The 72089-nt window shown below is 36.8% G+C and overlaps 5 protein-coding genes and 1 pseudogene across 7 annotated transcripts in view; all 6 read right to left on the minus strand.

The window, feature by feature from the left end:
- Positions 1–586: 586 nt before the first annotated feature.
- Positions 587–1577, minus strand: LOC115893964 (interferon alpha-4). The gene has a single exon (XM_030919957.1). The coding sequence runs from the start codon at positions 1513–1515 to the stop codon at positions 946–948; it is 570 nt and encodes a 189-aa protein (XP_030775817.1). The 5' UTR covers positions 1516–1577; the 3' UTR covers positions 587–945.
- Positions 1578–10881: 9304 nt separating this feature from the next.
- LOC104670290 (interferon alpha-4) lies at positions 10882–11451 on the minus strand. The gene has a single exon (XM_010373469.2). It carries the CDS (start codon positions 11449–11451, stop codon positions 10882–10884), a length of 570 nt encoding a protein of 189 aa, XP_010371771.2.
- A 6304-nt stretch (positions 11452–17755) lies between these two features.
- LOC104670280 (interferon alpha-14) lies at positions 17756–18747 on the minus strand. The gene has a single exon (XM_010373462.2). The coding sequence runs from the start codon at positions 18681–18683 to the stop codon at positions 18114–18116; it is 570 nt and encodes a 189-aa protein (XP_010371764.1). The 5' UTR covers positions 18684–18747; the 3' UTR covers positions 17756–18113.
- Positions 18748–33526: 14779 nt separating this feature from the next.
- LOC104659516 lies at positions 33527–34742 on the minus strand (annotated as a pseudogene).
- A 3997-nt stretch (positions 34743–38739) lies between these two features.
- Positions 38740–54500, minus strand: KLHL9 (kelch like family member 9). Of its 3 annotated transcripts, none has more exons than XM_030919680.1 (3): positions 51983–53978; positions 42877–43121; positions 38740–40438 (listed from the first exon to the last, which is right to left on the minus strand). In XM_030919680.1, exon 1 carries the CDS (start codon positions 53934–53936, stop codon positions 52083–52085), a length of 1854 nt encoding a protein of 617 aa, XP_030775540.1. In that variant the 5' UTR covers positions 53937–53978; the 3' UTR covers positions 38740–40438; positions 42877–43121; positions 51983–52082. The 3 variants fall into 3 exon arrangements, with proteins under 3 accessions (XP_030775540.1, XP_030775539.1, XP_010371761.1); XM_030919679.1 differs by having other exon boundaries at positions 38741–40438; positions 43024–43121; positions 51983–54500; XM_010373459.2 differs by lacking the exons at positions 38740–40438; positions 42877–43121 and adding an exon at positions 43934–43950 and having other exon boundaries at positions 51983–54500.
- Positions 54501–71417: 16917 nt separating this feature from the next.
- IFNA6 (interferon alpha 6) overlaps positions 71418–72089 on the minus strand; it is a 682-nt gene continuing 10 nt past the window's right edge. Inside the window, exon 1 of the mRNA XM_010373458.2 lies at positions 71418–72089. This exon is cut by the window's right edge and continues 10 nt beyond it. Within this exon, the coding sequence (XP_010371760.1) occupies positions 71494–72063 (570 nt within the window). The 5' untranslated portion in view covers positions 72064–72089 and the 3' untranslated portion in view covers positions 71418–71493.

A 72089-nucleotide genomic window follows, 5' to 3' on the forward strand; every position in this document is an offset into this window, starting at 1 on the left:
TTGTGTCTCTTCTGTTCCCCCACTTTAACGTTGGAAGGTCCTCAGAATCCAGTTTAAGTCTTTTTTTCCTTCTCCACTTGCTTCCCAAATGACAGCCTTCATTTTTGGCCTTTCCATTGCCAGTTAGGAACTTCCAGATATGGTATTCCTTGAAAACTGCAAACTCATTTATCTGACTGGCAATGTACATTTTCAATTACATGTTGAAAGTCAGTTTACAGAGAATATCTCTGCTTTAATTTCCAGACATGTCTCAATCTACCTTCTGCTAAGAGGAATTCATTGTTTTTTTTACTTCCTCACAATTCAGCAGTCAGCATAACTGATATTAACTCAGCATTATTATTATTCTTAGATTTCTTTCCTGACAAAAATCAAAGATACAAGAGAACAGTGACTGTATTTTTTATGCTCACATTTATATCCTGAAGTCAGCATATAACCTGGTATAGAAAAATATATTTTTCTATAACTTGAATAAAATTGATAGTTAACTTAATTAAATCATCTATTTTTAAGTCAAGGTATACAGTCAGGGTTGGTGTTTTATCTTAAAGAATAGACAAACACAAGACATTTTGTTTAGTAAAAATTTAATGAAAAAGAAATTAATATATTGGCTACATAAGAAGAACATATGTTGTCACATTAACCACAATGTAAAGGCACACATTATATTACATAAAAATAATTTAAATCTTAAAAATAGTTAAATAAATAAATATTTAAATAAATAGATGAACAGAGACATCAGCACGGTGTTCTGTAAAGGACTAGTGCCTGCACAGGTAAACACGATGCTTCTTTACACTCCTGAAAACATTAGAAAATTTTGATTCAACTCGTGGTGGTTATAGGAGAAATGAGTCTTTGAAATGGAAGAACTCATGAAAGTGTGAGATGATGTATCAGTCAATGAGGATCATTTCCATGTTGAACAAGTTTTCAATCCTTCCTCCTTAATCTTTTTTGCAAGTTTGTTGAAAAAGAGAGGGATCTCATGACTTCTGCTCTGACAACCTCCCAGGCACAAGGGCTGTATTTCTTCTCCGTCAGATAGAGAGTGATTCTTTGGAAGTATTTCCTCACAGCCAGGATGGAGTCCTCATTCATCAGCAGAATCTCTTCCAATCCAACCTCCTGTGTCACGCAGGCTTCCAGGTCATTCAGTTGCTGGTAAAGTTCCGTGGAAAATTTTTCTAGGAGATTCTGTTCCCAAGCAGCAGATGAGTCCTTTGTGCTGAAGAGATTGAAGGTCTGCTGGATCATCTCATGGAGGACAGAGATGGCTTGAGCCTTCTGGAACTGGTTGCCATCAAACTCCTCCTGGGGGAATGCAAAGTCATGTCTGTCCTTCAGGCAGGAGAAAGGAGAGATTCTTCCCATTTGTGCCAGGAGTATTAAGGCCCTCCTATGACCCAGGCTGTGGGTCTGAGGCAGATCACAGCCCAGAGAGCAGATGGATTTGTAGCTGAGCACCACCATGGCCATCAGTAAAGAAAAGGACAGGGCCATTGGGATGTTGCAAATATTGCTAGGCTACTTGAGGTGGGTAACCTTGAACCTTGGCCTCTAGGTTTTCTGAAGACCTTGCTCTGTGCATGGGTCTTAAATAGTGAACATACTAATTTCCATTTTCTAAATGCCCTAGTTTTACTTTCTATCTCTGTTTTTGCTTTCTTTATTCACTCTCTACATATGTTTAAAGATGTTTTTCATTTTTTTTCATCATTGCCTACTTTTCCCCTGCACTCAAAGCCTTTTATGGTATTTTTTTTTCTAATTGAAATCTTCATAAAATTTTAATAACACAGATTTGGCATATCTATTTATGTATACTGTGTAAACCTCTACTTCACAGATAAAGACTATAAAGTTTGTTCTTTTTATTCGATGTAAAGTTAAGAATGACAGAAAAGTTAACCTAAAATCTAAGTTTAAAATCTATTGACATTTAGCTTAATTTGATGAGTATAATTGTAGAATAACTTTTAATGTAATTTGTTCATGTAAATTTTGTTGTATCAAATTAAATATACAAAATAAAAATCTGTATAAATATACATTAATCATATGAATGTATGATTACATACTTAATCATTCAAACCTGCTAAAATTATGAATCAATAATTTTTAAAATTTTTCTCACAGTGTATGAAGCTTTGAAGTTTGCTTTATATGAGAAAATAATTTGTAAACTTCACTAGCTGCAGTATTAATCCAGATATTGCCAACACTTTTTTCTTTCAGTACTTGACGTAAATATTGATGTGTTGAATAACTTTAGTAGAAATAAGTCATATAATATAAGCTATGTAATTCTCAAAGTCTACAAAACATCCTGAAAAACTGAGGATCAAACATAAGTAATAACCCTAAGATAGTCAATGGCAGCCCAAAGGTATGCGGGCTAAAGCTACAAATTGTGATAAGACTTTAAGATCCAGCAAAAAATGGACAGAAGTCCTCCAATCACAGTCATCTATTTGACATATGTTTGTAACATTGGTCTTGCAAATATTTTGTGTATCTTCCTGAACTCAATATCAGTGCTTCTCATGTGATACACAACAAAACCCAATGAGAAAGATGTATATTAAGCAATCAAATTTTGTCGAATAGAGTTGTTGTTGGAGAGTCACAAACTATTGTAATATGTTAGATTTGTTTATACTATGAGAACTAATTTCTGTACCCTTCGAAGAATTATCATTCCAATAAACATATGTGACTTAGAAAATATTATCAATTAAATCATTTTTGTCATTTTTCATTGATGTTCAAATTCCCTAAAGGTTTTCAGAAGTTCCTATCCAAGTCAATTCTTATCGAATAAAAAAGACCATCTTTGTTCTAAAATCATAAATTTATAAATATTGAATATTATCACGTAAATAATGAACTTTCAGAGTGGTCCTGAACTCTGACTCTAACTTTTTATTTTGCATAAGAAGTTAGTTTGTCTTGGCCCTATAGATACTGAGTCCTTAAATGGAATGAGGTCTGCTTTAGCAAATAAGCTATTTAGTAAGAAGAGTTTTTACTAGTTTCTCATTTTTTCTTCTACTGGGAAGTGTTCAAGAATGACGCTATTCTGCTTTTCATGGCCATATTTGCTGTGATTATAATAGACAATGACAAAAATTTCCATTCAGCTCTTACTGAGAGTCAATAATGCCCATGTAGTTTACTGCTATAACCAGTGGGAGTCTAGTTTTTTTTAAGGTGCATGTAGATCTGGGGATCCCAATTGCAAGAGTAGCACAATATCATCCTCTGCCCCGCGCTATATTAACCATTTATTACTTCATCTCTGATCTGCCCTCTACTTTGTTATAATAGAAAATAACCAGCCTGGTGTCAAATACAGATTCACATGTCTAAATTCAAACTCTCCCATTCACACAGTTTATAGGAATCAGACAAGTTGCTATTCCCAAAAGTAGGGAATAATAGCCTCTGTCCCCCAGATAATCCTACAGCTTTCCTTCCCTGGATCAAATCCCCAGAATGTGTATGTGAACTGTAAATACTTGTGACATCATTTTTCCATCATTTATAAATTTCAGCTTCAAATCACATGATAATCTTTAGAAGACACTAGTAGAAAATGAGCCTGTTTATATAAAGGTAGAGATTATGAAATGGATCAATTTTAGAAAATAACCAAACACATTTTATTATTCATTATTTTAAATGATTCCTTTAAATTCTTCATATTTTTGAACAATTAAAATATTCTACGTTGTGAAATGTGCACAGTGGTTTCCATAATAGAGGAGTCTTCATTTCAGAAATGTGTATTTTGTACATGAATTTAGTAGTTTATCCAGTTGACAAATTTGTATTGAATTTTAGGCTTATCCTTTTTATCAGACCCTGAGAATACAGGACAATTTTGTCCAAGTTATTGTTCTTAGTCTTTGAAACACTGGGGGAGAGAGTATTTTTCCTTTGTTCACTTGAGATTGTATTGGGAATTTTTGCATATTAATTTTTTATGTAGTATTTTACTGTGAAAATTTGTTTTTCTATACTTTGGTTTCTTTGATTTTCATGTTCAGGTTAGTGTCAATGAAAGAATATGAATATAATTTTTAAATGGGCTATACAATGGTTCTGTGTGGCATTCACAACAACAAATATATTTCTATTTCTCACTTCACTTTTCCTAGAAGGTAAAAGTGGTCGATTTTTCATCTTAATTTATGGGAACAAAAAGAAAACAAATGTATGTCTAAATGTGATAAACATGTAAGAGGAGAAATACCTAATGTAAATGATGAGTTAATGGGTGCAGCACAGCAACATGGCACATGTATAGCCATGTAACAAACCTGCACGTTTTGCACATGTACCCTAGAACTTAAAGTATAATAAAAGAAAAGAATGACCAGAAGGGAACTTAGAAAACATCTTGAGACAGATGAAAATGAAAACACAGCATAACAAAATGTATGTGATGCAGTGAAAACAGAGCTAAAGGGGAAATTGAAAGCTATAAAAGTTTATATTTAAAAAGAAGAAAGACCTCAAACCAAAGAACTAGCTTTACAAGTTAAGGAAGTAGAAAAAGTAGTAATAAACACATAGCTAGGAAGAGGAAGAAAATAAGAAAGACTAAAGCAGAAATTAATAAAATACAGAATAGAAAAGCAATTAACTTGAAATACCATTTGACCCAGCCATCCCTTTACTGGGTATATACCGAAAGGTATTATAAATCATGCTGCTATAAAGACACATGCACATGTATGTTTATTGTGGCACTATTCACAATAGCAAAAACTTGGAACCAACCCAGATGTCCCTCAATGATAGACTGGATTAAGAAAATGTGGCACATGGCTGGGCGTGGTGGCTCACACCTGTAATCCCAGCACTTTGGGAGGCCAAGGCAGGCGGATCACAAGGTCAGGCGATCGAGACCAGCCTGGCTAACACGGTGAAACCCTGTCTCTACTGAAAATACAAAAAAGTTAGCCAGGCATGGTGGCGGGCGCCTGTAGTCCCAGCTACTCAGGAGAATAGCTGGAGAGAATAGCTGAGGCAGGAGAATGGCATGAACCCAGGAGGAGGAACTTGCAGTGAGCCGAGATCACGCCACTGCACTCCAGCCTGGGTGACAAAGCGAGACTCCGTCTCAAAAAAAAACAAAAAACAAAAAAAAACAAAACAGAAAATGTGGCACATATACACCATGGAATACTATGCAGCCGTAAAAAAGATGTGCTCATGCCTTTTGTAGGGACATAGATGAAGCTGGAAACCATCATTCTCAGCAAACTATCACAAGGACAAAAAAACAAGCACCGCATGTTCTCACTCATAGGTGGGAAATGAATAATAAGAACACTTGGAAACAGGAATGGGAACATCACACACCAGAGCCTGTGGTGGGCTAGGGAGTAGAAGGGAGGGATAGCATTAGGAAATATACCTAATGTAAATGACGAGTTAACAGGTGCAGCACACCAACATGGCATATGTATACATATGTAACAAACCTGCACGTTGTGCACATGTACTCTAGAACTTAAAGTGTAATAAAAAAAATAATAAAAATGAAAAAAGCAATTAAAAAATCAATGGAAGTGAACATTGGTCTTTTGAAAGGATCAACAAAATTGACAAACCCTTTATATTAAAAGATAAGTAGAGAAAAATCACATAAAAATCAGAAATAACAGAGGACATAAAATAGCTGATGGCATAGAAGTAAAAAGGATTGGCCAGGAGCAGTGGCTCACGCCTGTCATCCCAGCACTTTGGGAGGCCGAGACGGGCGGATCACAAGCTCAGGAGATCGAGATCATCCTAGTTAACACAATGAAACCCCATCTCTACTAAAAATACAAAAAGAAATTAGCTGGGCATGGTGGCAGGCACCTGTAGTCCCAGCTACTCAGGAGGCTGAGGCAGGAGAATGGCCTGAACCATTCTCCTGGAGTCAGAGCTTGCAGTGAGTGGAGATCGTGCTACTGCACTGCAGCCTGGGCGACACAGCGAGACTTCGTCTCCAAAAAAAAAAAAAAAACAGAAGTAGAAAGGATTATAACAGACTACTATGAGCAATTACACTCCAACAAATTGATTAACCTACAAGAAATAAATAAATTCCTAGAAACAAACAACTTGCCAAGACCAAATCATGAATAAACAAAATATCTGACTAGACCTATAACTAGCAAGGAGATCAAATCAGTCATCATACTTCCCAATAACAACAAAAATATAGGGGAGCCACATGACTGAGCAAGAGCCTGACAACTGACCACCACACCTAAGGGTCACCTACTAGATCATGCCCAAAGCTTCAACACTAAAAAATCTCACTAACATACCCTCATTAAACCAAAGACAAGTCAGCTACAAATAAAGACCCTGCACAAAGCTACAGCCCTGTGAAAACATCCAGAAAAGAAGTCCATTTATTGATTGAACTCAAGCTACACTCCCATATGCAGAGATGAGAAAGAACCAATGCAAGAACTACAGTAACTCAAATGGACGGAGTTTCTTACGTCCTCCAAATAATCACACTAGTTCTCCAACAAGGGTTCTTAACCAAAATGAGTTAGCTACAATGACAGAGATATAATTCAGTATACGGATAGAACGGAATTTCACTAAGATTCAGGAAAACAGTAAAACCTAAACCAAGGAAACTAAGAATCACAATCAAAGGATGCAGGAGCTGACAGACAAAACAGCCAGTATGAAAAACAACCTAATGGACCTAACAGATCTGAAAAACACTGCAAGAGTTTCACAATGCAATCACAAGTATTAACAGCAGAATAGACCAAGCTGAGGAAAGAATCTCAGGACTTGAAGACTGTCTCTCCGAAATAAGACAGTCAGACAAAAATAAAGAAAAAAGAATGAAGAGCAATGAACAAACTTCCAAGAAATAGGGGACTGTATAAAGAGGCCAAATCTAGGAATCACTTGCATCCTTAGAAGAGACAGGGACAAAGCAAACAACTTGGAAAATATATTTCAGGATATCATCTATGAAAACTTCCACAAGCTTGATAGAGGCCAAAATTCAAATACTCTTGAAGTTCTACACCCAGATTGGCAGGCTGTTCTAATTCCTAGTCTAGCACATTAGGTATAGGAAGGGATAAGTTAGGAAGCCCCGGGGAGGCCAGGCAGGCTGGAGGAAAGGCACACATCCTGACCCTTTCTCTTCCCCCATAGCTGTCCATTGCCCCAAGAGGACGTGTCCTGCCTGAAGCTGGGAGTATTTTTTCTCTCTAAGATCCAAAAGTTAAGGAAATGGGTTAATTCCAGTACCAGGGTCAGTTCTTTCCTGGGAAGAGCCTCTTTTTAGCTATGAAGATAAATCTCCAGTCAGGAGGCCTACTTACGCATTAACAGCCTGTTCACAGACTTGGTTGCTGTCTTGGTGCATTTTGACCAGTTGGGGGCGCTCACTCCCTGTAAATGTTGTAATAGTCTCGAACTCTGCCTTTTATTTCCTTATTTGCTAAGCTACTGTTATGTCATTGTAACAGGGACATTCCCTCTTTGTCAGAAATATTCATCATAAGAAAGGAAAAGGAGTATTTTATAAAAGAGCTTCTGAAAAACCTAGAACTTTCATTGAACTTCTGCTTTCATTTGTGATTTTGTACTCTTAAGGGGAAAGTGATGGGTAAAACCCACAAGAGAATTGAAAACAGGTGTATGAAGAGTCAGTGCAGGCTAATGATGAGTGAAGAAGAGAGCACGGTGCCGATTTCTAGAGGAAGAGGAAGGAAACTGATGTGATATGGGAGTGAAAAATGGGATACAGAAAAGCAGGGATGAAAGGGAAAGTAGCTCTCAGAACCAGCAAAGATGTATATTTTACTTAAGTTTAGGAGATTACCTTCATATGGGAGTGTACTCTGGAATTCTGAGAGCCAGGAAACGAATGTGCCAGGTGCCAGAATCAGTTAACCATCAGCACGTGTATTCTGCACTTCAATCTAGATGCTGTGCCTCTGTCAGGTATTTCTACAAGCCACCATTTCCTGACTGAATATAAACAGAACTTTGAAATGAGGTGAGACCATTTTTCAGCCTCTATAGAATTCATGACAGAATTCTGTTTTTTGTTTTTTAGGCTGCCTAAAAAATATATGCAAGCAGAATGGAATTTCAATGTAAAATAATTTCTTGTCATTTATACCTGATGTGTAAATTTTGTATTGGGATTTCCTAAATAATTATTAATCTCCCTTTTTCCCCAATTATACACAACCATCTCCTGCTCTGTGAGGAGATGTTGCATTTTAAGCTGATTTTGACCAACTTTCTTCCTTTCTGTTTTTTTGATATTGCTTTAAGTCCTGGAATACATGTGCAGAATGTGCAGATTTGTTACATAGGTATAACGTGTGCCATAGTGGTTTGCTGCACCTATCAACTCGTCACCTAGAATTTAAGCACAATTTTTTTTTTAATCCAGTCTATCATTGATGGTCATTTGGGTTGGTTTCTTGTCTGTGCTATTGTAAATAGTGCTGCAATAAACATACACGTGCATGTATTTTTATAATAGAATGATTTATATTTCTTTGGGTATATACTCAGCAATGGGATTGCTGGGTCAATGGTATTTCTGGTTCTAGATCCTTGATGAATTGCCACACTGTCTTCCACAATAGTTTAACTAATTTACACTCCTACCAACAATGTAAAAGCATTTCTATTTTTCCACAGCTTCACCAGCATCTGTTATTTCCTGACTTTTTAATAATCGCCATTCTGAGTGGCATGAGATGGTATGTCATTGTGGTTTTGATTTGCATTTCTGTAATGATCAGTGATGTTGAACTTTTTTCATGTTTATTGGCCACATAAAAGTCTTCTTTTGAGAAGTGTCTGTTCGTGTCCTTTGTCAAGTTTTTGATGGGGCGTTTTTTTTTTTTTTTTTTTTTTTTTTTTTTTTTTTTTTTTTGTAAATTTGTTTACGTTCTTTGTACATTCTGGATATTAGACCTTCGTCAGATGGGTAGACTGCAAACATTTTCTACCATTCTGTAGGCTGCCTCTTTGCTCTGATGATTGATAGCTTCTTTTGCTGTGCAGAGGTTCTTTAATTAGATGCCATTTGTCAATTTGAGCTTTTGTTGCAGTTGCTTTTGGTGATTTCATCATAAAATCTTTGCCCATGCCTATGTCCTGAACGCTATTGCCTAGGTTTTCTTCTAGGGTTTTTATGGTTTTGGGTTTTACATTTAAGTGTTTAATCCATCTTGAGTTAATTTATGTATAACGTGTAAGGAACAGGTCCAGTTTCAGTTTTATGCTTATGGCTCTCCAGTTTTCCCAGCACCATTTATTAAATAGGGAATCTTCTCCCCATTCCTAAAGTATTGAGAAAGAGAATCTCTTTTCCAGTTTCCCATTTTATTTTATGAAAAAAATGTCAGTTTTTACTGACATTTAACAGAATCAAAATATTGATCAATTACTATTGTAAATAATTTTATATTTTATGCTTTAAATATATAAAAATTAATTGTATTAATATGATTTACCAATGCATCACATTTATGAAAATTATTCAGTGACATATATTTTCAAAAAGGAAACACTATGCAGATAAAAGATAATCCACATTTTTGGGGAGTGCAACCTTATTGCTTCCCTCCATTGCAGAGGCAGATCTCTCACAATTTTCTGTATGTGTTATCTTGATTTTCTTTTCGGATTCACTCTTCTGCCTACCCTAGTATGGCTTCTGCTGATTAATTCTATCAATCCAGCTCTCAGTCAGCTCTGCACTGCCATCTCTTTTCTTGCTGTAGTGCTCAGTTTAAACTCACATTTTCCGTAAGTCTGTTGATTCTTTTTCTAAGCACATTTATTTTCTAAATACGCTTCTATCACCATTCCCTCTTGTCCTTCTGCTGTTAAGGTATTCCACCTCTGTTTTCTTTGTGTCTCTTCTGTTCCCCCACTTTAACGTTGGAAGGTCCTCAGAATCCAGTTTAAGTCTTTTTTTCCTTCTCCACTTGCTTCCCAAATGACAGCCTTCATTTTTGGCCTTTCCATTGCCAGTTAGGAACTTCCAGATATGGTATTCCTTGAAAACTGCAAACTCATTTATCTGACTGGCAATGTACATTTTCAATTACATGTTGAAAGTCAGTTTACAGAGAATATCTCTGCTTTAATTTCCAGACATGTCTCAATCTACCTTCTGCTAAGAGGAATTCATTGTTTTTTTTACTTCCTCACAATTCAGCAGTCAGCATAACTGATATTAACTCAGCATTATTATTATTCTTAGATTTCTTTCCTGACAAAAATCAAAGATACAAGAGAACAGTGACTGTATTTTTTATGCTCACATTTATATCCTGAAGTCAGCATATAACCTGGTATAGAAAAATATATTTTTCTATAACTTGAATAAAATTGATAGTTAACTTAATTAAATCATCTATTTTTAAGTCAAGGTATACAGTCAGGGTTGGTGTTTTATCTTAAAGAATAGACAAACACAAGACATTTTGTTTAGTAAAAATTTAATGAAAAAGAAATTAATATATTGGCTACATAAGAAGAACATATGTTGTCACATTAACCACAATGTAAAGGCACACATTATATTACATAAAAATAATTTAAATCTTAAAAATAGTTAAATAAATAAATATTTAAATAAATAGATGAACAGAGACATCAGCACGGTGTTCTGTAAAGGACTAGTGCCTGCACAGGTAAACACGATGCTTCTTTACACTCCTGAAAACATTAGAAAATTTTGATTCAACTCGTGGTGGTTATAGGAGAAATGAGTCTTTGAAATGGAAGAACTCATGAAAGTGTGAGATGATGTATCAGTCAATGAGGATCATTTCCATGTTGAACAAGTTTTCAATCCTTCCTCCTTAATCTTTTTTGCAAGTTTGTTGAAAAAGAGAGGGATCTCATGACTTCTGCTCTGACAACCTCCCAGGCACAAGGGCTGTATTTCTTCTCCGTCAGATAGAGAGTGATTCTTTGGAAGTATTTCCTCACAGCCAGGATGGAGTCCTCATTCATCAGCAGAATCTCTTCCAATCCAACCTCCTGTGTCACGCAGGCTTCCAGGTCATTCAGTTGCTGGTAAAGTTCCGTGGAAAATTTTTCTAGGAGATTCTGTTCCCAAGCAGCAGATGAGTCCTTTGTGCTGAAGAGATTGAAGGTCTGCTGGATCATCTCATGGAGGACAGAGATGGCTTGAGCCTTCTGGAACTGGTTGCCATCAAACTCCTCCTGGGGGAATGCAAAGTCATGTCTGTCCTTCAGGCAGGAGAAAGGAGAGATTCTTCCCATTTGTGCCAGGAGTATTAAGGCCCTCCTATGACCCAGGCTGTGGGTCTGAGGCAGATCACAGCCCAGAGAGCAGATGGATTTGTAGCTGAGCACCACCATGGCCATCAGTAAAGAAAAGGACAGGGCCATTGGGATGTTGCAAATATTGCTAGGCTACTTGAGGTGGGTAACCTTGAACCTTGGCCTCTAGGTTTTCTGAAGACCTTGCTCTGTGCATGGGTCTTAAATAGTGAACATACTAATTTCCATTTTCTAAATGCCCTAGTTTTACTTTCTATCTCTGTTTTTGCTTTCTTTATTCACTCTCTACATATGTTTAAAGATGTTTTTCATTTTTTTTCATCATTGCCTACTTTTCCCCTGCACTCAAAGCCTTTTATGGTATTTTTTTTTTCTAATTGAAATCTTCATAAAATTTTAATAACACAGATTTGGCATATCTATTTATGTATACTGTGTAAACCTCTACTTCACAGATAAAGACTATAAAGTTTGTTCTTTTTATTCGATGTAAAGTTAAGAATGACAGAAAAGTTAACCTAAAATCTAAGTTTAAAATCTATTGACATTTAGCTTAATTTGATGAGTATAATTGTAGAATAACTTTTAATGTAATTTGTTCATGTAAATTTTGTTGTATCAAATTACATATGCAAAATAAAAATCTGTATAAATGCACATTAATCATATGAATGTAATAACATACCTAATCATTCAAAATTCCAAAAAATATGAACCAGTTGTTTAAAATTTTTCTCACAGTATATGAAGCTTTGAATTTTGCTTTATATGAGAAAGTAATTTGTAAACTTCACTAGCTGCAATATTAATCCAGATATTGCCAACACTTTTTTCTTTTCAGCACTTGACATACATATTGATGTGTTGTACAACTTTAGTAGAAATAAATCATATAAGATAAGGTATTTGCAACGAATTCTCAAAGTCTACGAAACATCCTGAAGAACTGAGGAGAAAACATACGTAATAACCATAAGACAGTCAATGGCAGCCCAAAGGTATGCAGGTTAAAGCCACATATTGCGATAAGACTCTAAGACCTAGCAAAAAAATGGACAAAAAGTCCTCCAATCACAGTCATCGATTTGACATAGGTTTTTAACACTGATCTTGCAAATATTTTGTGTATCTTCATGAACTCAATATCAGTGCTTCTCATGTGATACACAACAAAACCCAGTGAGAAAGATGAATATTAAGCAATCAAATTTTGTTGGAGAGAGTTGTTGGAGGTCACAGGCTGTTGTAATCTGTCAGACTTGTTTATGCTATGAGAACTAATTTTTGTACCCTTCGAAGAAGTATCACTCCAATAAACATATGTGACTTAGAAAATATTATCAATTAAATCATTTTGGCATTTTTCATCAAAGTTCAAATTCCCTAAAGGTTTTCAGAAGTTCCCATCCAAGTCAATTCTTATTGAATAAAAAAGATCATATTTGTTCTAAATTCATAAATATATAAATATTGAATATTATCAACTAAAGAATTAACTTTCAGAGTGGTCCTGAACTCTGACTCTAACTTTTTATTTTGCATAAAAAGTTAGTTTGTCTCAGCCCTATAGTGGCTGAGTCCTTAAACGGAATGAGCTCTGCTTTAGCAAATCAGCTATTTAGTAAGTGGAGTTTTTACTAGTTTCTCATTTTTTCTTCTACTAGGAAGTGTTCACGAATGAGGCTATTTTGCTTCATCATGGCCATATTTGCTGTGATTATAATAGACAATGACAAAAATGTCCATTCAGCTCTTATTGAGAGCCAATAACGCCCATGTAGTTTACTGCTATAACCAGTGGGATTCTAGTTTTTTTAAGGTACATGTAGATCTGGGGATCCCAATTGCAAAAGTAGCACAATATCATCCTCTGCCCAGCACTATATTAACCATTTATGACTTCATCTCTGATCTGCCCTCTACTTTGTTATAATTGAAAATAACTAGCCTGTTGTCAAATACAGATTCACATGTCTAAATTCAAACTCTCCCATTCACACAGTTTATAGGAATCAGACAGTTTACTATTCCCAAAAGTAGGGAATAATAGCCTCTGTCCCCTAGATCATCCTACAGCTTTCCTTCCCTGGATCAAATCCCCAGAATGTGTATGTGAAGTGTAAATACTTGTAACATCATTTTTCCATCATTTATAAATTTCAGCTTCAAATCACGTGATAATCTTTAGAAGACACTAGTAGAAAATGAGCCTGTTTATATAAAGGTAGAGATTATGAAATGGATCAATTTTAGCAAATAACCAAACACATTTTTTTATTCATTATTTTAAATTATTCATTTAAATTCTTCATATCATTGAACAATTAAAATACTATACATTGTGAAGTGTGCACCGGGGTTTCAATAACAACAGAGTCTTCATTTCAGAAACGTATATTTTGTACATTAATTTAGTAGTTTATTCAGTCAACAAGTTTGTATTGAATTTTGGGCTCATCCTTATTATCAGACCCTGAGAATACAGGCAAGTTTGCCCAAGTTATTATTCTTAATCTTTAAAACACTGGGGGAGAGAGTATTTTTTCTTTTTTCACTTGAGATTGATTGTGAATTTTTGCATATACATTTTTATGTAGTATTTTACTGTGAAAATATGTTTGTATTTTGATTTCTTTGATTTTCATATTCAGGTTAGTGTCGATGAAACAATATAAATACAATTTTTAAATGGTCTATACAGTGGTTCTATGGGGCATTCACAACAACAAATATATTTATATTTCTCACTTCACTTTTCCTAGAAAGTGAAAGTGGTCTGATTTTTCATCTTAATTTTTGGGAACAAAAAGAAAACAAATGTATGTCTAAATGTGATAAACCTGTAAGAGGAGAAATACCTAATGTACATGATGAGTTAATGGGTATAGCAAACCAACATGACACATGTATAGCTATTTAACAAACCTGCACGTTTTGCACATGTACCCTAGAACTTAAAATATAATAGAAAAAAGAATGACCAGAAGGGAACTTAGAAAATATCTTGAGACAGATGAAAAAGAAAATACATCATACCAAAACGTATGTGATGCAGTGAAAACAGAGCTAAAGGGGATACTGAAAGCTTTAAAAGCTTATATTAAAAAGGAAGAAAGGCCTCAAACCAATGAACAAACTTCACAAGTTAAGGAAGTAGAAAAAGAAGAAATAAACACACAGCTAGGAAGAGGAAGAAAATAAGAAAGATGAAATTTTATCAATAAGAAATTAATAAAATACAGAATAGAAAAGCAATTAAAAAATCAATGGAACTAAGTGTTGGTCTTTTGAAAGGATCAGTTGAAAGCTTATATTAAAAAAGAAGAAAGATCTCAAACCAATGAACTAACTTTAAAAGTTAAGGAACTAGAAAAAGAAGAAATAAACACATAGCTATGAAGAGGAAGAAAGTAAGAAAGATGAAAGAGCTTAGAAAATATCTTCAGTGAGATGAAAATGAAAACACGACATACCAAAATGTATGCGATGCTGTGAAAACAGAGCTAAAGAGGAAATTGAAAGCTATAAAAGCTTATATTTAAAAAAAGAGAAAGACCTCAAACCAATGAACTAACTTTACAAGTGAAGGAAGTAGAAAAAGAACAAATAAACACATAGCTAGGAAGAGGAAGAAAATAAGAAAGATGAAATTTTATTAATAAAGTAATTAATAAAATACAGAATAGAAAAGCAATTAAAAAATCAATGGAACCAAGCGTTGGTCTTTTGAAAGGATCAACAAAATTGACAAACCCTTAAGTGTATTAAGAGATAAGTAGAGAAAAATCAAATAAAAATCAGAAATAACAGAGGACACATAACTGATGGCATAGAGGTAAAAAGGATTGGCCGGGCACGGTGGCTCACGCCAGTCATCCCAGCACTTTGGGAGGCCGAGGCGGGCGGATCACGAGATCAGGAGATCGAAACCATCCTGGCTAACACAGTGAAACCCCATCTCTACTAAAAATACAAAAAGAAATTAGCTGGGCATGGTGGCGGATGCCGGTAGTCTCAGCTACTCAGGAGGCTGAGGCAGGAGATGGCCTGAACTCGGGAGGCGGAGCTTGCAGTGAGTGGAGATCTCACCTCTGCACTCCAGCCCAGGGGACAGAGAGAGACTCCATCTCAAAATAAATAAATAAATAAATAAATAAATAAATAAATAAATAAATAAAAAGGATTATAACAGACTACTATGAGCAATTATACTCCAACAAATTGATTAACCTATAAGAATTATATAAATTCCTAGAAACAAACAACTTACCAAGACCAAATCGTGAATAAATAAAAAATCTGACTAGACCTATAACTAGTAAGGAGATCGAATCAGTCATCAGACTTTCCAATAATAATGACAACAACAGAAACCGTAATCAGATGGCTTCAGTGGATAATTCCATCAAACATTTAGGGAATTAACACCAATCTTTCTCAAAATCTTCCAAAAAACTGAAGAGGAAGGAATAGTTTCAAACTCATTTTATGAGACGAGCATTTCCCTGATGTCAAAGCCACACAGGGATACTACAAGAAAACCACAGATCCATTTCCCCGATAGATATTTTTGGCATTTTTGGAAGAAGTAAAAAAATCTGTCCTATTTTTCTACAGCTTCACCAGCATCTGTTATTTCCTGACTTTTTAGTAATTGCCATTCTGAGTGGCATGAGATGGTATCTCACTGTGGTTTTGATTTTCATTTCTCTAGTGATCAGTGATGTTGAGCTTCTTTCATGTTTATTGGCTGCATATATGTCTGTTTTTAAGAAGTGTCTGTTCATGTCCTTTGCCCACTTTTGGATGGGCCTTTTTTTTTTTTTTTTTTTGGTAAATTTTTTTAAGTTCTTCGTACATTCTCGATATTAGACCTTTGTCGAATGGGTAGACTGCAAAAATTTTCTCCCATTCTCTAGGCTACTTGTTCGCTCTGATGATAGATAGTTTCTTTGCTGTGCAGAAGCTCTTTAATTAGATGCCATCTGTCAATTTTAGCTTTTGTTGCAGTTGGTTTTGGTGATTTCATCATATAATCTTCGCCCATGCCTATGTCCTGAATGCTATTGCCTATGTTTCATCTAGGGTTTTTATGGTTTTGGGTTTGACATATAAGTCTTTAATCCATCTTGAGCTAATTTTTATATAAGGTGTAAGGAAGGGGTCCAGTTTCAGTTTTCTGCATACGGCTCTCCAGTTTTCCCAGTAGCATTTATTAAACAGGGATTCCTTTCCCCATTCCCAAAGTACTGAGAAAGAGATTCTCTTTTCCAGTTTCCGATTTTATTTTATGATAGAAATGTGTCAGTTTTTACTGACAATTAAGAGAGTATTAATCAAAATAATGATTAATTACTATTGTTAATTTTATATTTTATGCTTTAAGTATATAAAATATTAAATTTATTAATGTGATTTACCAATGAATCACATTTATGAAATTTATGCAGTGACATATATTTTCAAAAGGGAAACACTATGCAGATAAAAGATAATCCACATTTTTTTGGAGTCCAACTTATTACTTCCCACCTTTACAAAGGCAGATCTCCCACAATTTTCTATATGTGTTATCTTGATTTTTCTTTTCTCATTCATTCTTCTACCTACCCCAAAATGGCTTCTGCTGATTAATTCTATCAATCCAGCTCTCAGTAAGCTCTGCACTGCCATCTCTTTTCTTGCTGTAGTGCTCAGTTTTAATTCACATTTTCCATAAGTCTATTGATTCTTTTTCTAAGCACATTTATTTTCTAAATATGCTTTTATCATCATTCCCTTTTGTCCTTCTGCTGTTAAGGTATTGCACCTCTCTTTTCTTTGTGTCTCTTCTGTTCCCCTACTTTAAAATCATGGAAAGTCCTCAGAATCCAGTTTAAGTCTTTTTTTCCCTCTCCACTTGCTTCCCAAATGACAGCCTTCATTTTTGGCCTTTCCATTGCCAGTTAGGAACTTCCAGATATCGTATTCCTTGGAAACTGCAAACTCATATATCTGACTAGCAATGTACATTTTCAATTACATGTTTGAAAGTCAGTTTATAGAGAATATCTCTTCTTTTAATTCCAGACATGTCTCAATCTACCTTCTGCTAAGAGGAATTCATTGCTTTTTTATTTCCTCACAATACAGCAGTTAGCATAACTGATATTAATTCCGCATTATTATTGTTTTTAGATTTCTTTCTGGACAAAAGTCAAAGATACAAGAGAACAGGAACTGTGGTTTTTATGTTCATGTTTATATCCTGAAGGCAACATATAACCTGGTATGGAAAAATGTATTTTTCTATAACTTCAATAAAATTATGATAGGTAACCTAATTAAATCATCTATTTTTAAGTCAGGTTGTACAGTCAGGCTTGGCATTTTATCTTAAAGAATAAACAAACACAAGAAATTTTGTATAGTAAAAACTTAGTGAAAATGGAAATTAATATATTGGCTAAATATGAGGAACATATATTATTACATTAACTACAATGTAAAGGTACACATGATATTACATAAAAAATTTAAATCTTTAAAATAGTTAAATAAATAAGTATTCAAATAAATAGATGAACAGAGACATCAGCATGGTCATCTGTAAACGACTAGTGTGCCTGCACACGTAAACATGATGTTTCTTTACACTCCTGAAAACATTATAAAATTTTGATTCAACTCGTGGTGGTTATAGGAGAAATGAGTCTTTGAAATGGAAGAACTCATGAAAGTGTGAGATGATGTATCAGTCAATGAGGATCATTTCCATTTTTAATCAGTTTTCAATCCTTCCTCCTTAATCTTTTTTGCAAGTTTGTTGAAAAAGAGAGGGATCTCATGATTTCTGTTCTGACAACCTCCCAGGCACAAGGGCTGTATTTCTTCTCCAACAGATAGAGTGTAATTCTTTGGAAGTATTCCTTCACAGCCAGGACGGAGTCCTCATTCATCAGGGGAGTCTCTTCCACTCCAACCTCCTGTATCACACAGGCTTCCAGGTCATTTAGTTGCTGGAAAAGTTCAATGTAGAATTTGTCTAGGAGGGTCTCATCCCAAGCAGCAGATGAGTCCTTCGTGCTGAAGAGATTGAAGGTCTGCTGGATCATTTCATGGAGGACAGAGATGGCTTGAGTCTTCTGGAACTGGTTGCCATCAAACTCCTCCTGGGGGAATGCAAAGTCATGTCTGTCCTTCAGGCACGAAAAAGGAGAGATTCTCCTCATTTGTGCCATGAGCATCAAAGTCCTCCTGTTATTCATGCTGTGGGTTTGAGATGGATTACAGCCCAGAGAGCAGCTTGACTTGTAGCTAAACACCAGCAGGGCCATCATTAAAGCAAAGGGCAATGCCATTGGGAATCCTGAAGATGCTGTTGGGCTGGTTGATGAGGAGTAACCCTGAACTCTGGGCTGTAAGTTTTCTGAAGACCTTGCTCTGTGCATAGGTTTTAAATAGGGAACATACTAGCTTCCATTTTCTGAATGTCTTCATGTTTCTTTCTACTTCCCTTTTGGCTTTCCTTTGTGTAATGTCTACACGGGAATAGAGCAGTTTCTCAACCACTTTTATTTTCATTGTTACCTCCTCTTTCCCTGGCCCATAGACTTTTTAGAAATTTCGTTCTAATTCAAAGTCCCATTAAGTTTTAGTAAGAGGGACACACCATATATTTGTTGAGGTACTCTACATATCTATTTATAAGGAGTGTAAAGTTTAATCTTTTTATTCAACTTGGTGTTAAGAATGACCAAATGGGCCGGGCCCAGTGGCTCACACTTATAATTCCAGCACTTTTGGGGGCCAAGGCAGGTGGATCACGAGGTCAGGAGTTCAAGACCTGCCTGGCTACCATGGTGAAACTCCATCTCTATTAAAAATACAAAAATTAGTCGGGCATGGTGGCAGGTGCCTGTAATCCTAGCTACTTGGGAGGCTGGAGCAGGAGAATTGCTTGAACTCGGGAGGCAGAGGTTGCAGTGAGCTGAGATTGCAACATTGCACTACAGCCTGGGCAACAGAGTGAGACTCCATCAAAAAAAAAAAAGAAAGAAAGAAAGAGAGAAAGAAGGAAGGAAGGAAAGGAAGGAAAGGAAAGGAAAGGAAAGGAAAGGAAAGGAAAGGAAAGGAAAGGAAAGGAAAGGAAAGGAAAGGAAAGGAAAGGAAAGGAAAGGAAAGGAAAGGAAAGGAAAGGAAAGACCAAATGAAATTTTTAAGCTAAAAGTTAATAGTTAAATTTAAAACCCATGGGCATTTAACTCAATTTGTTTGTGTCTTTAAAGTGATCTATTTACCTATATAAAATGTAATGTGTTCAATTACATCAGCAAATTAACAAATTATAAAAACACATAATAATACCTAATACAATAAAATACTTTGAAACATTTAAAACTGCTAAAGACTATTAAAATTTAATTTTTTAACATTTTCTTTTAGTCTATTTACCTTTTAATTTTCCTTCATGTTAGAAAATGTTTAACTTCACTAGCTGCTAGATAGTCATCCAAATATTGTCTAGATTTTTTTCTCTTCAGTGCTTGACATAATTATTGATGTATTTGAACACCTTTAGTAGAATTAAATAATAAAATATAAAGTATTTGCATTTAATTCTTAAATCCCACAACACAGTCAGAAATGCTAAGGATTAAACATAAGCAACATTCATAAGATGGCTGATGACAGCCCATATATATACAGAGGCCATCTGAGATGATATGACTTTGACATCTAGTAAACCTTGGAAATTCCTCCAATCACAACACCCATTTGACATAGGTGTGTAACGCTGATCTTATACACCTTGTGTGTATCTTCCATGAACTCAATGTCAGTGCTTTTCATGTGATACACAAGAAAACCCAGTGGAAAAAAAAAGTACTAAGGAATAAAGTTTTGTCAGATAGAGTTGAGTTTTAGAGTGCTACCAATCACCAAAATGCCTGATATTTGTTACCACACTCAGAAATAACTTTTACACCCTTAGGAGCAATATCATGCTGAATGAGTATATGTAGTTAAGAAAAAACCATTAATTTGATTAAACAAATTTTTTGGCACTAAAATTTAAATTTCCAAAGGACCTGCAGATGTTCCAATTCTGGTTCATTTTTATCAAACTAAAGGAAACCCTTTTTGTCCTGAATGTCCATAATAGGATGTAAATGTGATAACATAAATGTGTTGTACAATTGTTTTACATGCAGGACACCAGAAACCTTTATTTCTCATTTTCATTTTCATTTTTACTGAAAACAAAGGTTGTCCACTTTTTGCATCCTAAAGAAGTGGGACAAAAGAAACCCCAAAACAAATGTATATCTAAATGTGATAAAAATATAAAAAGGAAGCAATATATTAATGGGAAAAAAACAAGGACAAAAAGCAACTTACCCACATTCAGCCCAGCCAAGATAGAGATTAAGGAATGGAGAAGAAAAGAAGCAAGAAAGTGGAACGGATGTAGATCAAAGGCAGCAAATGATCATGGGCTAGAAGAAAAGTAATCATTCCTGATCAAGGGTGTGTTTTTGTTTTGCTGAAAACAGCCTTCACAGAGAGGCATGGGACACACACCAATTGCATGAGTTTGTGCATTAAAAAGGCAAATTTAAAAGACTACAGTATACTCTCCACATAATGGTTAAGTGTTATTTCTCAAGCTCTCCCTTAATGTATACATAAACTCAAGAGGTCAATGTTTTTCTTATCATGTCTCTTAGAAGAAACAAGAGAATTGATAATCTCAAAGGACACTTCTCCCAACTTAATGTGTGTGTTGTCAATGTTTTGGATTTTAGCCATTCTAATATGTATGTAGTGGTATCTCATTATTATTTTAATGTGCAATTCCCTAGTAGTGTATGACACTGAGCATACTTTCATATGTTATTTCCATCTTTATATCTAGTTTGGTTAGGAGTATATTCAGAGGTTTTTCCTAATTTCTAATTGGGTTGTTTTCTTATTGCTGAGTTTTAAGTATTCTTTGTGTGTGTATACACACACACACACACATATGTTTTCTAATTTTTCATTTTTTGGGTATATAGTAGAAGTATATATTTAAGGGATACATGAGATGTTTTGGTATAGGCATACAATGAGTAATAATTTAATCAGGGTAAATGGGTAAATCACCTCAAGTTTTATCCTTTTTTTGTGTTACAAATAATGTAATTATACTTTTAGTTATTTTTAAATGTACAATAAATTGTTGACTGTAGTCACAATGTTATGCTATCAAACTAGATCTTATTCATTCTATATAACAGCATTTTTGTATCCCTTAGCCTTTCCCTCTTTCCTCCTCCACTAACCTTCTCAGACTCTGGTAACTACCCTCTACTCACTATCTCCATGAGTTCAATTGTTTTAATTTTTAGCTCCTACAAGTAAGTGAGAGCATGTGAAGTTTGTCTTTCTATGCCTGGCTTATTTCACTTAACACAATGACTTCCAGTTCCACCCATGTTGTTTCAAATGACAGGATATCATTTTTTTAATGTGTCAATTGTACTCCATTGTGTATGTATATGTATTATTTGTATATTTTGGATAACAGCCATTTATCAGATGTCTTTGCAAATATATTCCCCCAGTATGTGGCTTTTCAAATTCTCATGACAGTGTCTTTTGCAAAGCAGAAGTTTTAATTGTAATAAAATCCAATGTATCATTTTTTTAAATGAATCATACTTTTGGTATTTTATCTAAAGTTATCACCAAACACTAGGTCATCTAGATTTTCATGTGTTCAAAAGGACATGTTTTTGGAAAACATACCTTCTTTTCTTACTAAGTATGACTCTTTCAGTTGGTGCCAATATTTGTAGTGCAAATCCATGTTATATTCAGGTATAATGGGTGTGGGAATTTAAATTACAAAACCAACATTATTTTCATCCTTTTCACAGTACCATCTCACCTCAAAATCCTGAGGTTTCACATCTCTAGTGACACCCTCTGTTCTGAAGTGACAAAGTGTAGCTTGATTAATATGGGATCAGGAGTTAATCTCATTTAATTCCAAAGGGAATTAGTATCCAGAATACACAAGGCACTGAAACATCTCAAGAGCAAAAAAGTAATAATAATGTGATTAGAAAACGGGCAAATTATCAGGAGATTGAGAGAGCTTAAGAATAAACAGAAAATGCCAAACAAGTTTTGGTATACTGATAGTACTGCCATATAGGGCCTGCCTTATCTCCTTCAGGACCTCACTAATTCCACAGGAGAATCAGATTTTTATAAATCAAATAAATGTTATCCCTTATTTTGATGATTAAAATAAACTCTTCATATAATTAAAACAATTAAAATGTGCCAAGTTTTGAAACTGGCACAAAAATTTCTTTAGTAGATGAGTCTTCTGTTCAGAAATGTACTTCGCAAAAATTGATAACTTTTACTAGTTTATCCAATCATTTTTATTAGATTTTAGAGTTCATTCTAATCATCACATCCTGAGAATATTCACTATTTCTGAGCAAGCTATTTTTCTTAGTCTATCCAACACTGGGAAAGCAGCATTTTTATTCTTTGTTCACTTGAGATTCTATTGAGAAATTATGTATAACCTCTCTTCATGTGGTGTTTTACTGTGCAAATTTGTTTTTCTACTCCAGGTTCTTTTCCTTCATATATTCAATTTTGTATTAATGAAAGGAGGTGAGCATGACAGAACAAATGAAATGTACAGTGTTTCCATATAGCGTTCACAAGACCAGATCTTTCTTTCTTCATTTCACATTTTTTTCGAGAGTAAAAGTGGTCTGATTTTGCATCCCAATGCACAGGAATAGAAAGAAAACACATGTATATGTAAATATGATAAAAACATAAGGATCACAAATTTAAAAAGGAAATTAAAACATTAAGATAAATGAAAATTTAAACAAAACATTCCAAAATATACATGATCTAGTGAAAGCAGTACTAAGTGGAAAATTTACAGCTATAAAAGCATACCCTTTTACATACACTTTTACAACTATAAAAACAAACAGAAGCGATTAAATCAACAACCTAACTTTAAACTCTAAGTAGAAAAAAAAAGAACTAAACCCAAAGCTAAGAGAAGCAAGGAAATAATAAAGACTTGAGCAAAGTTAATGAAACAGAGCATCGAAAAACAGAAAAAAATTAATAAAATTGAGTTAGATTTTTGAAAAAATTTACAAACCCTTAACTAGATTAACTATGAAAAAAGAGACATAACTCAAATAACAAAAATCAGAAATTCAAGAGATGAGATTACAACTGATGGTACAAAATGTGTCCAGAATTGGTGGGTTCTGTGTCTCGGTGACTTCAAGAATGAGGCCACGGACCCTCGCGGTGTTACAGTTCATAAAGATGGTGTGTCCGGAGTTTGTTTCTTCAGATATTCAGATGTGTCTGGAGCTTCTTCCTTGTGGTGAGTTCATGGTTTAGCTGACAGGCGTGAAGATGCAGACCTTCGCAGTGAGTGTTATAGCTCTTAAATGCGGCACATCTGGAGTTGTTCCTTCTTCCCGGTGGGTTAGTGGTCTCGCTGGCTTCAGGAGTGTTAACAGCTCATAAGTGTTAACAGCTCATAAAGGCAGTGTGGACCCAAAGAGTGAGCATCAGCAAGATTTATTGTAAACAGCAAAAGAATAAACCTTCCATAGTGTGCAAGAGGACGCCAGCTGGTTGCGGCTGGTTGGCGCCAGCAGCCTGCTTTTATTCCCTTATCTGGCTCCACCCACATCCTGCTGATTGTTCCATTTTACAGTGAGCTGATTGGTCTATTTTACAGAGAGCTGATTGGTCCATTCTGACAGAGTGCTGATTGGTGCATTTACAATCCCTGAGCTAGACACAGAGTGCTGATTGGTGTGTTTACAATCCTTTAGCTAGACACAGAGTGCTAGACAGAAAAGTTCTCCAAGTCTCCACTAGGTTAGCTAGATACAGAGTACTGATTGGTGTATTCACAAACCTTGAGCTAGACACAGAGTACTGACTGGTGCATCCACACTCCCTCAGCCAGACATAAAAGTTCTCCAAGTCCTCACTAGATCCAGGAGCCCAGCTGGCTTCATCCAGTGGATCCTGCACCAGGGCTGCAGGCAGAGTTGCCCACCAGTCCTGCACCAGCATGCCTGCACTCCTCAGCCCTTGGGTGGTCGATGGGACTGGGCACTGCAGGGCAGGGAGTGGCACTTGTCAGGGAGGCTCGGGCGGCACAGGAGCCCACAGCGGTGGGGGGAGGCTGGGGCATGGCGGGTTGCAGGTCCTGAGCCCTGCCCACTGGGGAGGCAGCTGAGGCCTGGCTAGAATTCGAGCACGGTGCATGCCAGCTGGCAGTGCTGGGGGACCAGGTGCAGCCTCCACAGCTGCCGGCTGGGATGCTAAGCCCCTCACTGCCCTGGGCTGGCAGTGCAGCTGGTGCCACCCCCGCTCCCCATGGCCCACCGGAACTCACACTGGACTGTGAGCACTTTGTGCAGCCTCAGTTTCCGCCCACGCCTGTCCTTCCACACCTCCTGGCAAGTAGAGGGAGCTGGCTCCAGCCTCGGCCAGCCCAGAGAGGGGCTCCCACAGTGCAGTGGCGGGCTTAAGGGCTCCTCAAGTGCCACCAGAGTGAACGCTGAGGCACCGAGAGCAAGGGCTGCTAGCACATTGTCACCTCTCAAAAACGTTAAGGCTCACAAAAGAGTCCTATAAACAATTAAACACCAACAAATTATATAACCTAAAGAAACTGATTAATTATTAGAAACATACTAATTCATGAAGAAATAAAACATTTGAACCAACTTATTACTTGTGAGGAGATTTAATTAATATACAAAAACTTACCCACCCCTACCAACAAAAAGGCCCATGATCATGTGGCTTCACTGCAGAACTCTACCTGCCATTTTAAAAAGTATCACTAATTCCTCTCAATTTCTTACAGAACACTGAAGAGGAAGGCAGATTTCCAATATCATTTGATAAGGCTGTCATTACTCTGAAATCAAAGCCAGACTAAGATACTATAAGAAATGAAAACCATAGACTAAAATCCCTGTTGAATATTGATGCAAAAATCCACAACAGAACACAAGCAAACCAAATTCTATAGCACATTAACATGATTATACACTATGACCAAGTGGGACTTAGTTCTGGAATACAAAGCTCAATACATGAAAAATCAATCTATGTAACACACTGCATTAACTAATGAAGAAAAAAATGCATGATTATCTCAACAGATGAAGGAAAAGCATTTGACAAAATTCAATCCCCTTTCGTGATAAAAACACTCAATGAAGTTGAAATAGAAGCAAATTACCTCAAAATGATAAAAGCCATATATAAAAATCCCACAGCTAACATTGTACTCAATGGTGAAAAATGGAAAACTTTTCCTTTAAGATCAGGAACAAGTCAAGGTTGACTTTTGCAAAGGTCTTTGCTTCATTAGAAATTGTGATCTTGCAATGTTGACATTAATAATACCTGTCCTCATGGGAAGGCTCTGTCCCCTCCCTCTCTTGCTAGTAAATGTACTCAAACACCTGCCTATCTCTGCTCTGTTAAGGTATTGTTTCATTTTGTTTTGTTTTTAACAAAGTCTCCATCATGACCAAAATTCATGAGATTCCTGCACTGGGATGACTTGCTGGGCCCTAGGGAGGAGGTAGAAGTTTGCAGCTGGCACTGGAGTAACTCTTGCCACTTCCAATTCTCTCAAGTTGAGAGAGCATCAAGGTCACCCATGCTGGGGACACTGATGTTGGCCACATCTCTGTTAGAGAACATGTGCTGTCAGCATTCACTTCAGTCTTCTCTCCTTCTGATGACAATGATTTGAACAGTTGACTTAGGGCTCCTGTTGGAATTGTTCAGTCTCCTGAGGACTGTCTTTAAGTTCATGATGTGCACTTTTGGTTGCTAAAAAAAATGAGAGAGCCCTGTCCCTTCTGCAGTCTCTTCTAGTGGAATTAGAACTTGGAAGCTTCTGAATAGAGGCACAGATGAGATTCTGCACCCAAAGAGCTGGTAAGAATGCAGAAGTGCATCTGTGCCTCCATTCAGAAGGACAGGGGTTGTCTCCATTTACCATGGTTGTGCTGTATTGGGCTTCAATGGGTATTGACCTCTGCAGCTCATGAATCACCTGGCAGGAAGGCTGGAAGCAAAGCCAAGTTCCTACCCTTGCTTCTGAGGCTTGAAAAACATGGCTGTCTCCAGTTGTTGCTACATAGTAATCCCTCGCCCTGTCTCCCTAGGCACGGGGGCACTGATCCCTACTCTCCACACCCCTTCTAGATCTACTAGATGTGCTTTGGCTGGGGTGAGGGTAAGAAAAGTAAAATCAAGTCCACAGTGGGACGTGGGTGGGGCAGCCAGCTCAGCGCTCACACTGCCTACCACACCCCTGCACAGGTCGGTCCAGATCTGCTGCTCGGTTCCCCAATACTCTAGAATATATAACAAACTAGTAACTCCAAGATATAAAACAAGATATGGCTATTGAGATTTCCAGGTCAAAGTGCCAGTAATGAGCCAAGTCATGAAATATTTGCACCCTAAAAGGTAATGGAAAAAAAAAAAAAAAAAAAAAGCACATAAAAAACTCAACGAAAGAATGAAAGGGGTCATAATATTTGAAGTTTTTATGCAATTACAAAGACAGAGATAGGTTTATGAAAGAAGGAGAGAAGAAAGAAAAGAAAGGAAAGAAAAAGAGAAGGAAGGAAGGAAGGGAAAGAAAGAAAAAGAAAGAAAGGAAGGAGAGGAGGGGAGGGGAGGGGCCACCCTGCTGCCTGAGAAATTCACATGGGGCCAATTTACACACGTTTCCTGAGGAACTTCTTCAATTACAATTTTGAGCAGGTTACCTCAGTATATTTCAATTCTACCCAAATAGATAGTGCACAGGTGTCAACTGGGAATCACTGTAATCGCTGAAATTCCTTTACTTATGCTAGTGCTCTAACTACTAAGTCTAGGTAGAATTGATGCAAGCTCATTCACTATTCAAAGTGAGAGTAAGAATTTTCTCCTGATTATAAAGTCAACGGACAGAATCTGATAATAGGAAGGAATTTGTAAAACTGGCAGCTTAGTCTTAAGAAAGAGCTAATGTAGCTTCAAACAGGAGGTTTTTTTCCTGGTTTATCTTGCAGTTCTACACCCAGATTGGCAGGCTGTACTGATTCCTAGTGTAGCAGAATACATAGTGGGAGGGATTAGACAGGAGGCCCTGGGAGGTTGGGCAGGCTGGAGGCAAGGGAAACATTCTGTCTCTTTCTCTCTCCTCATAGCTGTTCATTGCCCTTAGAGAACATGCCCTTCCTGAAGCTGAGAGTATTTTCTCTCTGTGTGATACAAAACCTAAGGAAGTGGGCTTATTTCAGTACTGGGGTCAGTTCCTGACAGGAAAGTGCCTCTTTTTAGCTCTGAAGAAAAATCTCCTGCCAGGAACACACTTCTGCATAAACAGAAAAGCCTGCTCCCCACAACCTGGCTGCTATCTTGTTCTGTCATGGCCAGTAGGTGGCTGCCTGCTTCTGTTAATGTTGTAATAGCCCCCAAGTAAAACGGAACCTGCCTTTTATTTTCCTACAGCTGCTGTTACATTGCTGTAACAGGGGCATTCCCTCGTTTCTGGAAATATTCATCAGATGAAAATAAAAAGAGGTTTTTTTATATATAAGAGTTTCTGAAAAACCTAGAACTTTCATTCAACTTCTGCTTTTAATTAGTGGCTTTGTACTCTTGAGGGGAAATTGAAGGACAAAACCCACAAGAGAACTGAAATCAGCTATATGAATAGGCAGTGCAGGTTAATGAGGAGTGAAGAGGAGAGAACACTGGGGATTTCTAAAGAAAGGGGACGGAAACTAACGTGATATGGGAGTGAAGAATGGGATCCAGACAAACAGGGAAGAAAGGGGGAAGCATGTCAGATATCAGACTTGAAAAATGGGTGCTATGTGCAGGTCTATTTTACTTCAGTTTAGGAGACGAACTTATCTTTCAGATATTTCTACAAGTTGCCTTTTCCTGACTGAATATACAATTCAGACTAATCTTCCATCTGAAGGGTGACTATTTTTCAGTCTTCTCAGGAACACTTCCTAGAATGCAATTGTTTAGACTGTCATGTTACTTGAAAGAAGGTGGGAGAGTTCAATATTCTGATATTTATATCTATATAAAAAAAGAAAATAACCATATTTGAGCCCTCGTTCAGTGGCAAATACTCTTAAGTGCTTTAAAATGTTTTCGTTTGTTTAATACAACTGTATGAATATTTCTACCCTATATTTACTTAAGGGGACTGAGGCTCAGAGAAGTTAAGTGAATTTCCCAAGATTATACATAATTGGTGGCGGAATCAAGATACAATGTAGAGTCCTGAATTGCATATTATGGACAATTTTTAAAGTTTCATATTTTAGAATTCTATTATGTTTTAAAATGTGCTTTGACTCCGAAATTAAACATCTGTCTTGCTCCCTTGTCTTTATTTTATTGGTGCAGGTGCATGCTGTTGTATTTTTTGCTGGTGCTCACCTATTCTCTACCTTAGATATTGGGGAAAAGAAATTCCTTGATCCAGTTTTACTCTCCCATTGTATGAAGATATTGTCCCAGAATATTGTATTCATTGCAATTTGGTTATTTGTTCATCTTCAAGGGCCAGTGATATTTTGTGAAGTTTATGCTTTACATGGTAAATAAAATATAAATTTAATCAGGAATAATACATTATAATAATGTAAAAGTATAGAAGAAGAATTCTTGGCATAGCTATCCCTACTAGAAAATGAAATGAGTCTTTAATGGTAATGCTGGAAACAGGGTGATATAGGGGAATATTAGATAAACCAACTTTTAAAGTATATAGTCTTTGAAATTATGTGTAGTAATTAGATTTGGGTATATATATATATACACACAAACACACATATATATATGTTATGTTAATGTGGCAGAAAGGAGTTTTCCATAAGTGGTTCTAAAATGATGAATTGGGAATAAAGGCAGAAGTCAATGTAAAATCTCATCCTATGCCATAGATAATAATAAAATTTTGATGGAATGGAGACTTGACAACAAGATTAGATTTTAAATAAAGAAGAGGGGGCCTGGGCTGTTATTGTAAGCTCATGAAAAATAGCTAAACTACAAAAATATGGTGGTTATTTTTAATGTACAAATATTTCTAACTTCTTCCTATGAAACAGAGCATGGCTGCAGAGACTTTTCCTAGTAAGATGATGGAGTGGACCCTGATCTTAGGATTTGCTCACCTAGAAACAAAAAAGGTAGGAAAATTATGTAAAATATATAAAACACAAAAACCACCATCAAAGAATGGAAGAGGAATAATATTTGAAATGTTAGGACATCAATTAGAAAGGGGCAGTATGATGGTTAATTTTGTGTGTCAACTTGCCTAGGCCAGGGCACCCAGATGTTTGGCCAAACATTCTTCTAGGTGTTTCTGTGAAGATACGTTTTAGATCAGATTAACATTTAAATTAGTAGACTTTGAGTAAAGCAGACTATCCTCCACAATGTGGGTGGGCTTGCTCCAATCAGTCAAAGGCCTTAATAGAGAAAGACATACCTCCTCTGAAGAAGAGGGTATTCTGCCAGCAGACTACCTTTGGACTCCAATTGCCACTTTGTCCACGGTCTGCAGCCTGCCAGACTACCCTACAGATTTGAATCTGCCAAGATTGCACAATTATGTGATCCAATTTCTTAAAATAAATCTCTCTCTCCATCCTCTTTGTTCTGTTCTCTGGAGAACCCTCACATATACTGCGTGGAAAGCTATGCCATGTCCACCTCCTAAATTTCTTCATCCTCCCCTCTGGAGGACAGAAGAAGTCTACAAAGGACAAAATGTGATGAGCTTTATCTAAGGCTCGGGTCAACTCCCATTTGGAAAGCAGCAAATTCAAATGTTGAGTGTACAGCCTAAGGAAAACATTCAAGTCCCCTCTGCAGTTGCAGGCCCTCCCTCCCTGCTATCTTAGCAATTCATGCACTTCCTGGTGAAATACCTTCGTAAAAATATGGTGCCTATTATAAGAATGCCTCTAAAATTATACCAAATTTGATATATTTGAATAAATAAGTCATACTAGCTCTCAGGTAAAATGACACTATTCTTTCATATTCCTCAGCTTTCCTGAAACTTCTGGTTTTTGCTACCTAGGCAGTGTTTTTACTACTAAGTAAAAGAGATGTCAAAATCATTATTCAAAGCAACAGTGAAAGTATTCTACTATTTGTTAATATTTGAAGTCTGATATTAGGAATGAATCTGTGAAACTAAGATTGTACTGTTGAGAGTTTAATGCACCCTATTAACATGAGATTTTTACAATGACCATTGAGTTCCATGCCAAGATTGGCAGCTCTGCCTATGCCTTGGAGTCCCAAAGTATGTAGAAGGGGTGATTCTAAGGAGGGTAGACTGCTTTGCGCCATAGACTCTAGGCAGGGGTACAACCCTCTCTGTTTCTGTAACTGCCAATCCTAAGGATTCCCTGCCCTGCCTGAAGCTGGAGAGTCACTGTCTTTGTAAGGAAACAAACAGGGTAGGAAACAAACTTATGACAGTATTTGAATCTGTTCTTGTCAAGAAGTAGCCTTTTTCCACATACAGATAAATCCCCAGAAGTGATAGGTTTTCTGAATAAATCAGCCCTCCAGTCTTGGTGGCTGCCCTTGTCACCTTTGGCCATCTTCCCCTGAGAGGTTTTCAGGAGCACACACATAAACTGGATTGTTTTTTTCTCTTTCCTTTTTGCTAAGCTACTATTACATTATAGTGAACAGAAATTCAGGAAAACCTCTCTTGTAGATGTTTCTGCAAAACCTAGAAATTTTATTTCATTTCTGCTTAGCATTTGTGGCATTTTGCTCATTTGGGAACCCATGAGGTCAAAAGCACAACATAACTGAAAGCAGCTGTGTGAATGGGCAGGGAAATGAAGGGAGTGAATGACCTGGGTCCCATGGGGAATCCACCCAGGACAGGAAGGAATCCCTAGTGATATAAGAGTGCATCCTGGAATGCTGAGAGCCAGGGAGGGAATGTGTCAGGTGCCAGAATCAGTAAATAAACATCATGTGTCTTCTGCACTTCGATCTACATGTTTATTCTCCTGTGTCAGGTATTCGTACAAGCCACCATTCCCTGACTGCATATAAATAGGACATTTCTTTGAAGTGAGGAGTGACCATTTTTCAGCTTCTCTACAGATAACAGAATCTAGTTTTTTAGGCTGCCTTTCTGGGAGGTCAGTCATTGAAAGGTACGACATAGTTCCTAAGAATTTTACAGAAACACAAATAATATCTACCGCTGAATGAAGAAAAATAGGGGAATACCTCCCATATTTTAACTCCTTACTCAATGGGAGGTACTATGGTAGGTACTTTAAACTGCATGGGTTCCTTTAATATTCACAAGTATCTAAATAGTTTGAACCCATTCTATTTATAAGAAAACTAAGGCTCAAAGAGATTAGATGCCTTGATCAACATCACACTTAGTCCAAGCAGAATGAAATTTTAATGTCAAATTCCTTCATGTAAATTACAGGTGATTTTGTCAGTTTTGTATTCAGGATCTCTGTGCAAATTCTTAAATTTCCTTTTACTCATGAATTACACAGAACTTTTTCTTGCTGTCTGAATGTCTATGGTTCATGCTGTATTTTCAACTGGTTTTGACCAATTTTTTTTTCTTCACTGTATATTGAGAAAGAGATTCTTTGATGCAATTTCTTACTTTTGTGAAGGAAGTTTATCAGTAATGTTTATAGTAATTTGGTTATTTTGGGATCAATATAAGACTCCAATATTCATAAAATCTGATAAAATTACCAATTACCAATATAAAAGAATTCTTATCATATCTACATCCACCAGAGAGCAGCAGTAAGACTAGTAAATCAATTATGTAAGTAATGTAATTAATAAAGCCAATAATTCCAGTAACCACTATATTAACAGTATTAATTTAATATTTTCATTGAATTAGTTATATATTCTAGCCCAACAAATTAACAAAAACTGAGCAGCTTTGATATTCAAGGTAGCATTATTTAAAATAATAATAAATTATAATTATAAATTAAATGTCATGATTTATAAGTATATATAGCATATTCATATAATTTGTCACTACATCAATTCTATGAAATCTATCCAGAAAAAATATTGCAGAAAAGGAAAATCTATGTACAGAAAAAATGACCTACATTTTTTCAAGATTTCATCCTATTTCCTTCTTCTCTCCCTACCTTCTCTTATTTATACTTCCACCTTCTTCATTATGGTTTCTGCTGATTAAATCTACCAAAACAGCTGTCACTGCAATTGCCAATGCCATCTATTTTTCCATTGCAGTGGGCAGTTTCAAACCACACCCTTCATGCATCCAGTGACTACTCTTCTAAGCAAGTTTATTTTCTTAAATACGCTTCATCACCTTTCTCTCTCATTGTCCATAGTCTCATATGGCCATTCCACCTGTTTTCTTTGTGGCTCTTCTCTCCCCTTCCTTTAAGGGGTGAAGGTTCTCAGAACCAAATTTAAGTACTTTTCTCCCTTTACACTCTCTCCCCACATGATCACTTCCATTTGTGGGCTTTCAGTTACCACATATGAACCTCCCCCAGTTGCATTTCTTGTAAATTGCAAATTCACATAACAAACTGACAGTGCACATTTGCACATAGATTTCTACCAGTCAACTTATAGAGGATATCTCTGCATTAGTTTCTATTGCCTTACATGCCTTAGTCTACTTTCTGCTGAGAGAAATTCATTGATCTTTCTTTTTGTTATAGTATTTAACATAACTGATATTAAGTACAATTACTATTTGTAGGGATTTTTCCCTACAAAAATCAAAGACATCAGAAAGCAAAAACTGTATTTGTTATGTTCTCCTAGATATCTTGAGGCAGCATACAACCTGGCTTAGACAGAGTCTATTTTTACTTATAACTTGAATATAATAATGGCGAGTAAATGAATTGTGCCACCTATACTTTTATCAGGTTGCAAAATCAGGCTTAGGGTTTCATTTAAAGAATAAACAAATAAGAGAAATTTTCTATAGTAAACATTTATTAAACAAGGTAAAATATATTAAGTAAATATAAAAACCATATTTCTGTTACATAATTCACAATATAAAGGTGCACATGCTATGTGAGCAAGAATAATTTAAGTTGTATAAATAGTTAAATAAACAGATACATCTGCATGGTCATCTGTAAGTCTTTAGTACCTGTATAGCTGAACAGGATGTTGATTAACACTCACGAAAACATTTGAAATATTTGATTCAATTCATCTTGTGTTATAACATAAATGAGTCTTTTCTTCCTCTTTAATCTTTCTTGCAAGTTTCTTGATGAAGAGAAGGATCTCATGGTGTCTGCTCTGACAACCTCCCAGGCAGAAGGCTGTATTCCTTCTCTGTCACATGGAGAGCGACTCTTTGGAAGTATTTCCTCACAGTCAGGATGGAGTCCTCATTCATCAGGGGACTCTCTCCTACTTCCACCTCCTGCATCACACAGGTTTCCAGATCATTCAGCTGCTGGTAAAGTTCTGTGTAGAATTTGTCTAGGAGGGTCTCATCCCAAGCAGCAGATGAGTCCTTTGTGCTGAAGAGATTGAAGATCTGCTGGATCATCTCATGGAGGACAGAGATGGCTGGAGCCTTTTAGAACTGGTTGCCATCAAACTCCTCCTGAAGAAATTCAAAGTCATGTCTGTCGTTCAGACAGAAGAAAGGAGAGATTCTCCTCATTTGTGCCAGGAGGACTATAGTCCTCCTGTTATCCAGGCTGTGGGTCTGAGGCAGATCACAGACCAGAGAGCAGCTTGACTTGCAGCTGAGCATCACCAGGGCCATCAGTAAAGAAAAGGGCAAGGCCATCACAGATGTTGTAGATGCTGCTGGGCTTGTTGACATGGGTGACTGCACCTTGGCCTCTAGGTTCTCTGAAGACCTTGCTTTGTGCATAACCTTAAATAGGGAATATATTAGTTTCCATTTTCTGAATTCCTCTCTCTTACTTTTTACTCCTGTTTTTGCTTTCCTTTATGCACTGTCTATGTGGGCTTAGACTAGTGTTTCTCAGCCATTTTTTTTTTCACTATTGCCTTCCCTTTCCTTACCTCCAGAGCCTTGATGAAGAGAAGGATCTCATGATGTCTGCTCTGACAACCTCCCAGGCACAAGGGCTAGATCATTTTACCTAATTGATTCGCTCATGATAGTAACACATGTATATTGTATATGTATTTATATGTTGCATTTATATCTGCATTTTATACATTTGAAAAAGTAGAAAATATGGTTTTTAATTTAATGTAGAATTATGAATAACTAAATAAAAAACTTTAAGCTAAAAGTTGAATTTTAAAGCTACTGACATTTAACTTGAATCCTTAAAATTTAATTTTCTAAGTAACCTTTAGTATAATTTATTTACTGATATAAGTATTATTGAATAATTTATATATACAAAGTTGCAGTCTATAAAAATATATAATACCAATATAACACTTTAAATTATTTCAAAACTGCTAAAAATTATTTATAATGAAATAATTTTCTCAATATTTATTTGTAGTATATGTAACTTTTAATTCTACTTCATACAGAAAATAATTTAAAACTTGACTGGCTGCTAGATATTCATCTAGGTATAATCAAATTTTTTTCAGCCCTTGACTTAAGTATTGATGTATTGAATAACTTCAGTAGAATTAAATAATTTTATTCTCAAAGTCTATCACACATTCAGAAGCACTGAGGATCAAACATAACCTACATCAGTAAGATAGCCAATAGCAGCCCATATGCCAATGGAGAACACATCTCGTGGTATAACTTTGGGATTGAGCAAATAATGGAGAGAAAGTCCACTAATGGCAGCCATCTATTCCACATAGGTTGGTAGCTCTGGTCTTGCATTCATTTTGTGTATCTTCCCTGAACTCAATGTCAATGCTGTTCATGAGATACACAAGAAAACCCAAATGAAAGAAAATAAGTAATAAAGAGTCATGATTTGCTAGAGGTAAGCTTTGAAGTATCGTAAGCCATTGTAATATATATGACTTTTTCACAACCCCAGGAATTAATTTTTGCAGCTTTGGGAGCAATTTCATCCCTAATGACAGTACACAATCAAGAAAACTTCAATTGGTTAAAAATAATTTATTGACATTAAAGTCTCAAATTTCCATTGAGACATTCCAATCCTAACTGAGTTTAAAAACATCTCATCTTTCTTCTAAATATCAATAATGGTATGTAAATAGTATAAATGGACAGTACAGTTGTTCTATATAACATGTAAGACACCATATATCTTTCTCATTTCCTTTTTTATAGGAATCAAAGTTGTTGCTTTTTGCATCCCAATTAATGGGGACAAAAAGAAAACAAACATATAAGTTAATATGATGAAAATGTAAGAATGGCAACAATATCCCACTGGAGAAAAAAATGACAAAATGTAACTTAGCTACATTCAGCCCAGGCAAGATGGACATTAAGGGATGGGAAGGAGCAGAAGCAAAATTATAAAAAGGATGTAGATCAAAGGTAGCATATGGAAATGGGCTTGAAGAGAAGTAATCATTACTGTTCCAGTGGGTGTTTTGGTGAATTCAGCCTTAACTGACAGTTGTGGTAGACACACCACACACAAGACGTTGTACACAAAAAAGGCAAATTTGTGAAAGCACAATATTCTCTCTGAAGAATGGACAAGTGTAATTGCATCAAGTTCTCCCCTGGTGTCAATGATCTTCATGTGATACACTAGAAAATCCAATGAAAGAACATAAGTACTAAGAGATAAGGTTTTGTTAGAGGGGAGCTTTGAAGGGTCATAAGCCATTGTAATATCTACTATTTGTTTGCACCCCTAATAATTAATTTTTGCACCAGTAGATAAACTCAGAAGATCAACATTTTTCTTGTCATAGCTTTAATATTAATAAGAAGAAAGGGAATAGATGATATCAAAGGAAACTTCCCTAAACTTAATAAAGATACTAAAAATAACATTAATAAAAAGAATAGTAAGTAGCTAAATTGTTTAGTGCTTCTTATCAATCAGATATTGTTCTTAGCACTGACAAAATCTACCCTAATTTTATCTAATGAGGAATACCCTCATTTTTCATATTTATTGAATATTTACTATGTACCCAGCCCTATTTAGTCGCTAGAGGTATCAGTAACGAAAGTAGATAGTGATAGGTTGCACTATTTTCCCCATTTACAAAAGAAAAACCCAGAAGCACAGGGAGCTATTGAGTTGTGAAGCCACAGCTGGAATCCAGAAAATTAGACTCTCAATCCTCAGCTCTTACATGCTTTCTGGAATATTTCTGGCCATAAATGCTAAAGCTGATTTCTAGACTCTGATCAATATTTTCTAAGTCCAGTCCCGCCTAAAGCATGGCATTGTCCTTCTTTTCATCTCCTTTTCCTCTCCTTCATTTGCTTATGCCTGGAATGCTGCATTATGATTAAGAAAGGCCTCAATTTACTTACATATGTTATATACTAGTTTTGTCTTCTTGAGAATGTATCTTCATAAACTTAAATGTACTTGTAAAACTCTGTTCACCCTAGTAATATATTAATAAGTAGCTCCTTGAAAAGCTCAGCATATGTCTACCCTTTTGTTCAAATATCCATAAGGCTTTTGATTTCTGTTTGGCACAAGCCTAAGTAAGACTAAGTCATGACAAGGCTAGAGACATGAGCTAAGTAAGAATGAAACCAATAAGCTAAGTCTCAGAGCTCAGGGAGACCACATCTAGAAGGGCTCACTAGAGGGACTAAAGGAGAAAACGGCAGCGCTTCTGGAGAAATGAGGAGAGTCCAGTGCATTAGAGTAGGAGGACTGAGATGTGAAAAGGCTCTGAGTCACTTGACTTGCCAGCTGTTTGATACCTTTTATGTTGTAGGCCAGCAGAGTTTACTGCTGTGTTAATTTTACCTACTTGCTTTGAGAAACAGAGCTGATATGATGGGCAATACCTGGATAGAACTAAAGAAAAAGGGTTGGAAAAAAAAGTGTTTGCACAGGTGGGAAGTAATTTGGCAAAAATGAGCATAGAATTGGAGCAAAGTTTGACTTCAGCCTTTCATTTTTTGGTGTGTCTTAGACGTGATAGTTACCTATCCTTATCCTGTAATTATTTCTATGTTCTCATCATACACAGAAAATATGAATGACCTTGTTATCACCATCCATTTTACATGTGATAGTAGCGTCCATTTCAGTTTGATTTCCAAAATATGGAATGTAGTATTCAGAATGCCATTTCAGGTAGATAAACCAAGATTTTGCAATTTGAGTCCTTGGCCACATTTTTTGCCTGGAAATGTTTTCATTCTTTATACATGACTATATTCTCTTTTGCTTTTTCAATTTAGTATTGTGGTTTTCCATGGCTGAAAATCAAGACAGTCCCATTTCCAATCCTCCTCCCTCCAGAAATATATGTATGTATATATATGCTTATATACACTTAAATTTTATGTAAGTTTATATACTTATATTAAACATATATTACATTTTTAGATTATGTATTTTGTATTTAATATGTGCAAATATAATTATGTATACTTAAGTATATACAGCTTTAAGTATTATATACACTTTGACAATATCATATAATTTAATATATGCTTATTAAATTATACTTAACATATTAAAATATATTAAATTTGTATATTATTAAATACAAAAGTATACATAATTTAAGCATATGTTTTTAAATATACATAAAAAATATATAGGCCTGGTGTGGTGGCTCAAGTCTATAATGCCAGCACTTTAGATGACCAAGGCAGGAGGATTGCTTGCAGCCAGGATTTACCAGCTTGGTCAACAGGAGACACCATCTCTACCAAAAAATAAAACATTAGCCAGGTGAGGTAGTTCACACCTGTAGTCTCAGCTATTTGGGAGGCCAAGGTGGGAGGATCACTTGGGCCCAGGAGTTTGAGGATGTAGTGAGGTATGACAGCACCACTGCACTCCAGCCTGAACAAAAGAGTGAGACTTTGCCTCAAAAAAAAAAGAATATATATTTATATATCTTATATATGTTTTTGTACATTTAAAAATCCATATGTAAATATAATGTATAAAAATATGTAAACATTTGTATATTTTAATATATATGCGTCAATATGTACTTTATATGGAATTATAACATAAATACTGATTACAATATTTACTTATTTATATATATTTAAATATGTATAAATATGTAAGTGTATATTCTGTATATATCTATAGGTAACTATATAATACTATATTCAATTAGTTTCAAATTACCTTTTTCTTTTAGGGTTGAATTAAAGAGTTGTAAAGACTGGGAAAATGGTTTACAAAATATTTTTTACTTGTGCCTAAAAATAATCATCAATGGTGATTTGAAACTATCTGAATCTGAGAAAAGGGATTATTTTATTTATTTATACTATTCACAGAGCAGCCGTTTTCTGTCACAACTTGCTGAGACACTGGTTCCCTGGAACAAGCTTCACGGGGGCTGTACAATTTTTCTTCTGTGCAAGGCACTACTCTGACAATGGGAACCTGGGCTCTACTCCTTCAGTTTTACAGTCCCCTTTCCTAGAGTTTCCATATGAGGGACATCAACGTGTTAGAGCTCAGGAATGTCAGGGGAGCTGCAATCAAAGCTTCTCTTGTCTGGATTTGGTGAAATGTGGACTATACACAGGATTATGCTATTTATTACATTGAAATTAAAGGTAACTATCATTTACCATGTTCAGATTTTCAGCCAGTAATTTGCAAACTTTATTTAATCTTTTCAATTTCCTGTGTGACAACTATTAAAACTGTCTCAATTTTGTAGAAGAGGAAACGAAAACCTGATGTTGTTTAAGCTCCCAGGAGCCACAGATTTTGTCAGAAAGTGGCAGTTTCTGCTGCCTCCCAATTTCCCTCTTTATTAGCTTTTAGTTCTTCCTCTTGGCTGCACTGAGCATGCTAGTGTTTAATTAATCACAATCATGTCTTAAATGCCATTTTTGAATCCATGGAGGGTAGTTATCATCCTGTTTTACTTATCTCTTAATCCAAATTGCCAAGCCTATTGTCTGTCACATATATGCAGCAAAGACATTTTTAGTGACAGAATAAAAACAACTGGAAGACTTAACCCTGGGTTTTCAAGTTTTATGCCACCGTTATCTACAGATTATGAGCTGTGGCTCTTGTAAAGAAAGGTGGAAGAAATCAAATCTAGTGTATTAGTTCATTAAAAGTGAAATGCAGAGAAGTGAGGAAACATGTATTTCAGTGCAGTTTAAGAAGTAAAAATGTCCAAGATGAAACCTCTAAGCACCATTATTAGAATTTTAAAAGAGACACAGATTGAGACTCAGATAGGTTTTTATTTCAACATTGAGTCTCATTTGGATGGGTATATCCTATTAGATTGAGAGTTCTGCCATTTTCTGAGTGTGTTTAATTTCCATTGTCATAATACAAAAGAAGTGTTGAGGTCATGACATTATCTGAGACCCGTAAATAGAAGAGAAGGTGAACAAAGTGGAAATAAAGTTGAGATAAGTACAAAAACTGAAAATCCTAATCTGGTTATGTAAGAATCTCACAAGAAAGTGCTGAGACAGGCGGGTAAAGACTCAAATGACCTAGCCAGCTGCATCCCACCAATGACCCTGCCAAACTCTTCCCTAGTGACACTGAGGATGATATTCTGCAGTTCTCTCTGCACCCTTAGTTGTGGCCTAGCCCAGAGCCATGGGCTGCCATAAATAGGTGACCTTCAAAGTTCTGCACCAAACTGGGAGAATCTTTCTTTTCTTCCTGTCTGAAGAACAAGAATGTTTTTAATTTTCTCCTGGAGCAGCTGAATGGCACCAAATTCCAAAAGGCTCAGGCCACCAATGTTCTTCATGAGATGATCCAGCAGATGATCCAGCAAATCTCCAACGTTTTCAGCACAAAGAACTGAAATTCTTCACTGGGCTTGATCAGTAGCTAGAATTTCTGGAGACCTGTTTGGGTATAGAAAATCAAAGAGACCTTGAGCAGGAGAATTCCAGCCTGGCTGTGAAGAAGTATTCACAAGGAATCAGTCTCTATGTGAGAAAGAAAGGACACATCTGTTGTGCCTGGGACACTGTCAGACTGCAAATTAAGAAAGGAAAATCAATAAACGCCTTTTCTGTGTTAATAGGCTCATCGGAAATCCCAGGAGGTTGGAAAGGAAACTTATATTTAGACCCAGTATCAGTCAATTGGGTCTCATCTACTGATTATGTGGCTTCAAGCTTGTAAATATTCTTTCAATTAGAAGACTTTCTGCTTCATTTTTCAATGTATTGAGTCATTTTTGTAAGACTGTGTTTCAACAAGAAGAAATTGTACTTTTTTGTTGTTTGTTTTTGACAGAGTCTCACTCTGTCACCCAGGCTGGAGTGCAGTGGCAGAATGTCGGCTCACTGCAACCTCCGCCTCCTGAGTTCAAGTGATTCTCATGCCTCAGCTTTCCAAGTAGCTGGGATTACAGGCATGCACCACCATGCCCAGCTAATTTTTGTATTTTTAGTAGAGATGGGTTTTTGCCATGTTGGCCAGGCTGGTCTCAAATTCCTGACCTCAAGTTATCCACTCACCTTAGCTTCCCAAATGTTGGGGTTGCAGGCATGAGCCACTGCACCTGGCAAAATTGTACTTTTGAATAGGGAGAAATTACATTTTTAGCTCGTAATAATTAAAATGTTTCCAACGATAATTGCTGTATTTTCAAAATTTATTGTTTATAAATATGGTCAGCTTTGCCTTCTGGTTTCTTTTGTTTGATGGGGATGGAGAGGGTACTTAAATCTTTACAGTAAAAGTCCGGTCTTACTCAAACCCTCAAAGAGACACAAAGTGCCCTTAAATCTTTAATCTGCTTTCAAATCCAAAAGGAACATTAATTCCATTTATTCATAAATCGTTTTAAATATCTCTGCTCCAGGCAATTTACTTGTCATTGTGAATATATTGGTAAGTTAAATAAAGACTTTACTTTCTTTAGTGGCGCACTCTTCCTGAGAAGACAGTTCTAAACAATAAGTAGGTAGGTAGGAATCCTAGGGCCATGAAGGAGATGAACAATTCACTATAATAGATTATACCAGCTGAAGTGAATTCAGTTTTACTTATGCTTTCTTAGAGAAGTCATAGCTGATGACTGTTGATTCAGTTTCAGCGGTTGCATGAACTGGAAACTAAAGTGAAATATAGAATCATCCACCTTGAAACTTCAAATAAGTAGCAAATACCTTTTATTTGCTGGCTCTGTGGATGGTGCCAGTTACAATGAAAAAAAGTAGACACATTCTCTGCTTTCAGGGAATGACAGAGTTTCCAGTCTGGTGGGATGTGGGCAAGTGAGCATTTAATTAAAGTAATGCTAATGACTGTGACAGGGCAAGTACCAGATTCTGGAAGCATGTGGGACTTGTTTCTGTCAGGGAAAGTATCCAGGAGAAGTAACTGCTAAGCTGGCATCTCAAGGACCTGTGGGAGTTAACCAAGTAAATGTGGGATGTTCAAAGGGTCAGAAACAGGGAACAGCAGATGTGAATGTGTAGTGGCCAGAGGGCACATGCAGGAGCAAACAGTGAAGAAGGTTTAGAAATATATAGAGGTAGAAGGGAGGGAGGGAGAAAGCAGAAGTTAGAATAGGAAGAGGTGTTGCATTGTAAAAGGCTTTGCAAGCAATTATGGGAGTATGATTCACAGAAATGATAATTAGAAATATCGAGATGTTTTAAGCAATGAATTGATGTCAACAAATACATATTAGAAAACTCTTACAGCTGCCCTTTGAAAACTGGGTTGGGGTTTGCTTGCACATACTGGTGAGAAAGGTGGGAAGTGGACCCACTAGGGCATAGTTATTGTACCCAATGAGATAGGTAACAGGTTTGGAAGGTATTTATTAGGTTGTAGTAAAGAGTAAAGCTGAATGTAAGACTGATGACTAAACAGAGGTGTTAAGATGCTTGCTGAATTTTTGGGATGCCATAGAAACAAGCTATAGACTAAGCCTCCAGACAAAAATATCAAAAATTAAACCAGAGAACTGTCCAGATGTAAAAACCCACTGTTGATGATGCTGCTCTAGTAAGAACTAGACAGAACTTCCATTCTCTGATGCCGTTTCTTTTCCTAAAACCTGAACCTTCCACCATAGAAAGTCAACAACTCAGCCAACAAACACAGAAACACCATGCAGAGCCTATATCTTCTTGTGGACACTTTAGGATCAAAAGCTCATGCAGGTGCTCCAGATTGGCAAGTCTTTCTTGGTGCCCATGTCCTATCTACAAGGGAGGCTTGAAATGTACATTATCTTGCCTGCATTGGTGATTTGGTTTTCCATTGATACATAATTAATTAATAAAAAACTCAGTGGTTTAAAACAACACACATTTATTACCTAACAGTTTTTGTGAATCAATAATTCAAGAGCAGCTTCGGTGGGCTAGAATCTCTCATGAGTTGCAGTCAAGATGCCAGCTGGGGCTGCAGTTGTCTGAAGGCTCTATTTGGGCTGGCAGATCTGTTTCTAACATGGGTCACTCACATGGCCACTGATAGGGAGTCTCAGCTCTTCATCACAGTCACGTGGGCCTCTCCATCGAGCTATGTGGTATGTGCTCACAACATGGCAGCTGGCCTGTACTGGAGGAAGTGATAAGAGATAAACATGGAGGAAGTGCACAATTTTTTATGACCTAGTCTATAATTTAAACACCATTGTTTCATTGTATTCATTAGATGGGAATCACTACATCCAACACATAAGTCAAAAGGAGGAAAGAAAAGAATATGAGAAAATTTGTGAATATATTTTAAAACAACCACAACTAGAATTCATAATGTGAGAGTATCCCTTAATGTAGAAAGAGTGTTTTACAGATAATGAGTAGGCATGGTTATGATAGTGATGAAACTACAGATAGCAAAAGGAAAGTGACATTGGATTTGGGGTCTGAGTTTCAATGGATCTCCTTGGTCTCAGAGAGGCATTCCCAAATTGTAGTCATGAACCTGTTGTAAGTGGCTAGACTATCTACTAGGTAAGTGGTAATGGTGAATGGGAAGTGTCGATACTGCAGCCCAAGAAGTGAACAAAATAGACATACCAACGGAATCCATAATTTATTCCCCTTGCAGGATAAAGTACAGCTAGTCCAGGGCATGGGAGGGATTATTAATGTAGAGTCAGCCTTGAAAATTAGAAAACTGTTTTTCTGGCTGGGGGCGACAGCTCACGCCTGTAATCACAACACTGTGGGAGGCCCAGGCGGGTGGATCATCTGAGGTCAGTAGTTTGAGACCAGCCTGGCTAACATGGTGAAACTCCGTCTCTACTAAAAATACAAAAATTAGCCAGGGGTGGTGGCAGGCGCCTGTAATGCCAGCTACTCCGGAGGCTGAGGCAGGAGAATCGCTTGAACCTGGGAGGTGGAGACTGCAGTGAGCCGAGATCATGCCACTATACTCCAGCCTGGGTGACAAGAGTGAAACTCCATCTCAAAAAACAAACAGCAACAACAACAACAAAAACAACAACAAAAGCAAAACAAAAACTTTTTCCTTAATCTTTAACTGATGCCTTCAAGTATATGTATATGCATATATGAAAGGTTTTGTGAAATCTGTGATTTTCTTATCTGGAGAAGGATGGAGAGAGTAATAAATAATTGAAGTAAACACTGCTTAGTATGTAGAAATGAAGTATGAAGAAATAAACATTACACTGACTTAAATTAGGTTTTTATATTGAGTATGTTTTGGTTCATGATTTAACATGAATTAGAAATAAGTTTTAATGGATCACTAATTCCTGGCTAGAAGAATTTTTTGACTCTAAGTGATAAAGTATACTCCTTAAGTAAGACAAAGCTGTTTGAATCAGTAGAAGTTAGACCTGCCTCCCATCCCCACCACACACAAACATGTACTCTGTTGACTGGCACTTGGGTGAAATGAGCAAAAAATGATAAAGTTCCATTATAAGAGATTGTAAGGCTGTATTGTAATAGCCTTTTTGAAGATGGACCAGTAAAGAGCTAGACATACTCTTTGGACTTACAATTGGAGAAGGTGCTCTAGACAACGAAACTTCTGAAGTTTAGGTTACTTGGTTGCTGTCAACAGCTTTATACACATCTTGAGCTAAGATTGCATGAAATTGAATCTTGCTCCTTCAGTTCTATGTAGAAAAGATATGTGCACTCTTGATATCCTTCAGGAGGCACTATTAAGAGGTCACCTGTTATACACATCCATCTTGAGGGAAAAATGCTTGGTGTATAAGAATATTTTGTTCTGAGACAATAACATGGAGAATGAGGAAATAGGTAGTTGATGCCATTCTTACTGTTCACATAGTCAAGAAATAGGCTTTCTTTGAGCCCATGGATGGCACTAAGAAAAATTTGGATCAGCTGGTCCAAAAGCTATTTTACATCAAACACATGTATATGCTTAGGTATATTTGTCTCTGGCTGGCCGGGTGAAAATTATGTGGCTATGGCAGTCATGATTTGATCCTCATACCCACACAAGCAAACCAATATAAAAATTTCTTAAATATTATGAGGCTGTCATATTTACTTATAACTGGATATAATACATAATACATCCTTTCTGCTGTTGAAAAGATTTATTCTACACATGTCTTTGTGACGAGGCTATCTGCTAAAAACTAAAAATAAAAATGGTATGGGGAATCCACTCAAAGGAAAAACCAAGTAGTGGGTATGAATGCTTAGAATCCAGATGAAATGTTGTAGATTTTAAAATTCAATGTATATGAATTTATAAATAAAATAAAGGTCATAGCTATTTAAATCTGTATTTTTAAGTAATATAAAAAAAATTCTTCTCTTTGATCTACCATGCACCAAAAAATTACCAAAGGTTTTTAATATTCACTTATGTAATTTATATAAGCTGCCAACTTTGAACTTTCACATGTGCTATAAAAATTTCTGGGTTTTGTTATTACTGTTGTTTTGATAAAGGAGATATATTTTCTGTAATCTAGCTAAACAAAGACTTTTAATTTCAACCAGTAGATGGCAAAATAACATTAGCCCCTGGAAAGCAGCCGCTCTGAGACTGTTACAGAGGAACTACCTATTCTGTGTACTAGTGCATCTGGCTCAGGTACACAATTCAACAGTTCTGTTATGTGTTCAGTCATCCTTAATGGATATCTAAGTCTTTTATTCTAATCATCATCCAGTCATTTAAATATATGCTCAACAATTGAATACTAGAGGATGTAGATAAAGTATCAAAATTAAGGTGGGAAGAATCTTTAAAAATCCATTTAAAAACATTTTAATGGAAGGTCTAGTGTGGTGATATTAGGAAGCAAATAGTATAATGCTGCGATGACTATTTCTGGCTTATTTTCTGTCACTTATTAATTCTAGAAATATGCTTACTGTCCAAAAAGCATGAAACTTGAAAGATCATTTTACTGCTTTTGCCAAATTGCATTCTAAACTGTATACCAATTGACAATGCACTCATCGATATATAAGAGTGCTTTCTAACCCAAGTTGAAAACAATTAAAAAACAGACTCTTCTTCAGTATTTGACGTGAGAAAAATTAAATTGTCATCTCAACAAATTTTACTAAATAAATGAAGAAATGGGTAATGATACACTGTTCACATAGCCAAGAAATAGCCTTTCCTTCAGCCCATGGATGGTACTAAGAAAAATTTGGATCAGCTGGTACAGAAATCATTTTGTAATGAAGATATACAACCCTAATTTTTTTAAGACTCCTAATTAATGAGGAACTTCATGAACAAGATCAAGGATATTTCCCTGTAACAAAGGAATTCTAAAACTAGAATTACCCCTATTAAAACTACACATAACACACAATTCCTTGGTCACTACTATAATTTTGCTGGAAGTATGAACCATGCTTTAATGTTTCATATTAAACAAATAATATGAAATTGCCTTTTGTAATATGCAGATAATGGTTACTTCAGGTGAAAATATGAGAATTGACCCAAAAAACTGAAGAATCAATAAGAGTCGGTAGACAGAAAACCATTATGCTAAAACCACGTATTTCCTACTTCTACCAAGAGTTCAGAATATAACATAACAAAATTCCATTCAAAGCAGAAATACAAACACACACACACACGTATATTTCAAAGACTCCACTTGAAAAAAGATCATTGGAAGTGAAGAAAAATACTCTAAATTGATAAACATTTTATATGATTTTTTTAAAAGCATAAAAATTCAGCAATTCTACTGAACTGCTGATACTCAAAAAGTAGTTAAGGAAAAATTGGATAATTTAAAAAAATACATTAGATTTTATGCCAAAAGTTTGGTAGAAAGTTGTATCAATAATAACAACATAAAATACTGGGATAATTATACCACCTAATGATAAAAAAAAATATTCAAGAAAGCATTAAAAAATGACAAAAAAAAAAACTAATTTGGCTATGTTACAAAGGAAAAAAACTGGTTTTTTGGCTCACAGAAAACAAGTGGGCAAATCCTTTCTGTAAATAAGAGAATAAAGATTAATCTTAATATAGCCAGGTGCAGTGGCTCACACCTGTAATTCTAGCCCTTTGGGAGCCCGAAATAGGAGGATCACTGGAGGCTAGGAGTTCCAGACCAGCCAGGTCAACATAGTGAGACTCCAGCTCAAAAAAAAAAAAAAAAAAAAAAAGAATGATTAATCTTAATATAAAAAGGAAATTTTATTAATTTTAAGGAAAAACTCATCCTCATTTTAACTAGAAAGAAAAGCTACTTGAACAGGAGACAAGCAGTAGATGCCACCCTAACATGTCAAGAACTAGTAATCACAAAGCTATAGAGCTATAGGACCAAGAACAAGTAATACCACATCAGTACTATGTAATCACCACCACCACTACACACACACACCAAATTAAAAAAACAAAAATATCACCAAAAGGTCAACATACAAAAGAGATGAACATATTTGATCACATTAAATTGAATTAAAAAGTATAGAGTATAAAAAAGGATTTATAGCAAAGAGGACAATTAAAGCAAAAGATAGGAGCAAATGATTTATGTATGAAAAATACACATGCTCGCCATCCTGGCTAACACGGTGAAACCCCGTCTCTACTAAAAATACAAAAAACTAGCCGGGCGAGGTGGCGGGCGCCTGTAGTCCCAGCTACTCCGGAGGCTGAGGCAGGAGAATGGTGTAAACCCGGGAGGCGGAGCTTGCAGTGAGCTGAGATCCGGCCACTGCACTCCAGCTCCGGCGACAGAGCAAGACTCCGTCTCAAAAAAAAAAAAAAAGAAAAGAAAAGAAAAGAAAAATACACATGCTCAATAAACAAGAAATTGTAAGTAGTAATTAAAGATATGTAAATCCAAACAGTAAAATAACTAGAACTGCAAAGATTTCCTTTGAAATAGTTACTGGACACAGTTCCGCTAACAATGCATATTGGTATAATCCTGGAAATACATTTTAAGACCCTAAAAAAGTTAACACTATATGATTCAGATTTTACTTAACATTTATCATCGGGTAGTAGATATGGGCAAAGTTTTATGTAAGAATATTACATCTTGATTATGGTGAAAATTTATGGTAGACATTTAAATATCTACACATAAGGAAATGGAATAATTTGGCATGTTCATGGAATGAAATTAGTATAGACACTGAACACTTTCAAATAGTCTGGAAATCATTAAGATGAAGCAAAAGCCAAAAATTATAAAATCCCAACTTTGTTAGTAACAACTATCATTCACTGACTGCTTCTGTGCATATCTTATGCTAATCGCTTTATATTATTTCCTTACAAATCTGATATAATTATTATTGACCACACCCAACCTGATAGATGTATGACAAAGCTGAAGTTTTAGAGAGTTAAACTTACCCCACGATGCTTCAGCAATTGTTTATAATCAGTTGAGCTGGGGATGGCACATTTTTTCTCTTTATGGTATATTTATGTAGTTTAAAAATGTCCGGTAGGAGTTTACTGCCTTTATAGTGAGAACAAAATAACTTTTGATTACAAAAATCTGAACATGAGTGAAATGTGTTTGCTTTGCAGGCCAACTACATAAATATTACTGTTGGCAAGTGGGAAGGAAATTTAAATCTGGATTTATCTGAGTAAAAATGGAATCTGTTTTTCTAAATACATGTGCATTTGATAATTAGAAAAAAAAACCTTACAATTTTTTAATATACACAGCTTTTAAAAAATAAGATAACGTCATAATAGGAGTCTGTCTTTGGAAGGTGGATTTGTTTTCATTATCCAGCTTTTAGCCTAAGGTCTGGCATATTTGAAAAATATTTGACAAATGCATGCACATATGTATGTATATATATAGTATACTCAGTATTAATAGAAACTGTCTTCAGCATGTGGAATCACTGATAATTACTTGTTTGCTTTTATTTTCCTGTACTTTCTATAATAGACACACCAAAAAAGCTAGCAAATGTTAATTTTTGAATACTTACCAGAAAAACTAAAACAAGAAACGTTAACAGAGTGCTTTATGTGCTTTTAGTTTTTATCCTCTAAATATTTTTTCAGTCTGAACTTTCTTTAAAAAATTACCAGCTTATGAAAATAAATCTTTCTATTTAATCATTTCAACCACCTAAAATTTCTCTCTATAACGAACTCCAGGTTTAATGAGTAGTACAAGTTGAATATCCCTTATCTGAAATGCTTGGGACTAGAAGTGTTTTGGATTTTGGAATATTTGCATGTACATGATGTATCCTGGGGGAGGGACCCAAGTCTAAACAATATTACTTAAAACTTCAGTTATATTTCACATATGTTTTATACACATAGTCTGAAGGTAATTATATATAATAGGCTTAATAATGTTGTGCATGAAGCAAAAAAGTCTTCACTGTGTTTTGAGTATAAACTGTCACATGAGGTCTGGTGTGGAATTTTCTATTTGTGGCATCCTGTTGGCCCTCAAAAAGTTTTAAATTTTGGAGCATTTTGGATTTTTGGATTAGGGCTACTCAACCTGTATTAGCATAGCATTAGTCAGCTACCTGCATGATACCAAGAGAACTGTCAACTGCAGAATATGGGAAAGTAAACGAATGAGAGGCAGGGTGTGTGAAGCTGGATGTGGGGGATATAGATAGAGCAGTTTACCTGGTAAAGCAATACTTATTTCAATAGGAAGCACCAGGGTCAGACATAAGACGTAATAAAAAGTACCTTTTTTCAATAAAAGGAACAGCTTGTACAAAATAGAAGCAGGGTAGTACCACCTTGGTAGGTCAGAATAAGCACTGAAATACTACATAAAAAATAAACCATATCAAATTTATCCCCTAACTCCATCTCTACTAAAAATACAAAATTAGCCGGGCGTGGTGGTACATGCCTGTAATCCCAGCTACTCGGGAGGCTGAGGCAGGAGAACCGCCTGAACATGGGAGGCAGAGGTTTCAGTGAGCACAGATCGTGCCACTGCACTCCAAACTGGACAACAGAGTGAGACCCTGTCTCAAAAAAAAAAAAAAGAAAAGAAAAAAACAAATTTGATCTCAAAAATTAACAGCGTTGCCATTGTAAAACTACAATAGATTGAGGGAAGAAATAAATGCAAGCAAATGCAAGTTAAATTACATTTATTATATAAAGAGATCCTATAACTTGATACGAAAAACAAAGCAACTCCAACAGGTAACAGAAGGGCAAAAGGACAGGAACATTTGATCAAAGAAACACAGCTATCCATAATACACAAATATTCAACCTCATTAATAATCAAGAAAGGATTAAGATGCACTTCTTGCTTATTCAATAAAGTTAATAATTTCTAATTTCTATATTTTTCAAATGTACTCAAATGTGCTATTTTTAGTAATAAAAAACTGAGTCATTAAAAAAAATATAAAATAGGAACATTTCTGCCAGTGCAGAAATCACAAAAAGCATTAAAATGAATCAACACTTGTATGGACAGTAAGGTTCAGACCCCTAGAAGCCAATTCATTTTGCCTTGGTTCCTGAGTTTTATTATGGGATTGTCAACAAAGTTGTTCCTGATTTACACTCTGACAATCTTCCAGGTATAGGGGTGTTTGTGTGTGTGTGTGTACATACACATATGTATACATAAAATTTTTTTCTTCAGGTAGACAATTATTCCAGACAAGTACCTCTTCAGAATCATTACAGGGAATTCCTGTAACTCCATTTGCTGATAAAAGTCCCATTAAAAACTACCATGTGGTTCTCAACCAGTAGGGATACCCTTGGTATTGAAGAGGCTGAAGGTTGCTATTAGTACTGCTCGTAAGACCATAGTGTTCCAGAGGCTCTGTAGCTGGCTTCTTAGGGAATCTGAAGTTGGTCCTGTCCTTGAGACATGGCCAAAAGCACATTTTTCCTCACTTGATGCAGAAGAAAATGTATCTCCTGCTTGCTCAGATCATAGCCTTGAGGCAGCTCACACAGCTCAGGATGCACATGGACTGGAACAGCACCAGGGCAATCACCCCAAATCGCAAAATAATCATGTTAGGATGACTAAGTTGGGAGGCTGAACTTAAAACCCTATAGCTTTGTTCAGAATATTTTTTCTTTGCTTTTTTCATTAAGTTTTACTGACCAAAAAAGGTGGAAAAAAGAACCTAAATTTTCTGCACAAAAACAATTCTCTGAAACCTGAACTTTACCAATCTGTGTAAAAGTACTCTACAGAAACTATACAAGCAGAAAAAAGTAATGTAAGCTTCTTATGAAGTAATGGTTTAGTCACATGACAAATTTGGTTGTTGATTTAGTATGCTGCAGCCCTCATCTATCTAAATTCAGTATGACTATATAAACATTTATTATCTGGTATTGAATTCCCATTTGAATAGAAATGGCTGCTTTGTGGAAGAAAAAAACTTCAATTTAAAAATTTCAGCATCGTTTAAGTGCCAATCAATTTTTAAATTATGTGTGTGTATACATATGTATGTATGTGCGTAGGCATGTATGTTTGTATTGTGTATTTTTTTCTCCTTTCTCCCTCTCTTGCTCACTCTAGAGAGAGATACCAAATACTGGTTTGGTGCTATACTGTTTTTTCCTAATTAATATTTTTATTATTTCTGCGTAAGAAACTTCAAATATTCTGAATGCAACCACACAATCGAGTAAGTTGACAGACATATCAAAAACTATGAAAAGAGGGAGGTAACTAATATTAATACTTAGCAACCATTCATTAATTTTAGGTTACAGTGACCTCCCTCTGACATTTTGGAGTCAAAGATGAAAACTCGACTTTGAAGCATAATGGACATAATCACACATTTACCACAGTCATCTACAATTTTATATAACATCACAAAAAGACATCTAAACATTTTTCTACATCTTTTTTTCTCATTTGTTAAAACAGCTAGCTAGTTAAATACATCTTCAGAATGCATTTGTTAGCCACTTGATAAACATACTAAAAGCCAAACAAGACGATTAACATCAGTTACCTTTATATCTAATAACTGTACCAATCACTGTAAGAAGATACAACTGAAGGAGAAGTGTTAGATCACCCATGATGTACTGCAAAGGTGTTACACCTTAGACCTAAGAATGATCTGAAGGTGCTGAAAGAGGTGATTCTCTAGAAGGTGACCCAGGGTTTTCTTCAGGTGGAAAAACTGTGAGTGTACAAGCTCGAATGCCACCAAGTGACTCGGGAAGATCAAAAACTTTATGCCACTCATCTTTTTCTGGGTCATATTTCTGGACAATTTCTACCATACAACGATTATTCCAAGAATATCCACCAACAACGTAGATTTTATTTTCAAAGACGGCAACTCCAACATCACTTTGGCCTCTTAACATGGCGGCAATTGGGGTCCACTGGTCAAGGGTTGGTGAATAGTATTCACAGCTTAGAACATCATCATAATCACTTGTTCCTCTGAAGTGATTGCCGCCAATGACATAGAGCTTATCTCCAACCGTACACATGCAATGCAGACCTCTGACTGTAGTCATTGGAGCCTTTTGCATCCACTTATCTGTATCTGGGTCAAAACACATAAGCTCATTTTGGAAAGTGTCATGGGTAATTCCTCCTGAAATATACATTAAGCCTCCATATACTGTTCCAGCATGGCCATAGTGGGGTTCACTCATTTTTGCAACATAGCTCCACTCATTCATTCTTGGGTTGTAACATTCTACTGTGGCCAGTTCACCAGCTGCACTGCGCCCACCAACTGCATACAAATGTCCTTTGAGGGCACTCAAGTGAAAGAATGTACGCTTTTCATTTAATGATGCAACCTGCATCCATTTATTATACCGAGGATCAAATCTGAAAACTGTATCAACAGCAGTTTTTCCTTTTGTATCATAATTACTTTGACCACCAACTACATAAAGAAAGTTTCCAATGACAGCAATACCATGCTGGTAACGGGGAGCATCCATCGGGGCTAAAGATCTCCATTCTTGTGCCCTTTCATCATACATCCGTAATTCTTTACTGACAACCAGCTGCTGCCTCAGAACTCCTCCTAATGTAACCAAGTGAGTGGAGTCAGATCGAATGGCAGTTCTATCTGACTGCATCACTGGCTGCATATATGGCATCATTTGGTAATTGCTGGCTTCCAAAAGCAAATTCACGCAGGTATTGTCTGTTCTCATGAAATCTACTGTCTGCACGTAATTGATGAGATCCTGTGGTGTCATCAGTGGAAATCGAATATTCTTCATTAATTTCGCAGCATAATCCATCCGAGGGTCTTCCAACCTTAGCCAGCGACAGGCTGCCTTAAAGAGTTCGAGTTCGGTACAGTGCTTAAGACTATTACTGGAAAGCACAAAGGCAAGCCGTTCAAAAGGGAGTTTTAGAAACTCCCCAGTACTCAATAAGGCAGGAAAGTTCTTCAGGATGAAATTATTAACATATTTATCCACTTCTATAAGATTGTAGGTGTTAGCAATTCGTCCAACCTCAACACAGTTATCTAAAGAGACTCCTGATATAAGAAATACTTTACAGAAATCCAAAACGGGTAGTATTTGTAAAAAGCTAGCAGCTTCAAGTGTGTCCTGAAGATTGTCCATATTAAGAGAAAGTTTTGCAGTATAAATAAAATCAATGATTTTCTTCAGACCAACCTTGTTCACCCCATGAAGCTTAATGCACATCAGATCTTGTTCTTTCATTCCACCTGTGAACATAGCTTTGAAATAATCACTAGCAGACGCCATCATGGCTCTGTGAACAGGGAAGATTTCATCTCCATCACCTGGTACCAGAGTCACATCACAAAGCAATCCTTCTATTCTAAGCTGATCAAAGCCTTGCAGCACCACCGAACTGTGTGTATTGCTGGTAAAAAAGCGTGTGGTTCCTGCCTTACAAGGCTGCAAATGGGCAGAGACGCCCATTTCGCCGTTACCAAGGGACACTTTCATGTGAAAGCTTTCCTCTTGCACAGAGATGCAAGCCGGATAAAGAAGTTATAACCGGAATGTTTTACAGGCAACGAGGTGTCCACAAAGAACAGAAATCTCGTTTCCTTATCAAGGGAAGGCAGCCACTGCGGCACCCCTCAGGCCACGCCAGTCAGTCATCCACTGAAAATCGCCCTGTAGCAGGACCACAAAGGGCTGTGGACCTCAAATCTGATTATTAGACAGATGATTCATCACCTGAAGGCGGTTAAATGACCCGGTTCACCTCGTCCGGCCTGCGCTGCCGCTCCTTCAGCAGTTCCGCTTCGGGCAACAAAGAAGCGCCGCCACGTACTGTGGCTCCACGGCCCGCTCGGCGGCGGGTCCAGGCACCTCAGCAACGGCCCGCTGCGCCCTCCGCTGTACCTAGAGTGTCGCAGCGGCCACCGACCTGTCTTTGAGCGAGGACCTGGAACACAGGCCTGGGACTGGGCTTGGGCCTAGAATACCGGCCTAACCCCAACGCCGAGCCGCTCCTTCCGGAAAAGCGTACTCCCAGGATCCCGCGGGGTGGGAGCGGCCGTAGCGGCTACTGCGGCTGCGCGGCCTCCAGAGCTCGTCAGTGGGCGGGCGTGTGGGGGTGCGGAAGGGGGAGGAAGTGTGCGGGAGGCGGGGAGGGCGGGGGTTGAGGAAGAGGAACTGTCTCGGGTGGGCGCCAGCCCGGCCCCCTAGATCTGCCTTGTATGTGGGACCAAATAGGACAGAATGTGTGCACGTATGTTATGCTGCACGTTTGATGTAAGTTTTTCACATATCTGAGCTCTTACGTTCCCCAGATGCATAAATTTTTTAAAACTTTGCACTTCCTAGCTTCTGTTTATTTGAATAACAATGAAACGCGGCTTTTGTATAAATTGAGAGGAAACAGGGATGCTTAATTTTTTTTTTCCTCTACAAAGCAATAATTGTTATCCCACATTATGTAATAGATACCTTAGTTACAATTTTGGTTCGTGTTTTCAAATTTGTTATAATTTCAAAGGCAAAATATTTGTCTCTACTAGATTGTTACTTTATTATGTAAATGATATAGTCTAAATTTTTGGCTTGAAATGCCTTTGTTTTACACAATTTTAAAAATAGCTACATAATTTTTCAATAACATTTCCTTTGCCCATTGTTTGTTCCTGAATATGTACCTTCTTATCCTCCATTGTTTTATAGAATCTGTAGTAAATTTACAGAATCTGGTAGCAAAATTTTAGCCCTGTTATGGATAATATTTAGTAAAATGCTGATCCAAGACAGTATTTCCAAAATATTCTCATGAGCAATGTTTGTGCCTTTCCCTTCTGCTGACTTTTCCCTTTATGTGTATTTTATTAACTTGCATTTCTTTAATTAGTGGTAAATTTAAATTTTGACATACAAATCAATATATACTTTGACACAATTTCTTCCATTTTCCAAATTTTGAAGTTTATGTCTTTTAAGTCCTTCTAGTTCTTTATGCGTGTGCAAAGAAAGAATAGTCATGTTTTTATTACACTCTCCTCATTTTTATGTAAAAGATAGCATACCATGTACACTGTTCTGCATTTTTCTTTTTTCACTTCAAGATCTTCCTGAATTACTATAGAGAGCTTATTTATATTTTTAAGCAATTCTCTTGTTGCCCTCAGAGTTGTTATAAGTTATTTAACCAGTGCCCGATTGATGGACAGTTCTTCTGTTTTGAATGTTTTCTGTTGTTTCCGATGGATGGCAGCAAAATTCAGAAGGCTTAGACTACCACTGTCCTCCACAAGGTGCTCCAGCAGATTGTCAACCTATTCAACACAAGAGGTTGGTTGGAATGAAACTGGCCTGGGGAAATTATTCACTGAAATTTTATCAGCATTGGGAAGTCCTGGAGCCCTACTTGTTGCATGAGTTAGGGGTGGAAGGGCTCTCTTGGGGCATGACAACTCCATAATGCTGTGAAGAGCTACTTCCAAGGAATCAGTCTCTATCTGGAAAAGAAAGAATAGAGCCTCTGTACCTGGGAAGTTGGAGCAAGAAGTCATGAGATCCTTCTCTTTTTCATCAAACTTGCAAGTAAGATTAATAGCTTAGGAACAGATTTGTGTCTTAATGAAATGATTACTGTACAGACACTCTTCATTGTATTCCCATATGTTTAGTTATTTTAAAAGACTATCTTTTCTGCCTGCATAATGAAATGATTGAATCAAATTTGTCACAATACTTGTTGGTAATGTCAAGCACCTATATGATAAAGCATCCAGTTCTTAGGGGCATTAGCTCACCATGGATGATATTATTAATTTACCTATGTACTTAGTTATTGAGTCTACTACATTTATTGTATTCAGTATTTTTGCTTGTATGAAATGTTCACCTTTAACACTGTGCTAATTACATTAAAAAGTGTTCAGTTTATATATTTTTGTTTGTTTGTTTGTTTTGTTTTGATGGAGTCTCACTCTGTCACCCAGGCTGGAGTACAGTCGTGCCATCTCGGCTCACTGCAACCTCCGCCTCCCAGGTTCAAGCAGTTCTCCATCCTTAGCCTCCTGAGTAACTGGAACTACAGGTGTGCGCCACCGTGCCTGGCTAATTTTTTGTATTTTTAGTAGAGATGGAGTTTCATCATGCTGGCCAGGCTGCTCTCAAACTCCTCACCTCGTGATCCGCCCACCTCAGCCTCCCAAAGTGCTGGGATTTCAGGCGTGAGCCACCACACCCAGCCCTTCACTTTATATTTTGAAAATTATTCTCTTTATTATTTCAAGTTTTACTTTCAGATCTTCTTGCATTTGTTTGTTAAAACACACACACACACACAACAAGGTCTTGCTGTGTCACCTAAGCTGGAGTGCAGTGGCAGGATCATAGCTCACTACAGCCTCGAACTCCTAGCCTCAAGCAATCCTCCCATCTCAGCCTCCCACACTGCTGGGATTACTGGCATAAGCCACCATACCTGGCCTTACTCAATAAATCAATGCCAAGTTTGGTTTTGCAACCTCAAGTGAAGTTCAGTTCATTCATTCCATTCACACTGTATGAAACACTTGATATGTGACTGTTTTCGGGATAGAAAAGTGAATAAAGGAAACACAGCTTCAGCCCTCTTGAAACTTTTTGCTGAGAGAGAAATAAAAGTATTAATCAACCAATTAATTTCAGCTGTATCATAAACTCACACCATAGGCAAAAGTAAAGTGGTTTTTATCACCAGAAACTGGAGGTAAACCTTGAAAATTGGATGCACAGTTCTGGAATTTACAGAGTGCATGGCTAGAGATGTTCATTTGGGAGCTGGGCTATACTTTTTTCCTGAAAGCCCGAGGATGGATGAGGTCTGGCAGAAATTGTGTAGTGAATCAGAAGACCAAAACCTGAATCTTGAGGACCTTTACATCTTAATGTAGTGAACAGAGTGAGGAACCTGAAAAGGGCATTTCAATGAAATGATAGGAGGACATCCAGGAGCAAAATAGGAGGACAACCAGGAGAAAATTGTGATAAGAGGATGTTTAAGGGAAGAAACGTGTTTAAAACATGACGTTTTACATTTAGGAAAAGAAAGGGCTGGTTTGCCAGAATTAATTTGGCAAAATCCAGATTGGAATATATTGACTAGAGTAAATAGGAGGAGAGGTTGGAGACAAAGTGGATGGAAACTTCTTTTAGAAGTTTATCTGTGATTGGAAGAAGAGAAAGTAGGTAGTACCTGGAGAAAAATGTGTGTTTGTATCATTGGATATAATTTTATAACCTTTTTACAAACTAGGATTGACTCCGGGAAATGGATATAGTGGCACAAAGCATATAAAATTAATACTTTATTTAATAGGGTATATTGTCTAACTGCTTATTTAATAAGCTAAAATTTCAAGAATAATTTTTTTTTTTTTTTTTTTTTTTTTTTTTTTTTTTTTTTTTTTTTTGAGACGGAGTTTCGCTCTGCCACCCAGGCTGGAGTGCAGTGGCCGGATCTCAGCTCACTGCAAGCTCCGCCTCCCGGGTTCACGCCATTCTCCTGCCTCAGCCTCCTGAGTAGCTGGGACTACAGGTGCCCGCCACGTCGCCCGGCTAGTTTTTTTTTTGTATTTTTAGTAGAGACAGGGTTTCACCATGTTAGCCAGGATGGTCTCGATCTCCTGACCTCGTGATCTGCCCGTCTCGGCCTCCCAAAGTGCTGGGATTACAGGCTTGAGCCACCGCGCCCGGCCAAGAATAATTGTTTAATAGTTTTTGAGTACTAGTGAGCTACAGTGTTTTTCCATTTGCTTCACTTGCTGTTCTGAATTCTATTTAGATTTCATTTTATGGCATTAATTGTACTTTTTATTGTTCTTATGAATTATGCTTTTATACGCCCCTCTTAAAAGTATATATAAACCTTTTATGCAGATGTTAGCTATATTCCCTATGATGCAACTTTGTCAATTTTGTTTACACATAACTGTTATTTTCCTTTACATTTTTTCTATTGCCAGACGATTGAGACCATGCAAAACTTAAGGAAAATGAGTTTGAAATCCTACTTCTTCCCATCAAACAAATGTGCTCTCTTTATTAATGTGGATAAATCAAATCCAAATGCTCTTCAGAGAGGGTGTAGATGACTGCACAGAGAGCTCATTTATCACATTTTTCGTACACCAGGGATGCTAGTTCTGCAAAAATACTGAAACCTGAGTAAGACTGGACAAGGATGGCCATCGCAGTAAAGGCCATCTCTGACCAAATGGGGATACTTCTAGGGAAGTATATTCAGCTGCCATGCAGATAATGTCTGCAAACCACCACATTGTGAGTTTATTGATTCACTGGTTTCCTATTCTTTACTACCTAGTCATAAAACCCACTCATTTTTTGGTAGCATTTTATAATTTTCTCTCGTAGCAGAGATGATATGAGGAGTGATCTGCAGATCAGAATTGGTAAGTGATGTCTTTAAGGCATCCATTTAGTGAATGGTGAGGGGCAGAGATAGGATTCATAGCTGGTTCTGCCTGTATGTTCAGTGTTCTTTTCTCTGTGTTTAATGTATCTAAGTTAGACTTTGTTGTTTGTCATGAATGCAGAATTGATGAGAGCACTCAATACTAAGAAGGCATTAAAAGAAAACATTGTTTTTCTTTTCTTTCATCAGTGTTGAGAAAGAACAGGGAAAGAAAGAAAAAATCTGTTGATTATGTGCCATCTATAAAATACGTATGTGCCATCTATAAAACAAATAATATGTTACATGATTTAATCTACCTGTTACAGTGTGAATAGTAATACTATTAAGCTTACTTTATCAATGAAGAAAGCAGGACGCTGAGAGAAGAGGTGACCCACGTAGAGTGCACAAGTGATTGGCAGAGAGAGGATTTGAGTCTAGGTGTGCTGATGGAAAACTTCATGTACTCAGTGGACATCATGTTTCCCCAAGGTTGTGGGCTATCAGGATAGGTTAGGTTCTTTCTTTCTCTTCTTTCTCTTCTTCACAAGTTACCCTGGTGGAGACCCAAACTCACAGCGTCTGCCTTACTCACTCTGTGCTTTACTTATTTCCTCATTATTGCCTTATCTGCCTACAGCATCTGTCTGGGTCACAGATAGACCTCCTGTCACCTGCATAAGTGCAGTGAAGAACTTGGGTACCCCAAGGATTCTGAGGGGTTGAGTAACATATAAATCTTCAGTCAAGAGACAGGGCCTGACTAGGACTTCTTACAAGTTTAGCACCAACCATGTCCAGAGTGCCTAGCTGGCCTCACTGGAGAAAAGGATTACTCATGAAATCCTCTTGGTCTGTTGTCTCCTGTCCTTTGTGAAATGCTGAAGAAAATAATAGACCCCAATCTGTTCTCAGCTCGAATCTCCTCCTTTTTAGCGGTGGCCTTTGAGCAAGTCTTTTTCCCTCAGAGGTTGATGCCTGCTCACAGGGTCTGAGCTGTAAGTAGGAGGAAGTCAAAGGGTATGTGCAGAACAATCTACGAAGTGCTGTGTGGTGGTTAGTGGTTATTTCTCTAAACACATCTAATTTTATTGATTCAGACTGTTGATCGAGCTTGCCATGATATTTTAGACAGCACAATTTAGTGACTAAAGGGTTTGACTCTAGAGCCAGAGTTCCTGGTTTGGATTCCAGCTCAGCTGTTTAATAGCAATATGACCATGGCAAGTACCATGAACATTATGCTCCCTAGTTTCCTCATCTGTAATATGGGAAGAATAATAGTATTGATCTCATAGGATTATTGTAACAATCAGATCAATAAATACACATGAAATGGATGAAACTGTACCTAGCAAAAATAATCATGCTGTTAGAAGTGAGAATGTCTACTCCCAGGGCAGAGGCAGAAGAGTTGGTCTTACTTAGGTACTGACTGGCACAGAGCACTAGAGAGGCTTCTAAGTCCTGAGTAAACTGTTTCTGACATGCTCCTACTTTCACATATATTCAGTGTGTGAGGAACCATGTCACTGTGTGTGAGACATGTATACTTTCATTCTGTGTGTTATGCTTTCAAAAATGAGTTGCTTTTTAAAATATAATTGTGCTACAAAAAATTCCTGGGATATCTTAAGATTTCCAAAGACTAGTGGGATCCAAGCCTCTTTCTCTCTCTCTCTCTCTCTCTCTCTCTATATACACACACACACACACACACACACACACACACACACACACACACACTATCTAAATAGCCATTATTAACCTGATATCTAATCTATATTTACCTATCTATATCTATATCTATCTATGCGTACATATCAGATCAAAGTTTTTTGGGGGCTCGCCATTGCTTTCCATGTTGGCTCTGCACAAGAGAGAAACTTGTCCCCAGGGTCACGTGAGATGGGATGGGGAGGTGGCTGATGAAACGATATTGAAGGGCTGTCCTGTTCAAGTGTGCTGAACTCCCTTCATCAGCCAATTCATAACCCTGAATCATAGTATTTGGGATTTTACTCTGAAGACCTCTCTCACACTCAGATAAATTATTTGTGACCTTTGGTTAGAAGCCCTAGGCTCTGCTGTCTCCCCTGACCTGCCTACCCTGTTCTCTAAGACTAATGATGTTCTCATCTTTTCCCAGTACTCTCATTCCTAGTATATCTCTTTTCTGATAATTAATTCAGAATAACGGAAAGTGATATTCGGGCGCTTTTCTTTACCGTGCCTAATTGATGTCTCTGCTTTCTACGAACAGTGGTAGTTATGGATTCCACTGAATTCAGGAACATGACAGAAAGAAGATAGCAATTCCATACAAAAATAGAAAAGAGAGAACTAATTCTCCAGGCCTCACTTATATGCAGGAGAAAACAGCTACACTTCTCCATCATCTCAAGCATGCTGCTGTCTCAGCAACTGGGCACAGAGAATGTACACTTTAGTCTGGAGCCCCAGTCCAGCATTCCAGAGCTATGGAACAGTCACAAAGGGTTATTGAGCATAGTGGAGGGTGGACAGGATGGGAAGAGGAAGGTGAGCCCACAGCCTCTTCCTCCTCAGATTCTGCACCACCCTTATGGTCAGAGTAGATCACTCAGTTCTTATCTGGGACAGTTTTCCCACGGACAGGGTGGTGGTGGATGAAACTGCTCCACCTCAAATCATCAGTCATTAGATTCTCATAAGGAGCACACAACTTAGATCCCTCGCATGCACAGTTCACAATAGGGTTCATGCCCCTGTGAGAATCTCAAGCCACTGCAGAGCTCAGCAGGTAAGGCTAGCTCACCTACCATTCATCTCCTGCTGTGCAGCCTGATTCCTAACAGGCCACAGACTGGTACTGGTTCATGACCCGGGGATTGGAGACCCCTTGTCCTAGAGAATTCCCCAATGTTTTCTTTTAGTAGTTTCATAGTTTGAGGTGTTATATTTAAACTGTTTTGATTTTTGTATATGGTGAGAGATAGGGACCTAGGTTTATTCTTCTGCACATGGATATCCAGTTTTCCCAGCACCATTTATTGAAGAGACTGTCTTTCCTCCAATGTATATTCTTGGCATCTTTATTGAAAATGAGTCCACTGTAGATGTATGGATTATTTCTTGGTCCTCTCTTTTGTTCTAACATTCTATGTTTCTGTTTTTATTCCAGTACTGTGCTGTTTTGGTTACTATAGTTCTATAGTATAATTTGAAGTCAGGTAATGCGATTCCTCCAGTTTTGTTCTTTTTGATCAAGATGGTTTTGGCTGTTCTGGGTCTTTTGTTAACCCTCTACTTTTGGACACAACGATTAGTTTGGTAAAAAGTATGTTTCTTGAAGTTTTAAAATCCAATATGTTTCTCACAAGGGGTTCACATAGGGATTTCAGCTTTTCTTTATATTTTACTTAAAACCTACAAATGTTATGTATCTCAAAAAGCTTTACCTTTTGTAGGCACATAATGTAGGTCCCAAGAGATCACAGATAAAAAAACATTATTAAATGAATTATTGAGTGCTAGACTTGTATTGAGTGAATATGCTGTCCTCTCCACCCTTATCCTGCTCGCATGCCAACCAACTCCACGTGAGTGCTTCTGCATTTGAATTCCTCTGGGCTTCAGAACTTCCACCACTGGGAAGTATAGCAGATTCCATGAACAACTAGAGGATTAGTTAAGTATAGTTTGTAATGAATTCTAAATAGAGTGACCCCCAAACCTTTGTATTTACCAAGCATTTATAATTCCCAAAAAGAATGTTACTGGATCATCTTGTCATTTAGCTTAGAATCCTCTGCATTTTGCAGTCTAGATTTCTTTGTATATGCAGCATTCTTTTCCCCCCAGCTGTTGTTATACCAGCTTTGATTTCATTCAACCACTTGACATGAGCAACAGAAACATTTGCAGAAAAAAATTGGTTTGGGTCATATTCCTTAAAAGGTAGTTTTTGCCGTGTGGGGAGGTTATTTGGGTTTTAAAAGTCTGTATATGGTCTCTATACACAGTTTCTTTATTTTTTAATTTTTAGAGATGGGGTCTCTGTCACCTAGGCTGGAGTGCTTTGGAGTGATCATAGCTCACTGCAACCTCCAACTCCTGGGCTCAAGGGTTCCTCCTGCCTCAGCCTCCCAAGCAGCTAGGACTACAGGTACAGCCACCATGCCCAGCTACTTTTATTTTATTTTATTTTAGAGATGGGGTCTTGCCTTGTCACCCAGGCTGGTTTTGAAATCCTGACCTCAAATGATCCTCCTTCCTTGGCTTCCCAAAGTGCTGGGATTACAGACATGAATCATCTTTCCTGGCCAACGTTTTGTTATTAATTAGTCTTCAGATTGTTGCCTAAACCACTGGCTATCTTATGTTTTAAAGTCACTTGTGTGTATATCAATCTTAATCCCAAGAACCACAACATTTTTATTCTTTCCCCAGCACCTCCTCACCTCTCAAGTCAGAGACCACATCTTTAATCTGACTCTCTGGCTTAATGTGCACACAGCCAGCTATCATCCAATTTAACCCTCCCTAACTCACTCTAAATGTGCTGGCAGGAGTCCGCTCATCACAATTTAGAAATTTTGGCACATCTTTATTGGAAGGTGATTGCTTTTGTCCTTCAAAGAGTCAATTGGCCAAGACAACAGAGTTTTGCTGTGATTAAACTAGGTTGTCAGCAGTGATCTCCTCTTTTTTTGATCTGGTACTAACATGTCAATATTTTCATAGCCTCCAGATGATAGGAGCAAAAATGTTCAGTGTGTGTGCATGTGGGCAGGGGTTGGGTAAATTATCCTTTCCAAAATTTTTACATTGAATAGCAAAAAAAATTTATTTTTACAAATATGGATTATATCTATGTTGAATTCAATTCATTAAATTGCTGAGTACTTTTTATGCTTTAAGTTTTTAAGCTGGCCACAGGGGATTTTATGATGATTTTGCTTCCATCAGATTACATTGTTCTCATTGGTTTCAAAGAACTTCTTGATTTCTGCCTTAATTTCTTTATCTACCCAGGAGTCTTTCAGGAGCAGGTTGTTTAATTTCCATGTAATTGTGTGGGTTTGAGTTAGTTTCTTAATCTTGAGTTCTAATTTGATTCCACTGTGGTCTGAGCAACTGTTATGATTTCAGTTTTATTCATTTGCTGAGGAGCGTTTTGCTTCCAATTTTGTGGTTAGTTTTAGAGGCAGTGCCACATGGCACTGAGAAGAATGTATATTCTGTTGATTTGGGGTGGAGAGTTATATAGACATCTATCAGGTCCACCTGATCCAGAACTGAGTTCAAGTCCTGAGTATCTTTGTTAATTGTCTGTCTCGATGATCTGTCTAATATTGACAGTGGGCTGTTAAAGTCTCCCACTATTACTGTGTGGGAGTCTAAGTCTCCGTGTAGGTCTCTAAAAACTAGTTTTATTAATCTGGGTGCTCCTGTATTGGGTGCATGTATATTTAAAATTCTTAGTTCCTCTTGTGGAGTTGATCCCTTTACCATTAGGTAATGTCCTTCTTTGCCTTTTCTTTCTTTTTTTTTAATCTTTGTTGGTTTAAAGTCTGTTTTGTCAGAAACTAGGATTGCAACCCCTGCTTTCTTCTGCTTTCCATTTTCTTGGTAAATTTTCCTCCATCCCTTTATTTTGAGCCCTGTGTGTCTTTGCAGGTAAGATGGGTCTCTTGAACAGCAGAACAGCACACTGATAGGTCTTGACTCTATCCAGTTTGCCAGTCTGTGTCTTTTAATTGGGGCATCTAGTCCATTTACATTTAAGTTTACTATTTTTATGTGTGAATTTGATCCTACCATCATAGTGCTAACTGGTTATTATGCAGATTAGTTGATGCAGTTTCTTCATAGTGTCCTTGGTCTTTGTACTTCAGTGTGTTTTTGTAGTGGCTGGTAGCGTTTTTTCCTTTCCATATTTAGTGTTTCCTTCAGGAGCTCTTGCAAGACAGGCCTGGTGGTTATGAATTCCCTCAACATTTGCTTGTCTGAAAAAGATTTTACTTCTCCTTCACTTATGAGCTTAGTTTGGCCGGATATGAAATTCTGGGTTGGAAATTCTTTTCTTTAGGAATGTTGAATATTGGCCCCCCCTCTTCTGGCCTATAGGGTTTCTGCTGAGAGGTCCACTGTTAGTCTGATGAGCTTCCCTTTGTAGGTCACCTGGCCTTTCTCTGTGGCTGCCTTTAACATTTTTTCCTTCATTTCAACCTTGGAGAAACTGATGGTTATGTGTCTTTGAGACCAGTGAGAACAAAGAGACAACATCCCAGAATCTCTGGAATGCAGCTAAAGCAGTGGTTAGAGGGAAATTTATAGCACTAAATGCCCACATTAGAAAGCTAGAAAGATCTCAAATCGACATTCTAACATCACAACTAAAATATCTAGAGAAGCAATAGCAAACAAATCCAAAAGCTAGCAGAAGACAAGAAATAACTAAAATCAGAGGACACTGAAGGATATAGAGACACAACAAAACCTTCAAAAATCAATGAATCTAGGAGCTGGTTTTTTGAAAAAATTTAATAAAATAGACCACTAGCTAGACTAACAAAGAAGAAAAGAGAGGAGAATCAAATAGACACAATAAAAAATGATAAAGGGGATATCACCACTGACCCCACAGAAATACAAACAACCATCAGAAAATACTATAAACACCTCTATGCATATAAACTAAAAAATCTAGAAGTAATGGATAAGTTTCTGGACACATACACCCTCCCAAGACTAAACCAGAAAGAAGTAGAATCCCTGAATAGACCAATAACATGTTCTGAAGTGGAGGCAGTAATAAATAGCCTATCAACCAAAAAGAAAGCCTATTACCAGATAGATTTACAGCTAAATTCTACCAGAGGTACAAAGAGGAGCTGGTACCATTTCTTCTGAAACTATTCCAAAAAAGTAGACCTTCATGTTAAAAACTCTTAATAAACTATGTATTCATGGAACATATCTCAAAATAATAAGAACCATTTCTGACAAACCCAAAGCTAACATCATACTGAATGGGCAAAAGCTGGAAGCATTCTATTTGGAAACCAGCATAAGAGAAGGATGCCCTCTCTCACCACTCCAAATTCAAAAAAAAAAAAAAGATAGTTTCAAAAGGAATGGTACTTTGGAATAGTTTCAGAAGGAATGGTACCAGCTCCCTAACTCATTTTATGAGGCCAGCATTATCTCGATACCAAAACCTGGCAGAGACACAACAAAAGAAAACTTGAGACCAATATCCTTGATGAACATCAATGAGAAGATCCTCAGTAAAATACTGGCAAACCAAATCCAGCAGCACATAAAAAAGCTTATCCACCATGATCAAGTCAGCTTCACCCTGGGATGCAATTTTGGTTCAACATATGCAAATCAATATATGTAATCCATCATGTAAACAGAACTGATGACAAAAACCACATGATTATCTCAATAGATGCATGAAAGGCCTTTTATATAATTCAACATCCCTTCATGTTAAAAACTCTCAATGAACTATGTATTGATGGAACATATCTCAAAATAATAAGAGCCATTTCTGACAAACCCAAAGCTAATATCATACTGAATGGGCAAAAGCTGAAAGCAGTCCCTTTGAAAACCAGCATAAGAAAAGAATGTCCTCTCTCATCACTCCTATTCAGTGTAGTATTGAAAGTTCTGGCCAGGGCAAGCAGGCAAGATAAATAAATGGTATTTAAATAGGAAGAGAGGAAGTGAAATTGACTGTTTGCAGATGACATAATCCTATATTGTATCAGTCCAAAAGCTCCTTAAGCTGATAAGCAACTTCAGCAAAGTCTTAGGATACAAAATCGACGTGCAAAAATTACAAGCATTCATATACATTAAAAGTAGACAAGCAGAGAGCAAATCGTGAATGAACTCCCATTCACAATCACTACAAAGAGATTAAAATACCTAGGAATACAGCTAGCAAGGGATGTGGAGGACCTCTTCAAGTAGAACCACAAATCACTGGTCAAGGAAATAAGAAGGGACACAAACAAATGGAAAAACATTCCATGCTCATGGTAGGAAGAATCAATATCATGAAAATGGCCACACTGCTCAAAGTAAAATTGATAGATTCAATGCTGTTCCCATTGAACTACCATTGACATTCTTCACAGAATTAGAAAAAAAACTACTTTAAAATTTATATGGAACCAAAAAGAGTCCAGACAGCCAAGACAATCCTATGCAAAAAGGAAAAAGCTAGAGGCATCATGCTACGTGACTTCAAACTGTACTGCAAGGCTACAGTAACCAAAACAGCATGGTACTTGTACCAAAAAATGACACATAGACCAATGGAACAGAATAGAGATCTCAGAAATAAGGCCAGACATCTACAACCATTTGATCTTCAACAAACCTGACAAAAACAATGGGGAGAGGATTTCCTCTTCAAGAAATGAGAGAACTGGCTAGCCATATGAGAAAACTGAAAACTGGAGCCTTCCTTACACCTTATCCAAAAACTAACTCAAGATGGATTAAAGAGTTAAATGTAAAACCCAAAACTATAAAAACCCTAGATGCTGGGGAGGATGTGGAGAAATAGGAATGCTTTTATACTGTTGGTGGGAGTATAAATTAGTTCAACTGCTGTGGAAGACAGTGTGGTGATTCCTCAAAGAGCTAAACTCAGAAGTACCATTTGATCCAGCAATTCCATTACTGGGTATATACCCAAAGGATTATAAATCATTCTACTATAAAGACACATGCACACGTATGTTTATTGCAGCACTGTTTACAATAGCGAAAACTTAAAAAAAAACAAAACAAAAAACAAAAAAAAACAAAAAAACCCTAGAAGAAAATCCAGGCAATACCATTCAGTACATAGGCATGGGAAAAGATTTCATGGCAAAAACATCAAAAGCAATTGCAACCAAAGCAAAAATTGACATATGGGACCTAATTAAACTAAAGAGCATCTGCACAGCAAAAGACACTGCCATTCGAGTGAACAGACAACCTATGTAATGGGAGAAATTTTTTGCAATCTATCGATCTGACAAAGGTCTAATACCCATAATCCACAAGGGACTTAAACCAATTTCAAAGGAAAAAAAAAAGCCAAACAACCCTATCACAAAGTGGGCAAAGGATATGAACAGACACATCTCCCAGAAGTCATTTATATGGCCAAAAAACACATGAAAATCCAAAAGCTCAACATCACTAATCATTAGAGAAATACAAATTAAAACCATAATGAGATACCATCTCACCCCAGTCAGAATGGCGATATTAAAAAGTCAAGAAATAACAGATGCTGGCGAAGCTGTGGAGAAATGGGAATGCTTTTACACTGTTGGTCGGAATGTAAATTCATTCAATCTTTGTGGAAAACAGTGTGGTGATTCCTCAAGGATCTAAAACCAGAAGTACCATTTGACCCAGCAATCTCATTACTGGATATATACCCAAAGGAATATAAGTTATTCTGTTATAAAGATACATGCATGTGTATGTTTATTGCAGCACTGTTCACAATAGCAAATAATAGAATCAACTCAAATGCCCATCAATTATAGATTGGATAAAGAAATGTGGTACATATACACTATGTAGCCATGAAAAGGAATGAGATCATGTCCTTTTCGGGGACATGGATGGAGCTGGAAGCCATTATGCTCAGCAAACTAACAGGAACAGAACATTAAACATCACATTTTCTCACTAATATATGGGAGCTGAACAATGAGAAGACATGGGCATAGGAAGGGGAACAACATTGGAAGGCATGGGGAGTGGGAGCATCAGGATAAATAGATAATGCATATGACACTTAATACCTAGGTTATGGGTTGATAGGTCCAGCAAACCACCATGGCACACGTTTACTTATGTGACAAACCTGCACATTCTGTACATGTATCCGAGAAACTAAAATAAAATTAAATTAAATATAGAAAGGAAAAGTAAGATTACATTGTAGTAACTACTAAATGTCCTAGATCAGTGAGTCAGTGCATTTTACTGAACTTCATGGTTTGTTATTCTCTGTCTCAAGGTAAAAATTTAAGGCAGTGAGGTCCAGCAATGCTGCTAGATGAAATTAGTCTGCTTTTCTTTACTGGTTTTAGAGTTTAAACAATTCATACATTCATTTTTATTTTAGTATTTTTCTGGTCAAATGCTGCATGGCTGCTTCTGAATTACTTTCTATCTTCAGGTAAATAACAACATAGGGAAGTACAAATGGAAATATAAAGAGCTCATATCATTATTTTCTATCATTTTCAACACATCCTTTTATTCTTTCTTCAAATTAATGTTTTTATAAATTGTCATTGCATTTGGATATGTTGAAGAAAAGGGAAAACAAATGCAAATCTGAATATAGTAAACATGAAAGAAGGAAAGTGACTCCCCAGGCCAAAAAATTGTAATAGGAGTTTTTCTCTCATTTTTCCCTTTCCACCTACTCTAATATGGTTTCTGCTTGTAAATTCTACCAAGTCAGCTTCACTAAGGTCACCAATTCCATCTGTTTTTCTACTGTGGTAGATGATTGCAACCCATAGAGCAGTTTACTGACAGTCATGATAGTATTAACCAACATAACATTATCATTTTAATTTATCATTATAAATAATTTGATATGGCATAATTTAAAATAAATATTAAATATACTAGTATGATTTTTCAATACATCAAATCCATGAACTCTATCTATAGACATATATATTTCTAAAAATGGAAAGCTATGCAGATAAAAATTAATTCATGTCCTTTTCCAGATCCTACTTTACTTCTCTCCTTCATTTCATGATGAGGCAGGATAGGTAGTTAGGGAAGTAACCATGTCATCAGATATCACAACCTTGGTGACCATACCATCAACACAATAAGCTTCAGCAATAACATTGTAACTGAACTCATTCAAGCAAAGCTGTAGTTCCCCTGTAGAGATCATGCACATTTTGATTTTATCTGTCCTCAGAGTGACCCTTTGCTCATTATAATAGTAAAGAAAAAACCCATGGATGGAATATTTAAGATGCTAATGAGACATACAGTGTTACAACAAGCATATAGAGCTACTGCACATGTGCACCCAGAGGACCACCAAGAACATGCTTACTAGTAACGCCTCTTCCCACCTCCTTATGGATAATCATGGAAGATTCCCATAAAAGGAGTCTCCCTAGTACTAGTCTTTACTTTCTCATCTTTATTAGCAGCCTGCCCTGAATCCTCTCTGTCTCAGGGTGTACTGTCTATTCTGCACCTAGCTTTCAAAATATTCTTTTTCTATTTTTTTTGCAATAAATTACTCCATGCTGCATATCCACTGCTGTGTGTCTCTTGTTTAAATTCTTAAAACTAGGAAGACAAGAATCTAGGTCTCACATCAGCCATCAGCAAGAAGGCAAACTTCTCAAAATTGTTTTCTCTATATATTGCCATTACCTTCTCTTCTCTTATTTACTCTTCTACTTGCTCCTGTATGGTTTCTACTGATTAATTCTATCAGTCAACTGATTGATTCTACCAGTCAACTTCCACTAAGACCACCAATGCCCAATGTGCCAGGCAGTTTCAATCTACTCTACATTTTGCATGAATGTATCAATTCTTCTAAGCAGTTTTAGTCCTTTAAATTTACTCTTATCACCATTCTCTCTTTTCCTTCTAGTATTTGGCCATTCCAAATCTGTTTCTATTGTAGCTCTTTCCTCCCTGTAAAGTTGAAGGTTTCAGGAGGAAATTTTCAGTCTCTTTGTCATTCTGTAAACTCTTCTCACATGACCACTGCTGTTCCTGGAGTTTCAGGTCATGGCATTGCTTGAAAATTGCAGACTGAAATACCATATTGCCAGTGCACGTTTGCACTTATGTGTCTACCAGTCAACTGTAGAAGACATCTGCTGCTTTTGTTTTTGTTTTCTCATATGCCTTACTTCAGCTTCTGCTGAAAAAAAATACCGTTTTTCGGTCTTCTTATATCATTTATCTAACAGATTTAATTAAAATTGTTGTTTTTAGGTTTTTTCCCCTACACAAAGAAAGATAAAAGACAGCAAGAAGTGTAAGTGTATCTTCATCTCTATAACCTGAGGTCAACATACAAGCTGGCTTATAGAATGTAAATTTGTACTGTACTTATACCTGGAGTATAATAACAATGAGTCAATGAATTGAACCATACATTTTTAAATCATGTTGGAGAATCAGCTTGGTGTTTCTCCTTAAAGAATAAACAAATCCAAGAAGTTTTCTATAGTAAATATTTAATAAACTAAACAAAATAATACATTGACTAAACATTAAAATGTATTTTATGTTTTCAACAATATAAAGGTATACATTTTATGTCTTTATATGGGCAAAAAAATAAATATTATAAATAGTCAAATAAATATTCATTTAATAAATAGATAAATAGATCCATCAGCTTAGTCATCTGTAAGGGACTAGTTCCTGTGCAACCGAACACGATGTTGCTTAACTTACACACTTGAAAATATTTGACATGTTTGATTCAACTCATGGTATGGTTATAGCAGAAACAAGAGTCTTTAAAATGGCAGATCTTGAAAGTGTGAGCTGGTGTAGTCATCAATGGGAGTCATTTCTGTTTTGGATCAGGTCTTATTCTTTCCTCCTTAATTTTTCTTGCAAGTTTCTTGATGAAGAGAAGGATCTCATGATTTCTGCTCTGACAACCTCCCATGCACAAGGGCTATACTTCTTCTCTGTCAGGTAGAGAGTGATTCTTTGGAAGTATTTTCTCACAGCCAGGATGGAGTCCTCATTCATCAGGGGAGTCTCTCCCACCCACGCCTCCTGCATCACACAGGCTTCCAGGTCATTCAGCTGCTGGTAAAGTTCAGTGTAGAGTTTGTCTAGAAGCCTTTCATCCCAAGCAGCAGATGAGTCCTTTGTGCTGAAGAGGTTGTAGGTCTGCTGGATCACCTCATGGAGGACAGAGATAGCTTGAGCCTTCTGGAACTGGTTGCCATCAAACTCCTCCTGGGGAAATCTGAAGTCGTGTCTGTCCTTCAGACAGGAGAAAAGAGAGATTCTCCTCATTTGCGCCAGGAGCATCATGGTCCTCCTGTTATCCAGGCTGTGGGTCTGAGGCAGATCACAGCCCAGAGAGCAGCTTGACTTGCAGCTGAGCACCACCAGGGCCATCAGTAAAGCAAAAGGCAGGACCATTGTAGATGTTGCAGATGCTGTTGGAC

Source organism: Rhinopithecus roxellana, chromosome 16, assembly GCF_007565055.1.
Source record: "Rhinopithecus roxellana isolate Shanxi Qingling chromosome 16, ASM756505v1, whole genome shotgun sequence".
Taxonomy (NCBI): domain Eukaryota; kingdom Metazoa; phylum Chordata; class Mammalia; order Primates; family Cercopithecidae; genus Rhinopithecus; species Rhinopithecus roxellana.

Excerpts from the sequence above, each read along its gene's own strand:
- LOC115893964 (XM_030919957.1), bottom strand. The coding sequence starts at position 1,515 with ATGGCCCTGTCCTTTTCTTTACTGATGGCCATGGTGGTGCTCAGCTAC.
- LOC104670280 (XM_010373462.2), bottom strand. The coding sequence starts at position 18,683 with ATGGCATTGCCCTTTGCTTTAATGATGGCCCTGCTGGTGTTTAGCTAC.
- KLHL9 (XM_030919680.1), bottom strand. The coding sequence starts at position 53,936 with ATGAAAGTGTCCCTTGGTAACGGCGAAATGGGCGTCTCTGCCCATTTG.
- LOC104670290 (XM_010373469.2), bottom strand. The coding sequence starts at position 11,451 with ATGGCCCTGTCCTTTTCTTTACTGATGGCCATGGTGGTGCTCAGCTAC.